The sequence below is a fragment of the Pristiophorus japonicus genome, unplaced genomic scaffold (assembly GCF_044704955.1).
Source record: "Pristiophorus japonicus isolate sPriJap1 unplaced genomic scaffold, sPriJap1.hap1 HAP1_SCAFFOLD_138, whole genome shotgun sequence".
NCBI lineage: Eukaryota > Metazoa > Chordata > Chondrichthyes > Pristiophoridae > Pristiophorus > Pristiophorus japonicus.
In genome coordinates, this window is record NW_027251050.1 from 1,525,891 (window position 1) to 1,597,979 (window position 72,089).

The window sequence follows — 72,089 nt, forward strand, 5'->3', positions numbered from 1 at the left end:
CTTGCCTGCCTTCTTGCTTCTGTTAGCTCCTTAATATATATTCATTTGATTATACGTCTCATGCTGGGCTGCTTCCAGTTAATGCATTTGGATGAGTTTGATGGCTGTAATGGTGAGTGTGGATGGCCACAATTCGCACCTCGTTTTCTGTTCCTATCACCACTAAGCTGTGCATGAAATCGGCAGGGCAAAAGATAACTCCTTATCTTTTGTGCCTCACTATCCAAAAATGCACATCTTATGGGATCCTTTGTTGTCCTGGGTTTGTGCAGAGATAGTCTCCATGGGGAACTGGTTTTCCCCTCTGGCCAATTAATCCATTGGCTTCTCTGCTTGATTGTATCAAAACCCTTTGTCTCGATGTTAATTGGGTTGAGCTCCCGACCCCAGAAATCGCATTAATCAGTTATGAGTTACCACTTGCCTCGGATTGGCGCCCTTTTTCCAGCCCAACATTCCCAAATGTTTTCTTTTAAACCATTTCAGTCCATGGCATCTTGCTGTGCCCTGATCATGAAACGTGTAAACCCTTACACTTCCCCCTTTAACGTCTCTTGTTATAAACTCAGGGACATTACTCATGGTGGCTTCTTCTTTTTCCTGGGCCTTTTTGGGCATATTGCAGTCTTCAGTCAAATCTCCACCTTACATCATTTTTACAATAAAAACAACGTTCGGCCTTAATCCACCTGATTTCAGAGCACTCAGGGATGCCCCTTTTACTGCCAGCTTTTCAATATCTGTGGTTTGACTGCAAGAAATTGGGGGGGATGGAGTTATTGTCGGAAAGTGTGAAATCTTCCATTTGGATCAGAAAAGCCATTTTGTAACATTTTCTTAATGGCGAGAGACAAATGGGAACAGGAGGAATCCATTCAGCCCCTCAGACCTGTTGTGTAATTCAAAGACGTCATGGCTGATCTGTATCTTAACTGCATTTACCTGCCTTGATTCCATATCCAGCTTCACTAGGTTGGCCCCTCATTTTTAGGTACGCCTGATGCTGCTCCTGGCATTCTCTTCTACACATCTAATTGAACCAGCTTTGGTCCCTGAATTGATGATGATGATAGAGTTAGGGATTTGCTGGGCTTGGAGGCTACAGAGGGTGGTGGAATAAATTCTGCTGCTCCTGATGGCCCAGAATTGAAGAGAAAAAAGATAAGGGTTGAATGAAATATTTTACTTTATTCATATTTAGCCACAAAATTAATTCATAATTTTTTAATATTGTTTGAGTTTTAACGGGGAAAGTTTTCAAAATGTTCCACCCAGTTTTGGTGCAGGGATCGTTTACGGGTGAGATAAATGTGAGAACCACACTACGGAAACTCTGCTCCTCGAGACACTGTAAGAACATTGGTCCACAGATGCAGGGCCGAGACTAACTTTTGTATTAATGCATTTTATTGTCTGAATTTCACTAAACTCATTAAACTTTGTAAAACCATGAACAATTTTTCTAATTGCTGAATCAACTTTCTGTTCCAGACTGAAGGAAATCGGAACATGGTCACCGAGTGACAGCAACACTTCCAAAAGTGGTTTGTCTTTTGCTGGTGATGAATTTTCATCAGTTCTCATTTTACAGACGGTCTTTTAGGAGTTGCTTAAAAATGCTCCGTGTTTATCACACCGGGAATCTGGTGTGGCTATTGTTCATTGTAACAGGAAGCGACAAGCGACTTTTACACAGGGAGAGAAACTCGTCACCTGGATGAAGTTCCAAAATCATTCATTCCATCCGGGATCCGAAGCGGGGACGTTTCGCGTGTGAGGCGAGCGTGAGAATTGCTCCAGTCCCGAAACCTCAGCTCAGTGTGTCAGCCGTAAGTCACAAGAAAGTGTTTGGGGAGAAGGTGAGGCGCTGACTCAGCTCTCTCTGCACTGATTGAGATTGTGTCGCTGCTCCGTCAAACAACATCACTCTGTCCCACACTAAAAGCTCGCAATCCTTCTCCTCGTTCACTGACATTTCACAGGGCAAAACCACATCACACGCCTGGAAACAAGTTTTCATTTTAGAATCATTAAACTCCCGAAGGAGCAGCGGGCACAGACGGACCAAACCAGCGCTCAATCCCCAAAGGCGGTCTCTGAAGGGTGTGGATGGATTGGTGAATAGCAGACCGTGGATTTGTCTCCACTTCTCTCAACCCATCCATAGTCTCTAAATTTTCAGACCGCTTGTTCAACATCCAGTGCTGGATGAACAGACATTATCGGCCGAGAGTGGTGTCTTGGATTTTAAATGTTACAAAAAGCCATGAAATTATGGTAACGTTCGAGGGGCACAAACAGGGTTTGATCCCACGACCTGGGTGTTATTAGCACATTACTCTAACCAACTGACTTAACCGGCTGCAAAGTACTTTTTGGGTGAGTCCCAGCCCAGCCTGGGGGGATTGTGTTTCCGGCTGGCACTGGGTGACAGAGTTAATGCACATACATTGAACACATCTCATCACTTAAACATTGCTCACTGTTCATACAGAAAACTAGGCACAGTGTAAATCGAAAGCGAGAGAAAAAGCTCTTTAATTTATCAAACTTCATTCTGAAAATTATTATCGCTGTCGCGATATAAAACCAGCCTCTCCCCTTAAAATGAAGGAAACACAAGTTATCCAGAAAAAATAGGAAACCCCAGATTGAACTGAGAACCTTTAAACCTGCAGGCTGGCACTCTCCCAACTGAGCTATTTGAGCCCGACAACAAATGGAGCAAAACTTTCTCTCACCTTTTTTGAAAGAAAATCTAACCCCTGGAGGAATTGCCCTGCCCGTTTATTCCTCACTTGGGGGCAATGGAACCAGACCAGATCTCGGAGCACAGGTTGTGTTAATGTTCTGCTGCAGTGTTCATACAGACACAGAGCTGACCCAGCAGGGGAGCCCTCACAGTGTTGGACACAGAGTGACAAACACTGGAGTGTTATTAAACGTTGCACAACACTAAATGTCAGTAAATTCCCTTTGTTTTCTGGGCACTGAAGGGTTGTGAAGGGGAGACGGGGCGAAGGCCCACTGAGCCACACTGACCCCGAGCCAAGGTGAAATGTTATCAAATTCAATCTTTTGCAGCGAGCTGGTGGAGAGAGAATCAAGGAGAGATTTTCTTAAACGGATGTGGAATCGCATTTGTAACAAACACTCCATGAATTCTCTGCCGGGGAATTTGGATCTGGGGGTCTTCTGTGAACTCGAAACATCAAACTCCCAACATGGGGCTTGACCTAACCACCCTCGAAGCTCAGTCTCAGGCTCTGCGGAATTAGCCCGTCGGACCGATTGCTGGCTTAGCCTCGTCTGTTGATGCATGGAGGCAGCTGTTGGCTTCTGTAGGAAGGGCCGAGGCTCCATCTCTGCCTAAGGTATATTACATCCTTCACTCAGTATGGTGCTGAGCCCCACACAGAACTGAAAAAATACAGGAGAGGCCCAGGCTCCCTCCCTGGCCTGTGGTCTGTCAGTTCCTCACTCAGTGAGCTACTGAGCAATACAGGAGAGGCCCAGGCTCCCTCCCCGGCCTGTGGTCTGTCAGTTCCTCACTCAGTGAGCTACTGAGCAATACAGGAGAGGCCCAGGCTCCCTCCCCGGCCTGTGGTCTGTCAGTTCCTCACTCAGTGAGCTACTGAGCAATACAGGAGGGGCCCAGACCTAATGGGTATCTTAATGCTCAGGATACGTTACCAACGCACACAGCCCAGGCACTCTCTGATTCCAGTCTTGCACACGTTGCTAAGTTTCAAATGATGCATGTTTTCAGGCAATGAATGAACTGATGGCCGTGCTGTGATAAGCTGAGGTTGTTAGGGAGATGCAGTGCAAGAAGATCCATGAAAGACTAATGATAACGGTGACTGCGGCATGGTCAAAGAGAAAGTGCAGCTCGGGAGATAGCTCCCCTAAGGGTGGGTTTGTGGCGAGTTCTGCTGCACAGGACTCAGAAGAGGACCTCGATGGGGAGGCGTTCACAAGTAGGGTGATGGCCAGGCACTCTGAGATGATAGGTGCAATGGAAAGGTGCCTGAGAGCCTCTCGGCAATGTTAAGGTGCATGGTGGAGTCCACCTCCAATATAGCACAGAGCTCTGCCCACACCATGGAGCCCATCATTGCCACTCTGCAGACGATGGTGGACTCCCAGAGAGACCGTGCGGATCCAGACCTCATGATGTGTGTCGTGGGCGATGTGGCAGCTTCCATTGCATCACAGAAGCAACGCAACATGCTGTAATGCAATGGTTGGTTGCATTGAAGCTCAGACTGCTCTCATGCAGTCTCTGCTGGATGTCACGCAAGCTCTGACTGCTGCCAGCACAGTCAGCCTGGTGTCGCATGCAAGCCACCGATCTGTGCTCCAGGGAAATTGATGCAATAATGGGGATGTGCAGACCCACTGGGAAATGGCCTGAAATTCATTAGGACTGAAATCTAATGCGCTCATGGACCACACTTGCAGAAGGCCGATTGAGTGCCTGTCTCCTCCGTCGCTGCTGCTGCTGCTGTTCCTCCTCCTCCTGCTCCTCCTACTCCTCGTCGTCATGCTCCTCCTCCTCCTCATCATCATCATCCTCATTGTCCTCCTCCTGCTCCTCCTCATCCTCGGCCTCTGTCATGTATCTTACATTATTATATAAAGCTGTATCCTAACATGCTATACGTGACTGTAATAAGATATGACCTGTAACCACCAGCATACCTTACCACCAGGGGTGCACTTGCAAGAGACAGGTATATAAGGACAGGTCTCAGGCAAGTGCAGCATTCCAGAGCTGTGAAATAAAGGTGCAGGTCCAGAGTGACCTTGACTTCACTACATGCCTTGTGTGAATCTGTACTGAGGGGACAGGACTTTACAGCCTCCTCCTCCTCCTGCTCCTCTTCGTCCTCGTCTTCCTCCTCCTCCCCCTCCTTCTCAACCTCCTCCTCCCCCTCCTCCTCATCCTCCTCCTCCCCCTCCTCCTACTTGTAGTGTCCCTGCACCTTGCTCCTGAATCACACGAGGCATGTACTGCAGATACGGTCACTGCGTGACCTTCCTTTATTCCCAGGACCAAGAAGTGATGTCCCTACGTGGGACCTCCCTTTAAGTACCTGAGTGCCCAGGTGATGAGTGTCTCCCACAAGTTCACCCCCTGTGGTCAAGGTGTGCATTTCCAGGACATATATACAGTATACAGTGTGGTTGCATGAAGGTTACAGTTACATGAAGGTTACAGTTACATGAAGGTTACAGTTGTATGAAGGTTGCATACATGACACTACTGAGGTGGTGTGACTATGCCTGCTGGCAATGGCTACGCCCTCATGATAACCAGGTTGTGCAGCATGCAGCAGACAATAACAAAAAAGGACACCCACTCAACCAATTAGTGGAGGACTCCTCCTGATTGGTCAAGGCAACTGAACCTTTGCTTGAGCACATTGATGGTCTGCTCAATGATGTTCCTGATGGCAGCATGGCTCTCACTGAATGAGTGCTGAGCAGGAATGGTGGGATTTTGTAGGGGAGTCATGAGCCAGGTGGAGAGCGAATCGCCCTTGCCTCCGAGCAGCCAGCCATGTGCTTCATTTGGTGGCTGGAAGAGAGCTGGCACAGCATGAAGGCACCATGGATGCTGTGCACATTGACGGCAAGGATTCACTGTGTGTGGTCGCACACCAACTGTACGTTCAGTGAATGATAGCCTTTGCGGCTACGGAATGCCTCAAGATTGTTATGCGGTGCCCGCAAAGTGCCATGGGTGCAGTCAATGGTGCCCTGCACCATGGGGAAGCCCACTATCCTGGCAAAGCCAGATGCACGCTTGTGCTGCTTCTGTCTGGTGATGCAGTCGGAAAGGTAGTCCCTCCCCCTTCTGTACAGAGTATCTGTGACCTCGCGGATGCAGCAATGCACTGTCAACTGGGAGTTGTTGGAGATGTCTCCTGTTGCACCCTGGAAGGATCCGGTGGTGCAGAACTTGGGTGCGATAGTGACCTTGACTGGCACTGTGAGCCGTCATTACCCTCGAGGCTTGAGGTCCGGTTGCAGGAAGTGGCAGAACTCTGTGGCCACGTCCCTGCTGAAATGCAACCTTCGAAGACACACAGCCGGAGAGCGGGACAGGCAGCCGGAGAGCGGGAGACACAGCCGGAGAGCGGGAGACACATCCGGAGAGCGGGAGACACATCCGGAGAGCGGGAGACACAGCCAGAGAGCGGGAGACACAGCCAGAGAGCGGGACACGCAGCTGAAGAGTGGGACAGGCAGCCGGAGAGCGGGAGACACAGCCGGAGAGCGGGAGACACAGCCGGAGAGCGGGAGACACAGCCGGAGAGCGGGACAGGCAGCTGGAGAGCGGGACAGGCAGCCGGAGAGCGGGAGACACAGCCGGAGAGCGGGAGACACAGCCGGAGAGCGGGAGACACAGCTGGAGAGTGGGAGACACAGCCGGAGAGCGGGACACGCAGCCGGAGAGCGGGACACGCAGCTGGAGAGCGGGATGCCCAGTGAAGCGCAGGGGAGTTACGCAATCTGCAGCGGGAGGCCTGGAAGTCGGAGAGCAGTTGATTGCTAAGTATCTCTATTTCTCATTTATAACAGTTAACTCTAATAAGGGGGATGCCAAGGCAGCTCAGTTCTGCGGAGTGCATATCCTGCGGCATGTGGGAAGTCCTCGACACTTTGAGCAACCTAGACAACCATGTGTACAGGAGGTGTCTCCGGCTTCAACTCTGCGTTTGGAATCATCTACGGTGCATCTGCGAGGCTGAGAGCTACGTGGATTGCACGTTTCAGAAAGTGGTCACCCCGCAGCTTAAAAGCGTGCAGGCAGAGGAGAAGTGGGTGACCACCAGACGGATGAAGAATGCTAGGCAGTAGTGCAGGAGTTCCCCCCCCCCCCACCCCCAACCCCGCCACTGCCCTCAGTCCATCTTGCTTTCCAACCAATATTCTCTTCTGAGCACCAGTAAGAGCGATGGTGCCTCTGGGGAGCCAGGGCCAAGGCACCACGGGTGGCTCAGCTGTACAGCGAGGAGCGACATGGAATAGAAGAGCTGTAGTGGTAGGGGATTCAATAGTAAGGGGAATAGAGAGGTGTTTCTGCGGCCGTAGATGTGACTCCAGAATGATATGGTGCCTCCCTGGTGCCAGGGTTAAGGATGTCACAGAGCAGACGCAGGGCATTCTGGGGGGAGAAGGTAAACAGCAGAGGTCATGGTCCATATCAGGACCAATGACATAGATAGAAAGAGAGATGAGGTCCTGCAGGCAGAATTTAGGGAGCTAGGAGAAAAATTAAAGGGTAGGACGTCAAAGGTAGTAATCTGCGGGTTACTACCGGTGCCACGTGCTAATGTACAAGAATAGAAGGATAGAGAGGATGAATGCGTGGCTGGAGAGCTGGTGCAGGGGGGAGGCCTTTAAATTCCTGAGGCATTGGGACCGCTTCTGGGGGAGATGGCAGCTGTACAAACCAGATGGGTTGCACCTCAATAGCAGCGGGACCAATATCCTCGCCGGGAAGTTTTGCTAATGCTGTTGGGGAGAGTTTAAACTAGCCTGGCAGGGGGATGGGAACCTGAGAATAAATTCAATAGGGAAGAAAGTAAAGCTGAAATTGGAAAGCAAGAATGTCGAAAGTGAATCTGTAAGACAGAGGAAACAAGTCAGTAGTTATCAAGGAGGTCTTCCTGTGCTAAATGGGATATACTTCAAGCAAGGAGTATAGCGAATAAGGCGGATGAGCTAAGAGCACAGATAGACACTTGGGGATATCACATTATAGCCATTACAGACACATGGCTGAAAGAGGGGCAGCTTTGGCAGCTCAATATTCCTGGTTGCAGGATGTTTAGACAGAACAGAGAGGTGGGTAAAAAGGGGGAGAGGTGTGGTCGCGGTGTTGATTAAAAAAACTATTACAGCTGTGAGGAGGGATGATATGTTAGAGGGATCATTAAATGAGACCAATGGGTCGAACTGGAAAATAAAAAAGGTGCGATCACACTGCTGGGCATGTATTGTAGGCCCGCAAACAATGGGAGGGCAATTAGAAGAGCAAATATTTAGGCACATTTCTGAGAAGTCCAAAAACCATAGGGCAGTAATAGTAGGGGATTTCAACCATCCTAATATTGATTGGGATAAATATAGTGTGAAGGGTATAAAGGGTGCAGAATTCCTAAAATGCATTCAAGAGAACTTTTTTAGTCAGTATGTAACAAGCCCAACACGGGAGGGGGCGTTCCGGATTTAGCTTTGGGCAATGAAGCTGGGCAGGTTGAAGGGGTATTAGTGGGAGAGCCCTTGGGTGCCAATGACCGTAATTCAGTTAGATTCAAGGTAATTATAGATAAAGACAAGGATAGACCAGGAATAAAAGTCCCAAATTGGGGACTTTGTTAAGTTGAGAAGTGATTTGGACACAGTGGACAGGTAACAGCTATTTGTGGGTAAATCAGTGTCTGAACAGTGGGAGGCATTCAAGGAGGAGATCCGGAGGGCTCAGGCCAAACATGCGCCCTTAAAGAAAAAGGCTGGGAAAAGCAATGTTAGAGCACCCTAGATATCTAGGGACTTACAGGGGAGGGTAAAGAAAAAAAGGAAGCGTAAGTCATATACCGATGGCTAAATACTGTAGAATCTCTGGAGGAATATAGAAAGATCAGAGGTGAAGTTAAAAAGGATATTAGGAATGCTAAATGAGAGCATGAAAAATTCTTGGCAAGTAAAAGATGTTCTATAAACATATTAACAGCAAGAGGATAACTAAAGAATGGGTAGGGCCTATTAGAGACCATGAGGGTCATCTGTGTGTGGAGACGGAAGATGTGGGTATGGCTCTTAATGAACACTTTGTGTCTGTTTTCACAAAGGGAAGGGGCAATGCAAATACTGATATCAAGGAGGTGTGTGAAATTCTGGATGAAATAAACATAATGAGAGAGGAAGTCCTCTTTGGATTCAGGCATGGTGCCGGAGGACTGGAGGACAGCAAATGTGGTACCTTTGTTTAAGAAGAGGGAAAGGGATAGGCCAATTAATTACAGCCCTGAAAACCTAACCTCAGAGGTGGGAAAATTATTGGAAAAATTCCTGAAGTACAGGATGAATCTACATTTAGAAAGGCAAGGATTAATCAGGGACAGTCAGCACGGATTTATTAAGGGAAGATCATGTTTGACTAACCTGATTGAACTTTTCTAGAAGGTAACCAGGAGGGTCGATGAGGGCAGTGCGTACAATGTAGTGTATAGGGACTTTAGCAAAGCTTTCGATAAGGTCCCACATGGCAGGCTGGTCATGAAGGTAAAAGACCATGGGATCCAGGGCAAAGTGGCAAGTTGGATCTAAAATTGGCTCAGAGGTAGGAAGCAAAGGGTAATGGTTGATGGATGTTTTTCTGACTGGAAGAATGTTGCCTTTGGGGTTCCACAGGGCTCAGTACTGGGTCCCTTGCTTTTTGTAGTATACATCAATGATCTAGATTTAAATATAGGGAGTATGATTAATAAGTTTGCAGATGACACTAAAATTGGCTGTGTGGTTGATAATAAAGAAGAAAGTCATGGACTGCAGGAGGATATCAATCTACTGGTCCGGTGGGAAGAACAGTGGCAAATGGAATTTAATTCGGAGAAGTATGAGGTAATGCACTTGGGGAGGGCTAATAAGGAAAGGGTATACACATTAAGCAGTAGGCCACTTAGAAGTCTAGATGAACAAAGGGACCTTGGAGTGCTTGTCCACAGATCCCTGAAAATAGCAGGCCAGGTGAATAAGGTGGTTAAGAAGGCATACGGAATGCTTGCCTTTATTGGCTGAGGGATAGAATAAAAAAGCAGGCAGGTTATGCTTAAATTGTATAATACATTGGTTAGACTACAGCTGGAATACTGCATGCAGTTCTGGTCGCCGTACTATAAGAAGGACGTGATTGCACTGGAGAGGGTGCAGAGGAGATTTACGAAGATGCTGCAAGGACTGCAGAACCTTAGCTATGAGGACAGATTGGATAGGCTGGGTTTGTTCTCTTTGGAACAAAGGAGGCTGAAAGGATACTGGCTAACTAACAGAAAATAGAGGGTTGGGATAAATGGTTCATTCTATGTTTGGCAACCAGTGACTAGTGGGGTGCCGCAGGGATCAGTGCTGGGACCCCAATTATTTACAATCTATATTAACGACTTGGAAGAAGGGACTGAGCATAACGTAGCCAAGTTTGCTGATGATACAAAGGTGGGAGGAAAAGCAATGTGTGAGGAGGACACAAAAAATCTTCAAAAGGACGTAGACAGGCTAAGTGAGTGAGCAAAAATTTGGCAGATGGAGCATAATGTAAGAAAGTGTGAGGTCATGCACTTTGGCAGAAAAAAAATCAAAGAGCAAGTAATTATTTAAATGGAGAAAGATTGCAAAGTGCCGCAGTACAGCGGGACCTGGGGGTACTTGTGAATGAAACACAAAAGAATAGTATACAGGTACAGCAAGTGACCAGGAAGGCCAATGGTATCTTGGCCTTTATTGCAAAGGGGATGGAGTATAAAAGCAGGGAAGTCTTGCCACATCTATACAAGGTATTGGTGAGACCACACCTGTAATACTTGCGTGCAGTTTTGGTTTCCATATTTACGAAAGGATATACTTGCTTTGGAGGCAGTTCAGAGAAGGTTCACTCGGTTGATTCCAGGGATGAGGGAGTTGACTTATGAGGAAAGGCTGGGTAGGATGGGCCCCCACTCATTGGAGTTCAAAAGAATGAGAGGTGATCTTATCAAAACGTATAAGATTATGAGGGACCTTGACAAGATAAATGCAGAGAGGATGCTTCCACTGATGGAGACTAGAACTAGAGGGCATAATCTTAGAATAAGGGGCCACTCATTTAAAACTGAGATGAGGAAGAATTTCTTCTCTCAGAGGGTTGTAAATCTGTGGAATTCGCTGCCTCGGAAAGCTTTGGAAGCTGGGACATTGAATAAATTTAAGACAGGAATAGACAGTTTCTTGAACTATAAGGGGATAAGGGGTTATGGGGAGCCGGTGGGGAAGTGGAGCTGAGTCCAGGATCAGATCAGCCATGATCTTATTGAATGGCGGAGCAGGCTCGAGGGGCCATATAGCCTACTCCTGTTCCTATTTCTTATGTTCTTATGTTCTTATAAGACCTCATTGAGGTGTATAAATTTTGAGGGCTTGGATATAGTGGATAGCAAGAGCTTGGTGGAGGGGTCAATTATGAAGGGGCATTGGTTTAAGCTGTTTGGTGGAAGGTTTAGAGGGGAATTGAGGATAAGCTTCTTCATGCAGAGGGTTGTGGGGGTCTGGAACTCACTGCCTGGAAAAGTGGGTGAGGCAGAAACCCTCACAACATTTAAAAGATGCTTGGATAGGCACTTGAAGTGCCGTAACCTGCAGGGTTACGGATCTAGAGCTGCTAAGTGGGATTAGACTGGATAGCTTCTTGTTGGCTGCTGCTGATACGATGGTAAGTACTTTAGGGAATCTAATATGGCCAGAGTGATCTGGACTAGTTTCGATCGCCTGGATGGGACGGAGAGGAATTTTTCCAGATTTTTCCCCCAATTGGCCTGGGTTTCTATCTGGTTTTTACCTCTGCCAGGAGATCGCATGGCTCCGGGTGGGGTGGATTGTAAAATATTGTGATGCATGGGGTGTGGCACTTGTGTGGGGCAGACTGGTTGGGCTGGGTGCTCTTTACCTTCCGCCATTGTTGATAGGTTTATATGTAACCTTCAGGGCTGCTGACCGAGGGCCGTGCAGCTCTTTGTCAGTTGGCGCGGACACGATGGGCCGAAATGGCCTCCTTCTGCGCTGTAAATTTCTGTATTTCTAAAACACTGTTCCACAGTGAAATTGATGTCGGAGAAGTGCTCCCAGAATATCTTGGGATGGTACGGCCTCCTGTTGAGAGCCCTGTTGGCCGTCCTAACTCTAGCCATGATTTGCAGAGATTCTGGAGCGTGAGACCCAGTGCCAGCTAAGCCCCAATGATAGGATCCAGATGTTGCTCTTTCAAATCCGCCCTCAATGAAAGTCAGGTATCTTTAAAAGCCAGAACACTCCTTGAAGCGCAAATCACTCAAATCGCTCAAAATGCCCGTCTGCCTTTTTGAAACTAAGAAGCAAACATATTTGGCAGACTAAAATGGCACCGGATGCTGTGGCCTTTAAATAGTGCTCCTCGAGCCAACATCTGACTGAAACCCGACTGCTGACTCTATCGTTGATGCCAGCCACTAAACCACTGGACGAGAGCTATTCTGTTCCAGGACATTGCGCACGATGAGGTCACCATAAAACTCCCACCGAATATAGCGGGAGGCGCTCTTCTCATCATGCCCTGTTAGCGCCCCTGGGAGGCGCTAATTAGCCCAATTGCTCCCCCTGAGAGTTAGCATGCAGGTTCAGCAATTAATTTGGAAGACAAATGGCATATTGGCCTTTATTGCGAGAAGGTTGGAGTATAACAGTATGGTGGTCTCGCAACAAATCCCACCCAGACTAATCCCACTCTCCCCCTCACTCCCCGCACCCTTTAATATCACACCCAATGTTAATTCTACTCTCCTGCTCACTCCGCATAGCATTTAGTCTCCCACCCAGTCTAATCCCACTCGAACATGCAGACATTCCCCAGAGGGTTCTCCTCCTCCCATTTTCCAGCTCTTCTCTGAGGGTCAATCCCCAAAACTCCCACATTCCCTCCCCACCCCCAGGAACACCCTTCCCAGGAGACCACAAACAGAAAGAGAAACAAGAGAACAATGCGATGAGTTTTATTTCTGAGCTCAGCACATTATTCAGTCAGCGGTTCCCCCCATTTAAACAGCGCCTGCTCTTCAAGATTAAGTCTTCTTTCCATGGACAGGCAGTGAGCTTGGTTTGGTGCTGCACTCACGGATCTATCACCGTGGAATGCAAAACAAGGACTCATCATCGCCGAGAGTAAAAACGGCACAGTTACCTTTGCCACAAAGTAACCTTGCACCTCTGGGGCAATCAACACATGTCCCCTTGTATCTTATGCACACTGCTGAAGTAGAATCTGAAGTCCAAAATGAAGAGTTAATTAGGTAATGATGCTGCAGAGGAGCAAGGAGAGGACAGAAGATGGAGACTGAGTGTATGGGCGTTGGTCTGATTCTGGATGCATTCGGTCCTTGACCTCAAACTCGTTTGTCCTTCATTAAGGCCCACACTCCCCACCTCCCCCCGCCCCGCCCAGACTCAATCTGTCTGGAGCGATTATAATCAGGGATGCTCATGAGGCCAGAATTAGAGGAACGCAGATATCTCTGGGTGTTGCTGGGCTAGAGGAGGTTACAGAGATAGGGAGAGACGAGGGCCATGGAGGCACTTGAAAATAAGGATGAAAATTTTGAGATCGAGGCGTTGCCAGACAAAGGCATGAATAAGGGTTTCAGCAACGGATGAGCTGAGGCAAGGGCAGAGAGGAGCGATGTTACGGAGGTACAAATAAGCGATCTTAGATATGCCATGAATATGTGGTCAGAAGCTCATCTCGGGGTCAAATAAGGCACCAAGGTTGCGAACAGTCTGGTTCAGCCTCCAACAGCTGCTGAGAGAGATGGAATCGGTGGTAAGGGAACAGGCTTTGTGGCGGGACTGAAGACAATGGCTTTGGTCATCCCAATATTTAGTTGGAGGCTCAGCCAGGATGCCGGAAAAGCAGTCTAACAAATTAGAGACCGTGGAGGGGTTGATAGAGGTGGTAGTCAGGAAGAGCTGGGTGTCATCAGCGCACATGTGGAAACTGACGCTGTGGTTTCGGGTGATGTCGCCGAGGGGCAGCATGTAGTTGGGAAATGGGAGGAAGCCAAGCATAGACCATTGGGGGACACCAGAGGTAACAATGCAGGGATGGGAAGAGAAGCTGTTGCAGGTGATTCTCTGGCTATGATTCTGGAGATAAGAATGGAATCAGGCGAGTGCAGTCCCACCCAGCTGTACGAAGGTGGAGAGACGTGGTAGGACGAAGCTGTGGTCAACCTTGGCAAAGGCTGCAGACCGGTCGACAAGGAAGAGGAGGGATAATTTACGGCAGAATTATTCTGCGTTTTGTTCTGCTGGAGAGGTTCGCTTGGTGCATCCAGACACAGCACGGTTGTCTTCCTCCGCAGATGTTAGGAACGCTGTATTCATTCGAGTCGCAAGACATTTGGCGACACTCGCCGTGTAGCTTCCTGCATTCAAGCTTCAATCTAAGGCAAGCTGCAAATGTTGAAAGCACAGAGTTAATTTTGTTTTTGCCACTGATCGCAGGGAGCGAGTGGAGAGCCACTCCTAAGGAAACACTGTGTTTCCGGGACTGTGAAAGTAGCAGTCAATTTAGTCCCACTCACCCCCTGTTCTTTCCCCAAAGTCCCTGCATATTTTTCCTTTTAACATACAAACATAGAAACATAGAAAATAGGTGCAGGAGTAGGCCATTTGGCCCTTCGAGCCTGCACCACCATTCAATATGATCATGGCTGATCATGCAACTTCAGTACCCCATTCCTGCTTTCTCTCCATACCCCTTGATCCCTTTAGCCGTAAAGGTCACATCTAATTCCCTTTTGAATATATTTAATGAACTGGCCTCAACAACTTTCTGTGGTAGAGAATTCCACAGGTGCACAATTCTCTGACGGAAGAAGTTTCTCCTCATCTCGGTCCTAAATGGCCGACCCCTTATCCTTAGACTGTGACCCCTGGTTCTGGACTTCTCCAACATTGGGAACATTTTTCCTGCATCTAATCTGTCTAATTCCGTCAGAGTTTTATATGTTTATATCAGAGCCCCTCTCATTCTTCTAAATTCCATTGAATATAAGCCTACAAGATCCAGTCTTTCTTCATACGTCAGTCCTGTCATCCCAGGAATCAGTCTGGTGAACCTTCGCTGCACTCCCTCAATAGCAAGAATGTCCTTCCTCAGATTAGGAGACCAAAACTGCACACAATACTCAAAGTGTGGCCTAATCAAGGCCATATACAACTGCAGTAAGACATCCCTGCTCTTAGACTCAAATCCTCTCGCTATGAAGGACAACATGCAATTTGCCTTCTTCACCGCCTGCTGTACCTGCATGCCAACTTTCAATGACTGATATACCATGACACCCAGCTCTCGTTGCACCTCACCTTTTACTAATCTGTCACCATTCAGATAATAATCTGCCTTCCTGTTTTTACCACCAAAGTGGAAAACCTCACAATTATTTGCATTATACCGCATCTGCCATGTATTTGCCCACTCATCTAACCTGTCCAAGTCACCCTGCAGTCTCTTAGCATCCTTCGCACAGCTCACACTGCCACCCAGCTTAGTGTTATCTGCAAACTTGGAGATATTACATTCAATTCCTTCGTCTAAATCATTAAATGTAAATAGCTGGGGTCCCAGCACTGAAACTTGCAGTACCCCACTAGCCTGCCATTCTGAAAAGGACCCATTTATTCCTACTCTTTGCTTCCTGTCTGCCAACCAGTTCTCTATCCACGTCAGCACATTACCCCCAATACCATGTGCTTTAATTTTGCATAATAATTTCTTGTGTGGTACCTTGTCAAAAGCCTTTTGAAAGTCTAAATACACCACATACATTGGCTCCCCCTTGTCCACTCTACTAGTTACATCCTCAAAACATTCTAGAAGATTTGTCAAGCAGGATTACCCTTTCATAAATCCATGCTGACTTGGAGCGATCCTGTCACTGCTTTCCAAATGCGCTGCTATTACATCTTTAATAATTGATTCCAACATTTTCCCCACCACCGATGTCATGCCAACCAGTCTATAATTCCCTGATTTCTCTCTCCCTCCTTTTTTAAAAAGTGGGGTTACATTAGCTACCCTCCAGTCCATAGGAACTGATCCAGAGTCTATTGAATGTTGGAAAATGATCACCAATGCATTTACTATTTCTAGGGCCACTTCCTTAACTACTCTGGGATGGAGACTATCAGGCCCTGGGGATTTATCGGCCTTCAATCCCCTCAATTTTCTTAATATAATTTGCTGACTAATAAGGATTTCCTTAGTTCCTCCTTCTTACTAGACCCTCGGTACCCTAGTATTTCCAGAAGGTTATTTATGTCTTCCTTAGTGAAGACAGAACCAAAGTATTTGTTCAACTGGTCTGCCATTTCTTTGTTCCCCATTATAAATTCACCTGATTCTGACTATAAGGTACCCACATTTGTCTTCGCTAATCTTTTTCTCTTCACGTATCTGTAGAAGCTTTTGCAGTCAATTTTAATGTTCCCTGCAAGCTTACTCTCATATTCTATTTTCCCTCTCCTCATTAAACACTTTGTCCTCCTCTGCTGAATTCTAAATTTCTCCCAGTCCTCAGGTTTGCTGCTTCTTTGGCCAAATTATATGCCTCTTCCTTGGATTTAAAACTATCCCTAATTTCCCTTGTTAGCCACGTTTGAGCCACTTTCCCTGTTTTATTTTTACTCCAGACATGGATGTACAATTGTTGAAGTTCATCATGTGATTTTTAAATGCTTGCCATTGCCTATCCACTGTCAACCCTTTAAGTATCATTCACCAGTCTATCCTAGCCAATTCACATCTCATACCATCAAAGTTACCTTTCTTTAAGTTCAGGACTCTAGTCTCTGAATTAACTGTGTCACTCTCCATCTTAATGAAGAATTCTATCATATTCTGGTCACTCTTCTCCAAGGTTTGCAGGTGCAGCAGGTAATCAGGAAGGCGAATGGAATGTTGGCCTTCATTGCGAGAGGGATGGAGTACAAAAGCAGGGAGGTCCTGCTGCAACTGTACAGGGTATTGGTGAGGCCGCATCTGGAGTACTGCGTGCAGTTTTGGTCACCTGACTTCAGGAAGGATGTACTAGCTTTGGAGGGGGTACAGAGATGATTCACTCGGCTGATTCCGGAGATGAGGGGGTTACCTTATGATGATAGATTGAGTAGACTGGGTCTTTACTCGTTGGAGTTTAGAAGGATGAGGGGTGATCTTATAGAAACATTTAAAATCATGAAAGGGATAGACAAGATTGAGGCAGAGAGGTTGTTTCCACTGGTCGGGGAGACTAGAACTAGGGGGCACAGCCTCAAAATACGGGGGAGCTAATTTAAAACTGAGTTGAGAAGGAATTTCTTCTCCCAGAGGGTTGTGAATCTGTGGAATTCTCTGCCCAAGGAAGCAGTTGAGGCTAGCTCATTGAATGTATTCAAATCACAGATAGATAGATTTTTAACCAATAAGGGAATTAAGGGTTATGGGGAGCGGGCGGGTAAATGGAGCTGAGTCTACGGCCAGATCAGCCATGATCTTGTTGAATGGTGGAGCAGGCTCGAGGGTCTAGATGGCCTACTCCTGTTCCTAATTCTTATGTTCTTATGTTCTTATGGGCCTCGCATAACAAGATTCCTAATTAATCCTCTCTCTTACAGAACACCTAGTCTAGGATGGCCTAGATGTTAGGCTAACTAGTCTATAGTTTCCTGCTTTTTGTCTGCCTCCTTTTTTAAATAGGGGCGTTACATTTGCAGTGTTCCAATCTGCTGGGACTGCCCCAGAATCCAGGGCATGTTGGTAGATTACAACCAATGTGTCGACTATCTCTGCAGCCACGTATTTTAATATCCTAAAATATAAGCCATCAGGTCCAAGGAACTTGTCCACCTTTAATCCCATTATTTTACCGAGTACTTCTTTAGCGATCGTGATTGTATTAAGTTCTTCCCTCCCTATAGCCCCTTGATTATCCATTTACCCCCCCCCCCGTCCCTCTCTCTCTCTCTCCCACTACCTCCGATGTTTTCTCTCCCACAGAAGGCCACGATAATGCAAAGGCTGGAAGCAAATCCAGCGGCAGTGCCAGAAAATGTTTCAGCAGTGACTCCTTAACAGGGATCTGGGGGAGTTCGTCACCCGCTCGATTTGATGTTGTGAAAGTGCTGACTCAGGTCAGGACAGGGGGTGCGTCGGAGATGAGGCGATAGCGGGTATGGGGAAAGGGATTCACAAAGAAGAGAATTTTAAATTCCAGGCCTTGCCGGACTGGCAGCCAACGTAGGTCAGCGAGCACAGAGAGATTGATGGGTGAACGGGACTTGGTGCAAGTTCACATGCATGGCAGCAGAGTTTCCGATCAGTTCAAGCTCACGGAGGGTGGAAGGTGGGAGGCCGGCCAGGAGAGCGTTGGATTAGTCGAATCTGTCTGTATCAAAGGCATGGATGAGGGTTTTAGCAGCGGATGAGCTGAGGCAGAGGCGGAGACGGGCGATGTTACGGAGGTGGAAGTGGGCGGTGTGAGTGATAGAGATGATGCGGGGTTGGAAGTGCAGATCGAGGTCGAATAGCACGCCAAGGCTGCAAATGGTCGGGTTCAGCCTCAGACAATGGCCAGGGAGGGGCGATGGAGTTGGTGGCTAGGGGAAGGAGTTTGTGGCGGGGACCCACAGCAATTTTGATCTTCCCAGCATTTAACTGGAGAAAAAGTGCTGCTCATCCATGACTGGAGGTCGGACAAGCTGTGTGACAAATCAGAGGCAGTGGAGAGGTCGAGAGTGGTGGTGCTGAGCTCGACCTGGGCGCCCACAGCAGACATGTGGAATACAAATTCCCCCAGCTTTCCAGTCCGAGTTCCACTTGCCTTCTCCAGAGATGGGCTCAGCGAGCAGCAGGACTGCAAGAAGCAAGTGCAGCGTGTTCATCATCTTGCAATCGGCCTCTTCGAGCAGAGCCAGTAGGCTGGAGTTCAGACTCTGAGGATCCAAGGACAGAGTGTACTGATGCACTTTATTAACATTGGCTCTCAAGCGGTATCACTGTTTCTGACAGAAAGATGTTCTGCCCACATTTAACCCTTTTAATGGTAGCTTGGCTCATTCGCTCCTTTTACAATCAGTCCTCACTTCTCTCTCAAAGCGATCTTGGGATTGGGCCCCAATCTGAGGTTATAAACACGTGATCTCGGCTGGTCGCTGGCTCAGGCTGGCGAGTACATCAGTCAGTCCCGCAGATTTGTCCCAGGGCTTTCTGGCATTTGAACATTTAGTTCAATACCCCTGTATTCCCCACAACTTTCAATATCCCACCCTGTCTAATCCCAATCCCCTGCTCACTCCCCATACCATTTAATATCCCACCCAGTCTAATCCGACTCTCCCCCTCACTCCCCACACCCTTTATAATCCAACCCAGACTAATCCCACTCTCCACCTCACTCCCCGCACCCTTTAATATCCCATCCAGACTAATCCCACTCTCCCCCTCACTCCCCGCACCCTTTAATATCCCACCCAGACTAATCCCGCTCTCCTGCTCACTCCCTGTACCCTTTATAATCCTAGCCTCTCTAATCGTCCTCTCCTGCTCCCTCCATGCTCGACAATGGACAAACCCAAATATATGGAGAAAGTGAGACGGTGAGAAGTATCCATTCCTGACACAGCTCTGGGGCACACGTCACCCAGCACGAGCTGGCTGCCCCTTCACTCACCATCCAAACCTTGAACCTTGAAGCCGTCTGCCAGCCTGTTAAAGATTTGTTCTTGGTCTGGAACTAGTGAGGTTTCGTGCGCCTGAAGGCCCTTTGAATGAGGCATGAAAATCAGTTCAGAAGTGAATCATCCCTGAATGCCAGCCAGGCCCCAGTTCCGTCTTCCCCGGGAGGACACACATTTCCTCAGCCCCGGAGTGTGAATACATCACCAGTTTAAATCATTCATGCTTGTTCCCATTGCTTTGAGACAGAGTGTACGGTCACACAGCCACCGTGTCTTAGGGCCAGCTCCAATCTGCAGGGACGGAATGTTCAGTTTAAATTGGTACAATGTTTGAGTAAGTTGGCGTCACTGGATTTTTACAATAAATGATTCATTCTCTGTTGTGACATATGGTGACTTTTATCAATCGCTTGACACCGGGGTCTCGTTGGCCCATTAACCTGTTGATCCCAGCTCCCTTTGATTGCGGCCCAACACCAAGTGTCCCCGGACCATCAGATGCGACGTTAATCCCGAGGGCCCCAACTTCCCCCTTCGGTGGATGTCAAAGATCCCACGGCGACAGTGGAAGAAGAGCAGTGGTGGAATTGGGGGTGTGGGGGAGTTCTCCTCCGGTCCCTTAAAAAAAACTCCACCGAAAATAAATCCCTTGATCTCATTGTGGGAGCTTGCTTTGCTCAGATTGGCAGCCGCGTTTGTCTGTAAAATAACAGTGACTATGACTCCGTGTATTTCATTGCATTGAAACACATGCGTAGGTGCTGAGATTGCCAAAGAACCAGATAACTCCACAGTTTTCTGACTACGGTTCATGGCCAGGACAGCGAGTGAACTGGCCTGTTCTTGGAAACATAGAGACAATTGTTGAACAAATATTTTGTATCAGTCTTCACGGCAGTAGACACTAAAAATATCCCAATGGTGGATAATCAAGGGGCTATAGGTGGGGAGGAACTTAATACAATCACTATCACTAATGAAGTAGTACTCGTTAAACTATGGGACAAAAGGTGGACATCATCATCATCATAGGCAGTCCCTCGGAATCGAGGAAGACTTGCTTCCACTCTTAAAATGAGTCCTTAGGTGGCCGAACAGTCCAATGCGAGAGCCGCAGTCCCTGTCACAGGTGAGACAGACAGTGGTTGAGGGAAAGGGTGGGTGGGACTGGTTTGCCGCACGCTCCTTCCGCTGCCTGCCCTTAATTTCTGCATGCTCTCGGCGACGAGACTCGAGGTGCTCAACGCCCTCCCGGATGCTGTTCCTCCACTTAGGGCGGTCTTTGGCCAGGGATTCCCAGGTGTCGGTGGGGATGTTGCACTTTATCAGGGAGGCTTTGAGGGTGTCCTTGGAACGTTTCCTCTGCCCACCTTTGGCTCGTTTGCCGTGAAGGAGTTCCGAGTAGAGTGCTTGCTTTGGGAGTCTCGTGTCTGGCATGCGGACAAAGTGGCCTGCCCAATGGAGCTGATCAAGTCTGGTCAGTGCTTCAATGCTGGGGATGTTGGACTGGTCGAGGATGCTAATGTTTGTGCGTCTGTCCTCCCAGGGGATTTGTAGGATCTTGCGGAGACATCGTTGGTGGTATTTCTCCAGCGAGTTGAGATGTCTACAGTATATGGTCCATGTCTCTGAGCCATACAGGAGGGCGGGTATTACTGCAGCCCTGTAGACCATGAGCTTAGTGGCAGATTTAAGGGCCTGGTCTTCAAACACTCTTTTCCTCAGGCGGATGAAGGCTGCACTGGCGCACTGGAGGCGGTGTTGGATCTCATCGTCAATGCCTGCTCTTGTTGATAGGAGGCTCCCGAGATAAGGGAAGTGGTCCATATTGTCCAGGGCCGCACCGTGGATCTTGATGACTAGGGAACAGTGCTGTGTGGTAAGGACAGCCTGGTGGAGGACCTTTGTCTTGCTGACATTGAGTCTCATCGCTGAGAGCGTGCAGAAATCAAGTGCAGGCAGCGGAAAGAGTCTGCAGCAAACCAGTCCTACCCACCCCTTCCCTCAACAACTATCTATCCCACCTGTGACATCGACTGTGGTTCTCGTATTAGACTGTACAGCCACCTAAGAACTCATGTTAAGAGTGGAAGCAAGTCTTCCTCGACTAAGAGGTACTGCCTATGATGGCGACATCCTAGGGTCTTGAGACAGATGACTGTGGAGATAGTGGATGCATTGGTTGTAATTACCAAAATTCCCTGGATTCTGGGGCTGTCCCAGCACATTGGAAAACCGCAAATGTAACGTAAAGGTAAAAAAGGAGGCAGACAAAAAGCAGGAAACTATAGACCAGTTAGCCTAACATCTGTCGTTGGGAAAATGCTGGAGTCCATTATTAAGGAAGCAGTAGCGGGACAGTTGGAAACGCATGATTCAATCAAGCAAAGTCAGCATGGTTTTATGAAGGGGAAGTCATGTTTGACAAGTTTGCTGGAGTTTTTTGAGGATGTAATGAGCAGGGTGGATAAGGGGGAACCAGTGGATGTGTTGTATTTGGATTTCCAGAAGGAATTTGATAAGGTACCACATAAAAAGGTTACAGCATAAGATAAAAGTTCACACGGTTGGGGGTAATATATTAGCATGGATAGAGAATTGGATAACTTACTGAAAACAAAGTGGTGGGATAAATGGTGATTTTCGAGTTGGAAAACAGTGAATAGTGAGGTGCCGCAGGGATCAATGCTGGGTCCTCAACTATTTTCAAATTGAATTAATGACTTGGAGGAAGGGACGGAGTGTAATGTAGTCAAGTTTGCTGATGATACAAAGATGGGTGGGAAAGCAAATTGTGAGGAGGACACAAATAATCTGCAAAGGGATATAGACAGGTTAAGTGAGTGGGAAAAAATTTGGCAGATGAAGTATAATGTGTCCAAATGTGAGGTTATTCACTTTGGTAGAAAAAATACAAAAGCAAATTCTAATTTAAATGGAGAAAATTTGCAAAGTGCTGCAGTACAGAGGGACCTGGGGTTCCTTGTGCATGAAAGACAACAAGTTAGTATGCAGGTACAGCAAGTGATCAGGAAGGCAAATAGAATATTGGCCTTTATTGCAAGGGAGATATTGTGTATGTTACAACTGTACAGGGTATTGGTGAGGCCACACCTAGAGTACTGCGTAAAGTTTTGGTCTCCGTATTTAAGGAAGGATATGCTTGCTTTGAGGCTGTTCAGAGAAGGTTCACTAGGTTGATTCCTCAGATGAGAGGGTTGACTTATGAAGATAGGTGGAGTAGGTTGGGTCTATAATTATTGAAATTCAGAAGAACGAGAGGTGATCTTATCGAAATACATAAGATAATGAGGGGACTCGACAAGAACATAGAAGAACATAGATATTCACAGCGCATAAGGTGCCTATTTCAGCCCATCGTGTCCGCACCTTCCGACAAGGAGCCGCACGGCCCTCGGTCAGCAGCCCTAAAGGTTACATATAAACCTATGAACAATGAGGGAAAGGCAAAGAGCACCCAGCCCAACCAGTACGGCTCACACAACTGCGACACCCCTTATACTGAAACATTCTACACTCCATCCCAACTGGAGCCATGTGATCTCCTGGGGGAGGCAATAACCAGACAAAAACCCAGGCTAATTTAGGGAGAAAAAAATCTGGGAAAATTCCTCTCCCCCATCAAAACTAGTTCAGGAGATCACCCTGGCCGTAATCGATTCCCTGCAGTACTTACCATTATATCTGCATCGTCTAACAAAAGGTCATCCAGTCTAATCCACAAGGTGAATGCAGAGAGGATATTTACACTCATATGGGACACTAAAACTATGGGACATAGTCTCAGAATAAGGAGCTGCCCATTTAAAACTGAGAGGAGGAGGAATTTTTTCTCAGTGGCTTGTAAACCTATGGAATTCTCTGCCCCAGAGAGCTGTGGAGGCTGGGTCATTGAATATATTTAAGGAGGAGATAGACAGATTTTTGAGCGATATGGGAGTACAGGGTTATGGGAAGCGGGCGGGGAAGTGGAGCCGAGTCCATGATCCGATCAGCCATGATCTTATTATATGGCGCATGGGATCGAGGGATCAGGTGGCCTACTCCTGCTCCTATTTCTTATGTTCTTATGTTCTTATGTTCTTAAACATAGAAATTTACAGCGCAGAAGGAGGTCATTTTGGCCCATCGTGTCCGCGCCGGCCGACAAAGAGCCGCACGGCCCTCGGTCAGCAGCCCTGAAGGTTACATATAAACCAATCAACAATGAACAATGGCGGACAGGTAAAGAGCATCCGGCCCAACCAGTCCGCCCCACACAACTGTGACATCCCCTGCACCGAAACATTCGACAGTCCATAGAAACATAGAAACATAGAAAAAAGGTGCTGGAGCAGGTCATTCCGCCCTTCGAGCCTGCACCACCCTTCAATATGATCATGGCTGATCATTCACCTCAGTAGCCCACTCCCGCTTTCCATATTCCCTGATCCCCATAGCCATAAGGGCCACATCTAACTCCCTCATAAATATATCCAACGACCTGGACTCCACAACTTTCTGTGGTGGAGAATTTCACAGGTTCACCACTCTCTGGGTGAAAAAGTTTCTCCTCTTCTCAGTCCTAAATGGCTTACCTCTTATCCTTAGACTGTGACCCCTGGTTATGGACTTCCCCAAAATCGGGAACATTTTTCCTGCATCTACCCTGTCCATTCCTGTCATAATATTATATGTTTCTATGAGATCCCCTCTCATTCTTCTAAATTCCAGTGAGTGTAAGCCTAGCTGATTCAGTCTTTCTTCATATGTCAGTCCTGCCATCCCGGAAATTAGTCTGGTGAACCTTCACTGCACTCCCTCTATAGCAAGCACGTCCTTCCACAGATTAGGAGACCAAAACTGCACACAATACTCAAGGTGTGGCCTTGCCAAGGCCCTGTACAACTGCAGTAAGACCTCCCTGCTCATATACTCAAATCCTCTCGCTATGAAGGCCAGCATGTCATTTGCTTTCTTTACTGCCTGCTGTACCAGCATGCCTACCTTCAGTGACTGATGTACCATGACACCCAGGTCTCGTTGCACCTCCCCTTTTACTAATTTGGCACCATTCAGATAATATGCTGCCTTCCTGTTTTTGCCACCAAAGTGGATAATCTCACATTTATCCACATTATACTGCATCTGCCATGCATTTGCCCATTCAACTAACCTGTCCAAGTCACCCTGCAGCCTCTTAGCATCCTCCTCCCAGCTCACACTGCCACCCAGTTTAGTGTCATCTGCAAACTTGGAGATATTACGTTCAATTCCTTCGTCTAAATCATTCATGTATATTGTAAATAGCTGGGGTCCCAGCACTGAACCCTGCGGCACCCCACTAGTCACTGCCTGCCATTCTGAAAAGGACCCGTTTATTGCCACTCTTTGCTTCCTGTCTGCCAACTAGTTTTCTATCCATGTCAATACATTACCCCCAATCCCATGTGCCTTAATTTTGCACACTAATCTCTTGTGTGGGACCTTGTCAAATGTCCAAATACACCACATTCACTGGTTTTTCCTTATCCACTCTACTAGTTACATCCTCAAAAAACTCCAGAAGATTTGTCAAGCATGATTTCCCTTTCATGCTGACTTGGACCGATCCTGTCACTGCTTTCCAAAAGCGCTGCTATTACATTTTAATAATTGATTCCAGCATTTTCCCCAACACTGATATCAGGCTAACCAGTCTATAATCCTCTGTTTTCTCTCACCCTCCTTTTTTTAAAAAGGGGGTTACATTAACCACCCTCCAATCCATAGGTACTGATCCAGAGTCCATGGAATTTTGGAAAATGACCACCAATGCATCAACTATTTCTCGGGCTAGTTCCTTACGTACTCTGGTATGCAGACTATCAGGCCCTGGGGATTTATCGGCCTTCAGTCCCATCCTTTTCCCTAACACCATTTCCTGACTAATAAGGATTTCCCTCAGTTCCGCCTTCCCACTATACCCTTGGTCCCCTAGTATTTTCGGGAGGTTATTCGAGTCTTCCTTATTGAAGACAGAATTGGTTCAATTGGTCTCCCATTTCCTTGTTCCCCATTATGAATTCACCTGATTCTGACTGCAAGGGGTCTTCACTAATCTTTTTCTCTTCACATATTTACAGAAGCTTTTGCAGTCAGTTTTTATGTTCCCAGCAAGCTTCCTCTCATACTCTATTTCCCCCTCCTAATTAAACCCTTAGTCCTAGTTGTAGCGGGATTTTTTAAGGCAGAGGCACCTGCTGAATATATGTATGTATGTTTAAAATGGTAGCCAGATATAAAATGGCTACCAGGGGCTTCGCAAAGCATGATGGTAACTCAGTTAGCCAAGTTAGCTAAAACGCTGACTGAGCGTTGACCCTGCAGTGCCTGGTATCAGGAATGTCTTGAATCAACAACTTAAGACAAGATACCATAACAAAACACTGCAGTACCTAGTATGTAAATCAATGACTCCAGATGGGGTACCTAGCAACCATGTTGAGATAAGAAAACCAGGCACCGGCAGAACCCCCGAGCAACAGAGATAAGGGGTTCGGGAGAACATCACAAGGACATGAATCAGACCCAGCTGGCATGAACCGAGCATGCAGCCCCCTGATGTACCGGGGTTAATTCTACTGGCCCAAAGAAACCTAAATGTAATCTATAATTGTTATGATTGGATTGTGTCCAGCTGATGTGGGCTGAAGTAACTGTAATGAACTGTTGTAAAACATATAAATATCGATGGATTTCTTTGTTCGGTGGAGTGGAGTGCCTGGAGTTGGACCAGAGGCTCTCTCCCCGCCGGCGTAAGAAAGGCCGTTTTGATGTTGGAACCGACCCAGAGTGTCGAGTGATTCTTCCAGGAAAACATTCGCGCTAACAGTCCTTCTCTGCTGAATTCTACATTTCTCCCAGTCCTCAGGTTTGCTGCTTTTTCTGGCCAATTTATTTGCCTCTTCCTTGGATATAACACTGTCGCTAATTTCCCTTGTTAGTCACGGTTGAGCCACCTTTCCTGTTTTATTCTTACGTCAGACAGGGATGTACAATAGTTGTAATTCATCCATGTGATCTCTAAATGTCTGCCATTGCCTATCCACCGTCAACCCTTTAAGTATCATTCGCCAGTCTATCCTAGCCAATTCACGTCTCACACCGTCGAAGTTTCCTTTCTTTAAGTTCAGGACCCTAGTCTCTGAATTAACTGTGTTGCTCTCCATCTTAATGAAGAATTTACCATATTATGGACACTCTTCCCCAAGGGGCCACGCATGAGCAGATTGCAAATTAAACCTCTCTCACTACACAAGACCCAGTCTAGGATGGCCTGCTCCCTAGTTGGGTCCTCGACATATTGGGCTAGAAAACCATCCCTTAAACACTCCAGGAAATCCTCCTCCACAGTATTGCTACCAGTTTGGTTAGCCCAATCAGTATGTAGGTTAAAGTCACCCATGATAACTGCTGTACCCTTACTGCACGCGTCCCTAATTTCCTGTTTAATGCCATCCCTAACCTCTCTACTCCTGCTTGGTGGTCTTTACACAAACCCACGAACGTTTTCTGCCCTTTGGTGTTTCGCAGCTCCACCCATATAGATTCCACATCATCCAAGCAAATGTCCTTCCTTACGATTGCGTTAACTTCCTCTTTAACAATTAACGCTATCCCACCTCCTTTTCCTTCCTGTCTATCCTTCCTGAATATTGACTACCCCTGGATGTTGAGTTCCCAGCCTTGGTCACCGTGGAGCCATGTCTCCGTAATCCCAATTACATCATATCCGTTAACAGCTATCTGTGCAGTTAATTTGTCCATCTTATTACGAATGCTCCTCGCATTGAGACTCAGAGCCTTCAGGCTTGTTTTTTTAACATTCTCTTTGTCCCTTTAGAATTATGTTGTAATGTGGCCCTTTTTGATTTTTGCCCTTGATTTCTCTGCCCTCCTCTTGCTTTTCTCCTTCCTACCTTTTGCTTCTGCCCTCATTTTACTTCCCTCTGCTTCCCTGCATAGGTTCCCATCCTCCTGCCATATTAGTTTAACTCCTCCTCAACAGCTCCAGCAAACACTCTGCAGAGGACATAGGTTCTGGTCCTGCCCAGGTGCAGACCATCTGGTTTGTACTGGTCCCATCTCCCCCAGAACCGGTTCCAATGCCCCAGGAATTTGAATCCTTCCTCCTTGCACCATTCCTCAAGCCACGTATTCATCTGCACTATCCTGCAATTCCTACTCTGACTAGCACGTGGCACCGGTAGCAATCCTGAGATTACTACTTTTGAGGTCCTACTTTTAATTTAACTCCTAGCTCCCTAAATTCAGCTTGTAGGACCTCATCCCATTTTTTACCTATATCGTTGGTACCTACATGCACCACGACATCTGGTTGTTCTCCCTCATCCATCCAGAATGTCCTGCACCCGCACCGAGACATCCTTGACCCTTGCATCAGGGAGGCAACATACCATCTTGGAATCTTGTTTGCGGCCGCAGAAACGCCTATCTGTTCCCCTTACAATAGAATCCCCTATCACTGTAGCTCTCCCACTCTTTTTCCTGCCCTCCTGTGCAGCATAGCCACCCCTGGTGTCATGAACGTGGCTGCTGCTGCCCTCCCCTGATGAGTCATCTCTCCCAACAGTACCCAAAACGGTGTATCTGTTTTGGAGGGAGATGTCCGCAGGGGACCCCTGAAGTACCTTCCTTCCACTGCTTTGCCTGATGGTCACCCATTCCCTATCTGCCATATTAACCTTTATCTGCGGTGTGACCAACTCATTAAACATCCTATTCACAACATCCTCAGCATCGCGGATGCTCCAGAGTAAGTCCATGTGCAGCTCCAGTGCCACAATGTGGTCTATCAGGAGCTGCAGCAGGACACACTTTCTGCACACATAGTAGTTAGGGACACTGGTAGCGTCCCTGACTTCCCACATAGCACAGGAGAAGCATGACACGGGTCTGGGCTCTCCTGCCATTACTTAATTGTTAAATTAACTTAATTTGTCAACAATGCCAAAGGTTTCCGACTGATAATAAAAGAAGAAAAAGGTCAAATATTCACCAATCCACCAGCCAATCACTTACCCGCTTGGCTGTGACGTCACACTTTGATTTATTTTTACTGGTTTGTTTACCTTCTGCCCCTGCCCCCGCCCCTGCCCCTGCCCCTGCCCCTGCACCAGCCCCTGCCCCTGCCCCCGCCCCTGCCCCTGCCCCTGTCCCTGCCCCTGCCCCTACCCCTGCACCAGCCCCTGCCCCTGCCCCTGCCCCTGCCCCATCACCAGCCCCCGCCCCTGCACCAGCCCCTGCCCCTGCACCAGCCCCCGCCCCTGCCCCCGCCCCTGCCCCTGCCCCAGCCCCAGCCCCTGCCCCTGCCCCAGCCCCTACCCCTGCCCCTGCCCCCGCCCCCGCCCCTGCCCCAGCCCCTGCCCCAGCCCCCGCCCCCGCCCCTGCTCCTGCCCCTGCCCCTGCCCCAGCCCCTGCCCCTGCCCCTGCACCAGCCCCTGCCCCAGCCCCTGCCCCCGCCCCTGCACCAGCCACTCCTCGAACTCCCGCTGGCTGTTCCACCCCAACCGGAGCCATGCGATGTCCAGAAAGAGGCAAGAAACCAGAGAGTGCTGGTTTTTAACAGCCGTCTGAACAGACAATCTGGGCCATGATTCAGAGTTTCCATCGAAAGACTGCAACTCCGACAATACAACACTCACTCAGTTCTGCACTGTTTATGGGGTACGACAAAGTAGAGGTTCAGGTACCTCACTTGTTGTTGTGTCTGAAGCTGGTGCCGAGGTCAATCCGGTTTTATTCCCGTTTTTCTCGTAGCGGTTTGCTACAGCTGAATGGTTTGCTAGACCCCTTCATGCGGCAGTTCATAGTCAACCACGTTGCTGTGGGTCTGGAGTCACATTGGTTAAGGACAGCAGATTTCTTTCCCTAAAGGCACTGGTGAACCAGATGGGTTTCACAATAATCCAATCGTTTCAAGGTCACCATTACTGACACTAACTTTTCATTCTTGATTTATTTTAATGGAGTGACCATTTGAACTAAATCTCCCGCGTGTGCACAGAAACAAGAGTTAAGGCAAATATCACCAACTCTGGCCCCCTGCCCCCCAGTGCAATTCCCACTAACCCTTTTCTGCGCATGGGTCCAACACCAGGTTGCCTCTGATCCTTCTAGCAGCCCCAAGGCCCGAGCATCCGCCGAGCCTCCCGCCGGCCCCGGTCCCAAGCCTCCCACAGGCCCTGGATCCCGAGCCTCCCACAGCCCCGAGCCTCCCGCAGCCCCCGGTCCCGAGCCTCCCACAGCCCCGGATCCCGAGCCTCCCACAGCCCCGGATCCCGAGCCTCCCACAGCCCCGGATCACGATACTCCCACAGCCCCCGATCCCGCGCCTCCCACAGCCCCGGGTCCCAAGCCTCCCACAGCCCCCGGTCCCGAGCCTCCCACAGGCCCCGGTCCCGAGCCTCCCACAGCCCCGAGCCTCCTGCAGCCCCGGGTCCCGAGCCTCCCACAGCTCCCGATCCCGAGCCTCCCACAGCCCCGGGTCCCGAGCCTCCCACAGCCCCCAGTCCCGAGCCTCCCACAGCCCCGAGCCTCCCGCAGCCCCCGGTCCCGAGCCTCCCACAGCCCCGGATCCCGAGCCTCCCACAGCCCCGGATCCCGAGCCTCCCACAGCCCCGGATCACGATACTCCCACAGCCCCGAGCCTCCTGCAGCCCCGGGTCCCGAGCCTCCCACAGCCCCCGATCCCGAGCCTCCCACAGCCCCGGGTCCTGAGCCTCCCACAGCCCCCAGTCCCGAGCCTCCCACAGCCCCGAGCCTCCTGCAGCCCCGGGTCCCGAGCCTCCCACAGCCCCCGATCCCGAGCCTCCCACAGCCCCGGGTCCCGAGCCTCCCACAGCCCCCAGTCCCGAGCCTCCCATAGTCCTGAGCCTCCTGCAGCCCCAGGTCCCGAGCCTCCCACAGCCCCCGATCCCGAGCCTCCCACAGTCCCAGATCCCGAGCCTCCCACAGTCCCGGGTCCCGAGCCTCCCACAGTCCCGGGTCCCGAGCCTCCCACAGCCCCAGGTCCCGAGCCTCCCACAGCCCCAGGTCCCAAGCCTCCCACAGCCCCGGGTCCCGAGCCTCCCACAGCTCTGAGCCTCCCGCAGCCCCGGGTCCCGAGCCTCCCACAGCCCCTGATCCTGAGCCTCCCACAGCCCCCGATCCTGAGCCTCCCACAGCCCCTGATCCTGAGCCTCCCACAGCCCCGGGTCCCAAGCCTCCCACAGCCCCCGGTCCCGAGCCTCCCGCAGCCCCTGCTCCTGAGTCTCCTGCAGCCCCCGGTCCCGAGCCTCCCACAGCCCCCGATCCCGAGCCTCCCATAGTCCCGAGCCTCCCGCAGCCCCTGGTCCCGAGCCTCCCGCAGTACCAGGAAGAGCGAGAAGTGGGGAGCGAGCTTGTAGAGTGAGTGAAAGAGTGAGAGATTGGGGTGGGGGGAGAGAGAGAGAGCCTGGGGGGAGAGAGAGGGAGAGCCCAAGGAGTGGCGGGGGGCGGGGGGGGGAGAGAACTTCGGGGGAGGGTGGGGTGCAGAGAGTTTGCGGGTGGGGGGGGGGGAATCGGAGAGGTGAGAGGGAACTCAGAGAAGATGGATCACGTTCTTCCAACCCCCTGGTGCGTGTAAGCTCGGTGCTTGTGTTACAAGGGATATCGTTGGGATGGATGAAATCCAGAAGTCACAAAACTGTCACTATTCACTTCATACCCAATAAACCTGTTAACAATCCGCACACAATGCCCCATCTATGTGGGGGGAAGGCAGGTAAGGTCTTGTGTTGGGATAATGGACTTCGGCTGGAACTTGGTGCTTTTGAGGAGATCTATCCTCTGTCAAAATGGATCAACTTACAAATTGGAAAGTCAGTCACAACTTGGGCTGGGCAGTTCCAATTACACTTTCCAGAGGAACTTCAGGGTGTGGCTTATACTCCAAGGGGATCAATCATCAATAGGTTATGTGAAAATGGAGAGCCAATTAGAGAAGCAGCTGCCTTTCAGTTAGTACAAATAGACACAGCCTTATTTTAATGAAGTGAATTTCAACTCCACAACTGCCTTGGTGGGATTTGCACTCTGGTCCCTGGATCATTAATCCCGGCCTGGGAATCACTCGCCCAGCAGCATAATCATTGCACTATCCTGCCTGAGTAAGCCTGATGTTATGCTGGTGGATTGATTTGCTGTCCCAGCCCTTGCCCGCCTGAAGACTTTCACAGACCTCCTCACTGCTGATATTGCAAACTCGCTGAGGTAATGATATAATCAGATCACATCATATCGCCTCAACTGTGCCAAAGAAAACGTTGTAGAGAAAGAGATGTTCTACTGCTGATGTCCACCTTTGGACAAGGAACGTACTCCTTGGTTCAACCTGAGCTGGTTCTCCTGTAATGCAAAGTATGGGCCATGGCCATGGGACTGGAATGACAAACTAGGAGATGCGGCCTTAACCCTGAAACCCACTGAGGCTGCAATGCTGCCGAGCATATCATGGATTATGCTGAAACACAATTAGTTAGTATGCCGGTAATGCAAGTAATCAGGAAGGCAAATGGAATGTTAGCCTTTATTGCAAGGGGGATGGAGTATAAAAGCAGAGAGGTCCTGCTACAACTTTACAGGGTATTGGTGATGTCATGTATGTAGACCATGTATACTAACTGTGTAGTCACATAAGGTGTGCCACCAGAGGGCATTACGGTGGGAGACCTGAGGGTCACCTGCATAGGTGTGCAGGGCGCAGTATACAAGGCTGCCCACCATGCTTGTGCCTCACTCTGGAGTTACAATAAATGGGACTAAGGTCACTGCAGCTCAAGTACAATACTAGACCTCGTGGAGTAATTCATAAGAGTATTACAGACACAACAACTGGCGATGAGATTACGAACTTTCACGCAAAAATGACTAACTTTGGTGCATTAGAAAAGTTTTCAGAGAGCGAAGATTGGGAAGCCTTTACGGAGCTTGACCAATATTTTGTAGCAAACCACCTGGTAGACGATGATCCAACCACGCTGGCAGATAATCGCAGAGCTATCCTGTTGACCAGTTGTGGGCCCGCGGTCTACGGCCTCTTCAGGGACTTGCTTGCACCAGAGAAAACATCAAGGAGCTGAAGGTGCTAATTTGGGACCAACTCAAACTGAAGGAGAGCCTCCTCACGGCCAGACATCGATTTTATACACACCGCTGCCCTAGGGCCAGGAAATCGCGAAGTACGCTGCCGACCTCAGGAGGCTGGCAGGACCGTTGAATTCAGCGCATCCCTCACCGATGCATTACGGGACGTCTTCGTAATTGGCATCAGTCATGAGGTCCTTCTTCACAAGCTACTGTCCCCCGAAACCACCGTCACTCTGCAGAAGGCCTTCAGCATCAGCCAGGCGTTCATGAACTCAAGCTGCAGCTCCAAGCATATAATGACTCGCTCTCAAGACTCAAACCCAGCAAGTACTGTAAATAGAATGGCATCTTTCACAGGCAGAACTGTTGAACGTGAATCTGCCCAGGGCAGAGTGTACAGGCCCCCGAGTCCTTTAACTCAGAGTCCGCCGAGGGGTGCAGATGTAAGTCGAGTAGCACCATGCTGGCGTTGCGGAGGTAATCACAGGGCTCATCAGTGTTGGTTCAGAGACTATGTGTACAAAGGCTGCAGCACAAAGGGCTACCTCCAGCGAATGTGCAAAAGAGCTGTGACTCACCACGTGGAAGAGGAGTCAGCAGATGGCTGTGAATCCAGCGCGGATTACGAGGAGATGGCTCGAGAGGCAGCTCAGTCCCAGGATGAAGTGTATGGAGTATATACCTGCACCACAGATTGTCCTCCAGCGATAATGGAAGTCGAGATAAATGGCGTTCCAGTCTTCATGGAAGTGGACACAGGGGCGAGTCAGTCAGTAATGAGCCAGGAAGCCTTTGAGAGACTATGGAACGATCAAGCTGAACGACCCAAGCTGGTCCCGATTCAGGCAAAGCTGCACACCTACACCAAGGAACTGATATCAGTTGTTGGTAGTGCGGATGTAAGTGTATCCCATGATGACGCGGTGCACAATTTACCATTGTGGATTGTTTCAGGTGATGGACCAATGCTACTTGGAAGAAGATGGATGGGGAGGATTCATTGGAACTGGGAAGACTTCATCCGTCCAGCGATCGACGTCTCCCGTGCTCAGAGGCAGAGCAAGCCCCCACCTTCGGTTGGACCAGGCACCGGAGAGCAGATCCGCGCAGCCCCCGAGGCACAGACCACTCAGCACGACTGTGTGGCGATGATCTGGCCGAGACGACGCAAATGCATCTTCCCGGTGTCAGTGGCAGGACTCCTGGGGAGGAAGATTGGATCCGAGGGCACCTTCCCAGCTTCAGTGGCAGAATCCCTGGGAAAGAAGATCGCGGCAGTCGACATCATGGACAGGGAAAAGATGGCGTCCAAACCACGAGGTGCAGCGCTAATGGAGCAACGACACATGGTTCCACGCAAGGAAGATGATTGCGGTAAAAGTATTAAGGCCATTTTAAAGGAGGCCAGCAACCTGCCATTTGTGAATGAACTGCTTGAAATTGGTAACCAATGTAAAAGTCCAGCTGTAACGAGAAAAATGTCATTGAGTGATGTCGGGTGCAAATTGCAATCAGCCAATGTAGCGGGTGAACACCCAACGGTTGTATACAGGGCCAGCGGGCTACCTAATGCTGTAGCCTGCGTCCCTGGGACCAGAACGATGTATCATAAAGTGTCCCCACGGCTGACAGAAGTAGACAAGCCGCAGAGTAAACGATCCCCGGAGAGCAGAGGCACCGGTCGCGATACCCTGCCTCAGATCGGTTTAACATTGTAGGCCCCCGATGGCATGAACCGTCATGGACCAGAAACAGTAAACTGCTTGCGGTCGGCTACCGTCGCCCAGCACCTAGGTGGAAATGGCATAGCCCACAAACCCACTCGCCACCACGGCAATGCCCAAGAGCAAAGGGTCACCCGCAATGGCTCCTCCGTTCGGGACCTGGACCAGCCAGGATCCCAAACTAGAGAGTGCTCACAACGGTGCCCTCAAGGAAAGAGAGTCAGCAGTCCCCTGTGAACTGCTAGACAAGACGAGGCAGCCCTACCATCGCTTAGACGAAACGCTCACTCGCTCAGACCGCTTCCCAGGGAGCAACAGCGACACTGTGCAAAGAAAAAGGACTGGGAGGTCAGACACATCAGCTATCTTTGGGCCTGCCGACACAAGGAGTAACGGCAAGAGCCCTGAGCTCTGGCAACTCGAGCAAAATGAGCTCACCTCGCCCACAGACCCACTGGCATGGGGCACTGCGCTGCCACCAGACGACCCGGATCTCATCCGGCCGTGCTGGAACTAGACTGTCCTTGTGTACCCGTACTGAGATACCTGTACTGATCATGTAAATGTACCACACAAAAAGAAACGCAACTGTAATCCACCCTACAAATGTACCAAAATGTAAATGTAAAACCCATGTGATGAACCTGAATGCAACTTGCATGTAACAGGCCATTAGCATGATCTCTGTGTGGGGCGGGGGGGAGAATGGAGTAGTCATGGACTCACAACCAGAAACCACTGGGACCTCCACTGGCAACAAATCTCACTACCAACCCACCCAAGCTAGAAGCGATCCTCCAATGGTCAACCAGGAAGAGCAAAGCCCAGGTCACCGTCAATGTACAAGTCAACTTGCACTAAAGACTTGGGGAGAAGTGATGTCATGTATGTAGACCATGTATACTAACTGTATAGTCACATAAGGTGTGCCACCAGAGGGCACTGCGATGGGAGACCTGAGGTTCACATGCATAGGTGTGCAGGGCCCAGTATAAAAGGCTGCTCACCATGCTTGTGTCTCACTCTGGAGTTACAATAAATGGGACTAAGGTCACAACAGCTCAAGTACAATACTAGATCTAGTGGAGTCACTCATAAGAGTATTACAGACACAACAGGTGAGACCACACCTGGAGTACTGCATACAGTTTTGGTCTCTGTATTTAAGGAAGGATTTATTTGCATTGGAAGCTGTTCAGAGAAAGTTCACTAGGCTGATTCTGGAGATGAGGGGGTTGACTCATGAAGATACGTTGAGCAGGTTGGGCCAGTACACATTGGAGTTCAGAAGAATGAGAGGTGATCTTATTGAAACATATAAGATAATGAGGGGGCTTGACAAGGTGGATACAGAGAGGATATTTCTACTCATAGGGAAAATTAAAACGTAGTCCCAGAATTAGGGGCCACCCATTTAAAACTGAGATGAGGAGGAATTTCTTTTCTGCGAGGGTTGTAAATCTATGGAATTCTCTGCCCCAGAGAGCTGTGGAAGCTGGATCATTGAATACATTTAAGGCGGAGATAGACAGATTTTTGAACGATAAGGGAATAAAGGGTTATGGGGAGCGGGCAGGGAAGTGGAGCTGAGTCCATGATCTGATCAGCCGAATGAGTTGATTTGGGAGACTTGGATCTAAAGGTCGCTGGTTGTACCACGGGTATTGACAGGTTTGATGTTGTGAGGGGAGCCTTTCCGGTCCTGATGGAAGTGAAACCACATAGAAACATAAGAAACATAGAAAATAGCTGCAAGAGTAGGCCATTCGGCCCTTCGAGCCTGCACCACCATTCAATATGATCATGGCTGATCATGCAGCGTCAGTACCCCATTCCTGTTTTCTCTCCATACCCCTTGATCCCTTTAGCCGTAAGGGCCACATCTAACTCCCTTTTGAATATATCTAACAAACTGGCCTCAACAACTCTCTGTGGTAGAGAATTCCACAGGTTCACCACTCTCTGAGTGAAGAAGTTTCTCCTCATCTCGGTCCTAAATGGCTTATCCCTTATCCTTAGTCTGTGTCCCCTGGTTCTGGACTTCCCCAACATCGGGAACATTCTTCCTGCCTCTAACCTGTCCAATCCCTTCAGAATTTAATATGTTTCTATGAGATCCCCTCTCATTCTTCTAAATTCCAGTGAATACAGGCCCAGTCGATCCAATCTTTCTTCATATGTCAGTCCTGCCATCCCGGGAATCAGTCTGGTGAACCTTTGCTGCATTCCCTCAATAGCAAGAATGTCCTTCCTCAGATTAGGAGACCACAACTGCACACAATACTCAAGGTGAGGTCTCACCAAGGCCCTGTACAACTGCAGTAAGACCTCTCTGCTCCTATATTCAAATCCCCTAGCTCTGAAGGCCAACATGCCATTTGCTTTCTGTACTGCCTGCTGTACCTGCATGCCTACCTTCAATAACTGAAGTACCATGACACCCAGGTCTCGTTGCACCTCCCCTTTTCCTAATCTGTCACCATTCACATAATAATCTACCTTCCTGTTTTTGCCCCCAAAGTGGATAACCTCACATTTATCCACATTATACTGCATCTGCCATGCATTTGCCCACTCACCTAACCTGTCCAAGTCACCCTGCAGCCTCCTAGGGTCCCCCTCACAGCTCACACTGCCACCCAGCTTAGTGTCATCTGCAAACTTGGAGATATTAAATTCAATTCCTTCATCTAAATCATTGATGTATATTGTAAATAGCTGGGGTCCCAGCACTGAACCCTGCGGCACCCCACTGGTCACTGCCTGCCATTCTGAAAAGGACCCCCACCTAGTCCCCCACTGCTTACAGTGAATGAATACTCTCAGAGCCTTGTCTTAATGTAACGTTCACTGACTGGAAATATCTGGTTGAGAATGTTTTTTTGTTGTATTAACGGAGCGGAGGTACTGCTCGAGTGAAAGGTTTGGATGGGTATAAAGGGGGAAGGGGCGGAGAGATGATGGGAGTGAAAGGGGCAGTGAGTCATTCTCAGTAAATAGAGAATAACGAAGAGAGCAGAATGGGCTGAAAACAAGGAGCAAGTGATGAACAGCCATGGTGATGTTAATAATGCAAAAGTTCAGAGTTCTATTCCATTTTGAGTCCGAGCGATTTATGCTAATTTTATGGTTGTGCCCAGACCACTCCAACCTCTGTCGTCGAGCTACAGTATGCGGACGACGCCTGCGTCTGTGCACACACAGAGGCTGAACTCCAGGACATAGTCGACGTATTTACCGAGGCGTATGAAAGCATGAGCCTTCTACTAAACATTAGTAAGACAAAGATCCTATACCAGCCTGTCCTCACCGCACAGCACTGCCCCCAAACATCAAGATCCACGGCGTGGCCCTGGACAACGTGGACCACTTCTCATATCTCGGGAGCCTCCTATCAACAAGAGCAGGCATTGACGACGAGATTCAACACCTCCTCCAGTGCGCCTGAGGAAGAGAGTGTTTTAAGATCAGTCCCTCAAAACTGTCATCAAGCTCATGGTCTAAGGGCCGTAGTAATACCCGACTTCCTGTATGGCTCAGAGACATGGACCATGTACAGTAGACACCTCAAGTCGCTGGAGAAATACCACCAGCGATGTCTCCGCAAGATCCTGCAAATCCCCTGGGAGGACAGACGCACAAACATCAGCGTCCTCGTCCAGGCCAACATCCCCAGCATTGAAGCACTGACCACACTTGATCATCTCCGCTAGGCAGGCCACATAGTTCGCATGCCAGACACGAGACTCACAAAGCAAGCACTCTACTCTGAACTCGTCCACGGCAAATGAGCCAAAGGTGGGCAGAGGAAGCGTTACAAGGACACCCTCAAAGCCTCCCTGATAAAATGCAACATCTCCACTGACACCTGGGAGTCCTTGGCCATATACCACCCTAAGTGGAGGAAGTGCATCTGAGAGGGTGCTGAGCTCCTCAAGTATCGTCACCGAGAGCATGCAGAAATCAAGCGCAGGCAGCGGAAGGAGCGTGCAGCAAACCAGTCCCACCCACCCTTTCCCTCAACGACTATCTGTCCCACCTGTGATAGAATCTGTGGTTCTCTTATTGGACTGTTTAGCCACCTAAGAACTCATGCTTAGAGTGGAGGCAAGTCTTGCTCGATCCCGAGGGAATGCCTATGATGATACGATGATGTTCATACATCCTAGAATGTTAGAACACAGGGGGCCATTTGGCCCATTATGCCGCACTGGCTCTTTTTAAAGCTATCCATATAGTTATATTTCTCGGCTCTTTCGAAAAGCTCTGTAAATGTTTCATTTTGAGTATTTAGCCAATTTCCTTTTAAAAGTTATTAGGTCAGAAATTACGGTATGAGGCTTCCTGTGTGATTGGACACCTCCTCCTGAAATGTTTTTATCCAAAGTACCTGGTGGTTCCGGAGGAACGAAAACTTGCGCTCCAAGGCTGAGATGCATAGCGCAGAGGCCCACGTATCCCGGGAGCACACGTGTATCCTGGGATCACATGGGCCTGGACCACCAATGAACATGGAGTATTCTCATTGATAGGAACGCTGAGTTCCATTTGGACCGAACTCCCAATGAGAATACTGCACAAAACACAGAAACACAACACATAAATACCTCACATGTTTAAAATTAATTGAAAATGTTTTAGAAAAAAATATATTTTTTTGAATTTTTTAATTATGTTTTAATAGGGTTGAAAATAAACTTACCTTAATGTACAGGGTTTTAAATATAAAGCGTAGTGATAACGTTTAATGGTTCTATCTTTTAAAACTCTTACGCAGGTAAAAGCATTCCTTACACCTGCTTCTAGGGACATTCACTGGGCAGGAGTTGGCCAAATAGCCCAAGTCTCTACTCACGAAGACCCTTCACCTGGGGAGGCTCGTGATCTGGTGAAATAAATTTTGATAGATCGCAAGTGCCGGGTGTAAGGGCATGCGCTTCATGCGCCTAAACCCCGAACTCACGGGGCATCTTTGGGCTCGTGCGCACATCGCACCCACCCGGAGAGTCCGCAAGTTATGGCCCAATATTGATTCTGCTTCTGCCGCCCATTCAGGATGGACGTTCCAGATCCCAAGTCGCTGTATGACACAATGGTCCCTTATGTCGCCTCTGGTTCTATTACCAATCAGCTTCAATCTGTGTGCTCTGGTTACTGACACTTATTTACCAAAGCAAAACCCTTCATGATTTTGATCACCTCTGTCAAATCTGCTCTGAACCTTCTCTGCTCGAAGGAGAACAACCCCAGCGTCTCCAGTTGTTCCACATAACTGAAGTTCCTCATCTACCTGCTACCATTTTAGTAAATCTCTTCTGTTCGTTTCTTCCCTCTCATATATAATTACAATGAAAGGAGAGGGAAATAAATACTGAGCAAACTGGATGTCAATGTTTGGAAGGTGCAAAGAACAGAAGATCTGAGTTTTATTATCGATCAGTGAGAGGAATCCCTCACTCGCTCGGGCTTTTGTGGGTCGGGTTACTGTTAAGCTTGGGGATTGAGAGGAAGCTGCGTCATGGTTTGTAGAACAAGATGAGACGCTGGAGCAGAGCCACCAGCTGCTGCTCTGCAGTAACAGATAGAAGAGGGCTTGCGATTGGACCAGCTCACTCAATTGGTAGAGTTTGAGACTTCGTTAGCCAACATTAGCATCCTCGATCAGGCCAACATCCCCAGCATCGAAGCACTGACCACAATCAACCAGCTCCGTTGGGCAGGCCACATTGTTTGCATGCCCGACACAAGACTACCAAAGCAAGCGCTCTATTCGGAACTCCGACATGGCAAACGATGGGCAGAGGAAACGTTACAGGGACACCCTCAAAGCCTCCCTGATAAAGTGCAACATCCCCACTAAAACCTGGGAGACCCTGGCCAAAGACCACCCTAAGTGGAGGAGGTGCATCCGGGAGGGCGCTGAATACCTCGAGTCTCGTCGCCAAGAGCGTGCAGAAACCAAATGCAGGCAGCGGAAGGAGCATGCGGCAAACCAGTCCCACCCTCCCTTTCCTTCAACCACTGTCTGTCCCACATGTGACAGAGACTGTAATTCCCGTGTTGGACTGTTCAGTCACCTGAGAACTCACTTTTAGAGTGGAAGCAAGTCTTCCTCAATTTCGAGGATTGCCTATGATGATGAGAGTTTGAAACTCTTAATCTCAGGGTCGTGGATTCGAGCTCTATGTCGGGCGGTTGCTTTTGTAAAATATTTATTCTGATTTCACAGTCGATTCACAGCTCTGAATTCCCACAAAGTGTTCAAGGAGTGTTTGACATGAATGCAATTCATCAGCATCAGAAACTCTCTCCATGATTCGGGACTCTTATCTCTCCAGAATCTCATTCCTACACATTGAACTTCATCTCATTTCACTGGCAGCTCGGGGTCAGTGTGCTGTGTAAATGTTATACAAACACTCCAGTATATTTCACTCTGTTTCCAGCCCTGTGAGGTCTCCCCTTGTCTGTCAGCTTTCTGTGTTTATAGACACTAAATGGCCTCCTTCTGCGCTGTAAATTTCTGTGTTTCTATGAAAGGACGACTGATCCTTCAAGAACCAGCAGGATGTGCTCTAGTGGGGTACTGCAAGGTTCTGTACTGGGGCCCCAGCTGTTTACATTGTACATTAATGATTTAAATGAGGGGATTAAATGTAGTATCTCCAAATTTGCGGATGACACTAAGTTGGGTGGCAGTGTGAGCTGCGAGGAGGATGCTATGAGGCTGCAGAGTGACTTGGATAGGTTAGGTGAGTGGGCAAATGCATGGCAGATGAAGTATAATGTGGATAAATGTGAGGTTATCCACTTTGGTGGTAAAAACAGAGAGACAGACTATTATCTGAATGGTGACAGATTAGGAAAAGGGGAGGTGTAATGAGACCTGTGTGTCATGGAACATCAGTCATTAAAGGTTGGCATGCAGGTACAGCAGGCGGTTAAGAAAGCAAATGGCATGTTGGCCTTCATAGCAAGGGCATTTGAGTACAGGGGCAGGGAGGTGTTACTACAGTTGTACAGGGCCTTGGTGAGGCCACACCTGGAGTATTGTGTGAGTTTTGGTCTCCTAACTTGAGGAAGGACATTCTTGCTATTGAGGGAGTGCAGCAAAGGTTCACCAGAATGATTCCCAGGATGGCAGGACTGACATATCAAGAAAGACTGGATCAACTGGGCTTGTATTCACTGGAGTTCAGAAGAATGAGAGGGGATCTCATTGAAACGTTTAAAATTCTGATGGGTTTAGACAGGTTAGATGTAGGAAGAATGTTCCCAATGTTGGAGAAGTCCAGAACCAGGGGTCACAGTCTAAGGATAAGGAGTAAGCCATTTAGAACTGAGATGAGGAGAAACTTCTTCACCCAGAGAGTGGTGAACCTGTGGAATTCTCTACCACAGAAAGTTGTTGAGGCCAATTCACTAAATATATTCAAAAAGGAGTTAGATGTAGTCCTTACTACTAGGGGGATCAAGGGGTATGGCAAGAAAGCAGGAATGGGGTACTGAGGTTGCATGTTCAGCCATGAACTCATTGAATGGTGGTGCAAGCTCGAAGGGCCGAATGGCTACTCCTGCACCTATTTTCTGTGTTTCTATGTTTCTATGCTCTCCCTTTGCATTCCTAATATCTTTTTTAATTGCACCCCTCTCTGCATCTATCTTGTCGTGTCCCCTCATTATCTTACATGTTTCAATAAGATCACCTCTCCTTCTTCTGAACAGGCCCAATCTGTTCAACCTCTGCATCTCAGAAATCAAGTTAGTGAACCTTCTCTGAACTGTCTCCAATGCAAGTATATCCCTCCTGAAATACGGAGACCAAAACTGTACAAATGTAGCAATAATGCCATTTGCCTTCCTGATTAATTGCTGTACCTGCATATTATTTGTTTGTGTTTCATGCACAAGGACCCCCAAGTTCCTCTGTACTGCAGCACTTTGTAATTTTTCTCCATCTAAATAATAATTTCCTTTTCTATTTTTTCTGCCAAAAAGGATAACCTGACACGTTCCCACATTATATTCCATCTGCCAAATTTTTGCCCACTCACTGAGCCTGTCTATATCCCTTTTCAGATGTTTTGTGTCCTCCTCACAACTTGCTTTCCCACCCATCTGTGTAACATCAGCAAACTTGGTTACATTACACTCGGTCCCTTCATCCAAGTCATTAATATAGATTGTAAATATTTGAGTATCCAGCACCGATCCCTGCGGCACTCCACTAGTTACTGTTTGCCAATCGGAAAATGACCCATTTATCCCAACGCTCTGTTTTCTGTTAGTTAACCAGTCCTCTATCCATGCTAATATATTACCCCCAACCCCGTGACCTTTAATGTGGTATTTAGGGTTTTCCCTGATTTTACTTGCCAATATTCTTTCATGCTGTCTCTTTGCTTTCCTGATATCATTTTTATTTACAGCTCTGCACTTTTTATAATCCTTAGTTTAAATTGTACTTCCAATTCCTGATTCCAAATACTTAACATAAATTTCAACAGCAGTGGTCCCAGCACCGATCCGTGTGTAACGCCACTTCCCACCTTTTGCCAGTCGGAATAGCGAGATAGTGAGAAAGACACAGAAAATGGAACAACAAATAGAATTAGAGAAAACCCAAGCGAGAAAAGATTGTGTACATCCGACTATTTGTGCTTCAATCTCTCTGGCTTGGAAGAGTTTTAATATTTTCACTTTAAGCACGTTGAACAGGGCACGGAAAATCTATTTGAAGGTAAAAAATGTAAAAATGGATTAAAACTAAATAATGATTTTCACTAGTAAATCCCCCAAGCAGACTCATCAGTTGCAGTCCAGCTGATATAGAGCAGGATCACTTTGCTCGGACATATCTGTTGTGTTCAGCAGCATCTGGTTCGGTTGCAAAGACCCCTGTAACAGTGTAACCATTAAGAGTCGCCACCATTAATGGCCGTGCAGGGTAACCAATATTACCGTTTGTGTAAAATCAAAACCAATAATATTAGTGTAGGTTCACTACCAGTAACGTTAGAGTAGACTGACCACCAGTAATATTAAATTAGTGTCACCACCAGAAAAAATAGAAAAGCAGATTATAATTTAAATGGAGAAAAATTGCAAAATGCTGCAGTACAGAGGGACCTGGGAGTCCTTGTGCATGAAACACAGAAAGTTAGTATGCAGGTACAGCAAGTAATCAGGAAGGCAAATAGAATGTTAGCCTTTATTGCAAGGGGGATAGAGTATAAAAGCAGAGAAGTCCTGCTACAGCTCTCCAGAGTATTGGTGAGACCACACCTACAGTTCTGTGCACAGTTTTGGTCTCCGTATTTCAGAAACGATATACTTGCATTGGAGGCTGTTCAGAGAAGGTTCATTAGGTTTATTCCGGAGATTAGGAGGTTTGACTTATGAAGATAGGTTGAGTAGCTTAGGCCTATTACTCATTGGCGTTCAGAAGAATGAGAAGTGATCTTATCGACACATATAAGATAATGATGGATGCAGAGAGTATATTTCCACATGAGGGAAACTAAAACTAGAGGACATAGTCTCAGAATAAGGGGCCACAGTTTAAAACTGAGATGAAGAGGAATTTCTTCTCTCAGAGGGTTGTAAATCTGTGGAATTCTCTGCCCCACAGAGCTATGGAGGCTGGGTCATTGAATATATTTCAGGTGGAGATAGACAGATTTTTGAGTGATAAGGGAGTGAAGGATTATGGGGAGCAGGCAGGGAAGTGAAGCTGAGACCATGATCTTAGTAAATGGAGAGCAGGCTCGAGGAGCCAAATGGCATAATCCTGCTCCTATTTCTTGTTTTCTTGTGTATTGTTAGCTGAGAATGACCACCAGTAATGTTAACGTAGAGTCACCTCTGTTACTGTTAAAGCAGAGTCATCACTAAAAATGTTAGAATAGAGTCACAACCAGTAATGTTAGAGTAGTGTCACCACCGGTAATGTTAGAGTAGGGTCACCACCGGTAATGTTAGAGTAGTGTCACTACCGGTAATGTTAGAGTAGGGTCACCACCGGTAATGTTAGAGTAGTTTCAACACAAGTAATGTTAGAGTAGTGTCACCACCAGTAATGTTAGAGTAGGGTCGCCATGGGTAATGTTAGAGTAGGGTCACCACCAGTAATGTTAGAGTAGGTTCATCACCAGTAATGTTAGAGTTGTGTCACCACCAGTAATGTTAGAGTAGGGTCACCACCAGTAATGTTAGAGTAGGGTCACCACCAGTAATGTTAGAGTAGGGTCACCACTGGTAATGTTAGAGTAGGGTCACAACCAGTAATGTGAGAGTCAGGTCACCACCAGTAATGTTCGAGTAGGGTCACCACCAGTAATGTTAGAGTAGGGTCACCACCAGTAATGTTAGAGTAGGGTCACCACCAGTAATGTTAGAGTAGGGTCACAACCAGTAATGTTAGAGTAGGGTCAACACCAGTAATGTTCGAGTAGGGTCACCACCAGTAATGTTAGAGTAGGGTCACCACCGGTAATGTTAGAGTAGGGTCACAACCAGTAATGTGAGAGTCAGGTCACCACCAGTAATGTTCGAGTAGGGTCACCACCAGTAATGTTGGAGTAGGGTCACCACCAGTAATGTTAGAGTAGGGTCACAACCAGTAATGTTAGAGTAGGGTCACCACCAGTAATGTTCGAGTAGGGTCACCATCAATAATGTTAGAGTAGGGTCACCATCAATAATGTTAGAGTAGGGTCACCACCAGTAATGTTAGAGTAGGGTCACAACCACTATTGTGAGAGTAGTGTCGCCACCAGTAATGTTAGAGTAGGGTCACCACCAGTAATGTTAGAGTAGGGTCACCACCAGTAATGTTAGAGTAGGGTCACAACCACTATTGTGAGAGTAGTGTCGCCACCAGTAATGTTCGAGTAGGGTCACCATCAATAATGTTAGAGTAGGGTCACCACCAGTAATGTTAGAGTAGGGTCACCACCAGTAATGTTCGAGTAGGGTCACCATCAATAATGTTAGAGTAGGGTCACCACCAGTAATGTTAGAGTAGGGTCACCACCGGTAATGTTAGAGTAGGGTCACCACCAGTAATGTTAGAGAAGTGTCACCACCAGTAATGTTCGAGTTGGGTCACCACCAGTAATATTAGAGTAGGGTCATCACCAGTAATGTTAGAGTGGGGTCACCACAGGTAATATGAGAGTAGGGTCACCACCGGTAAAGTTAGAGTAGGGTCACCACCGGTAATGTGAGAGTAGGGTCACCACCGGTAATGTTAGATTTGTGTCACCACCGGTAATGTTAGAGTAGGGTCACCACCAGTAATGTTAGAGTAGGGTCACCACCAGTAATGTTACATTAGGGTCACCACCGGTAATGTTAGAGTAGTGCCACCACCAGTAATGTTAGAGTAGGATCACCACCGGTAATGTTCGAGTCGTGTCACCACCAGTAATGTTAGAGTAGGGTCACCACCGGTAATGTTACAGTAAGGTCACCACCAGTAATGTTAAAGTAGGGTCACCACCGGTAATGTTAGAGTAGGGTCACCACCGATAATGTTCGAGTGGGGTCACCACTGGTAATGTTCGAGTAGGGTCACCACCGGTAAAGTTAGAGTAGGGTCACCACCAGTAATGTTAGAGTAGGGTCACCACTGGTAATTTTCGAGTAGGGTCACCACCGGTAATGTTCGAGTAGGGTCACCACCGGTAAAGTTAGAGTAGGGTCACCACCGGTAAAGTTTGAGTAGGGTCACCACCGGTAAAGTTAGAGTAGGGTCACCACCGGTAATGTTCGTGTACGGTCATGACCGGTAATGTTAGTGTAGTGTCACCACCGGTAATGTTAGAGTGGGGTCACCACCAGTAATGTTAGAGTAAGGTCATCACCAGTAATGATTAGAGTAGGGTCGCCACCAGTAATGTTAGAGTAGGGTCACCATCAGTCAAGTTAGAGTAGTGTCACCACCAGTAATGTTAGAGTAGTGTCACCACCAGTAATGTTCGTCTAGGGTCACCACCAGTAATGTTAGAGTCAGGTCACCACCAGTAATGTTAGAGTATGGTCACCACCAGTAACGTTAGAGTAGAGTCACCACCAGTAATGTTAGAGTAGAGTCACGACCGGTAATGTTAAAGTAGTGTCACCACCAGTAATGTTAGAGGAGGGTCACCACCGGTAATGTGAGAGAAGGGTCACCGCCGGTAATGTTGGAGTCGGATCACCACCGGTAATGTTAGAGTTGGATCATCACCAATAATGTGAGAGAAGGGTCACCGCCGGTAATGTTGGAGTCGGATCACCACCGGTAAAGTTAGAGTAGGGTCACCACCGGTCATGTGAGAGTAGGGTCACCACCAGTAATGTTACAGTAGGGTCACCACCGATAATGTTCGAGCAGTGTCACCACCAGTAATGTTAGTCTAGGGTCACCACCAGTAATGTTAGAACATGATCACCACCAGTAATGTTCGAGCAGTGTCACCACCAGTAATATTAGAGTGGGGTCACCACCAGTAATGTTAGAGTTGGGTCACCACCGTTAATGTGAGAGTAGCGTCACCACCGGTAATGTTAGAGTAGGGTCACCACCGGTAATGTTAGAGTAGTGTCACCAGCGGTAATGTTGGAATAGGGTCACTACCGGTAATGTTCGAGTCGTGTCACCACCGGTAATGTAAGAGTAGTGCCACCACCAGTAATGTTAGAGTATGGTCACCACAGGTAATGTTAGAGTAGGGTCACCACCGGTAATGTTAGAGTAGGGTCACCACCAGTAATGTTAGAGTAGGGTCACCACCGGTAATGTTAGAGTAGGATCACCACCGGTAATGTGAGAGTTGGGTCACCACCAGTAATGTTTAGAATCTGGTCACCACCAGTAATGTTCGAGTAGTGTCACCACCAGTAATATTAGTGTAGGGTCACCACCAGTAATATTAGAGTAGTGTCAGTGTCACCACCGGTAATGTGAGAGTAGGGTCACCACCGGTAATGTGAGAGTAGGGTCACCACCAGTAATGTTAGAGTAGGGTCACCACTGGTAAAGTTAGAGTAGGGTCACCACCGGTAAAGTTAGAGTTGGGTCACCACCGGTAAAGTTAGAGTAGGGTCACCACCGGTAATGTTCGTGTAGGGTCATGACCGGTAATGTTAGTGTAGTGTCACCACCGGTAATGTTAGAGTGGGGTCACCACCAGTAATGTTACAGTAGTGTCACCACCAGTAATGTTAGAGTAGGGTCACCGCCAGTAATGTTAGAGTAGGGTCACCACCAGTAATGTTAAAGTAGGGTCACGACCGGTAATGTTAGAGTAGTGTCACCACCAGTAATGTTAGAGTAGTGTCACCACCACTAATGTTAGAGTAGGGACACCACCGGTAATGTTAGAGTAGGGTCATCACCAGTAATGTATGGAATCTGGTCACCACCAGTAATGTTAGTGTAGTGTCACCACCGGTTAAGTTAGAGTAGGGTCACCACCAGTAATGTTGGAGTAGGGTCACCACCAGTAATGTTAGAGTAGTGTCACCACCAGTAATGTTAGAGTAGAGTCACCACCGGTAAAGTTAGAGTAGGGTCACCACCAGTAATGTTGGAGTAGTGTCACCACCAGTAATGTTAGAGTAGTGTCACCACCAGTAATGTTAGAGTAAGGTCATCACCAGTAATGATTAGAGTAGGGTCGCCACCAGTAATGTTAGAGTAGGGTCACCATCAGTCAAGTTAGAGTAGTGTCACCACCAGTAATGTTAGAGTAGTGTCACCACCAGTAATGTTAGTCTAGGGTCACCACCAGTAATGTTAGAGTAGTGTCACCACCAGTAATGTTAGAGTCAGGTCACCACCAGTAATGTTAGAGTATGGTCACCACCAGTAACGTTAGAGTAGAGTCACCACCAGTAATGTTAGAGTAGAGTCACGACCGGTAATGTTAAAGTAGTGTCACCACCAGTAATGTTAGAGGAGGGTCGCCATCAGTCAAGTTTGAGTAGGGTCACCGCCGGTAATGTTGGAGTCGGATCACCACCGGTAATGTTAGAGTAGGGTCATCACCAATAATGTGAGAGAAGGGTCACCGCCGGTAATGTTGGAGTCGGATCACCACCGGTAAAGTTAGAGTAGGGTCACCACCGGTAATGTTAGAGTATGGTCACCACCGGTAATGTGAGAGTAGGGTCACCACCGGTAATGTTAGAGTAGGGTCACCACCGGTAATGTTAGAGTATGGTCACCACCGGTAATGTTAGAGTAGGGTCACCATCGGTAATTTTAGAGTAGTGTCACCAGCGGTAATGTTGGAATAGGGTCACTACCGGTAATGTTAGAGTCGTGTCACCATCGGTAATGTGAGAGTAGTGCCACCACCAGTAATGTTAGAGTAGGATCACCACCGGTAATGTTCGAGTCGTGTCATCACCGGTAATGTTAGAGTAAGGTCACCATCGGTAATGTTCGAGTAGGGTCACCACCGGTAATGTTACAAGCAGGTCACCACCAGTAATGTTAGAGTAGGGCCACCACAGGTAATGTTCGAGTCGGGTCACCACCGGTAATGTTGCAGTCAGGTCACCACCAGTAATGTTAGAGAAGGGTCACCACCAGTAATGTTAGAGTAGTGTCTCCACCAGTAATGTTAGAGTAGGGTCACCACCAGTAATGTTAGAGTAGGGTCACCACAGGTAATGTTCGAGTCGGGTCACCACAGGTAATGTTACAGTCAGGTCACCACCAGTAATGTTAGAGTAGGGTCACCACCAGTAATTTTAGAGTAGGGTCACCACCGGTAATGTTAGAGTAGGGTCACCACCGGTAATGTTCGAGTAGGGTCACCACCGGTAATGTTCGAGTCGGGTCACCACCAGTAATGTTAGAGTAGGGTCACCACCGGTAATGTTAGAGTAGGGTCACCACCAGTAATGTTAGAGTAGGGTCACCACCGGTAATGTTAGAGTAGGGTCACCACCGGTAATTTTAGAGTAGAGTCACCACCAGTAATGTTAGACTAGGGTCACCACCGGTAATGTTCGAGTAGGGTCACCACCGGTAATGTTCGAGTCGGGTCACCACCAGTAATGTTAGAGTAGGGTCACCACCGGTAATGGTAGAGTAGGGTCACCACCAGTAATGTTAGAGTAGGGTCACCACCGGTAATGTGAGAGCTGGGTCACCACCTGTAATGTTTAGAAATTGGTCACCACCAGTAATGTTTGAGTAGTGTCACCACCAGTAATATTAGTGTAGGGTCACCACCAGTAATGTTAGAGTAGTGTCAGTGTCACCACCGGTAATATGAGAGTAGGGTCACCACCGGTAATGTGAGAGTAGGGTCACCACCAGTAATGTTAGAGTAGGGTCACCACTGGTAATGTTCGAGTAGGGTCACCACCGGTAAAGTTAGAGTAGGGTCACCACCGGTAAAGTTAGAGTTGGGTCACCACCGGTAAAGTTAGAGTAGGGTCACCACCGGTAAAGTTAGAGTTGGGTCACCACCGGTAAAGTTAGAGTAGGGTCACCACCGGTAAAGTTAGAGTTGGGTCACCACCGGTAAAGTTAGAGTAGGGTCACCACCGGTAATGTTCGTGTAGGGTCATGACCGGTAATGTTAGTGTAGTGTCACCACCGGTAATGTTAGAGTGGGGTCACCACCAGTAATGTTAGAGTCGAGTCACCACCAGTAATGTTAGAGTAGAGTCACCACCAGTAATGTTAGAGTAGTCACCACCGGTAATGTTAGAGTCGGGTCAACACCAGTAATGTTAGAGTAGGGACACCACCGGTAATGTTAGAGTAGGGTCATCACCAGTAATGTATGGAATCTAGTCACCACCAGTAATGTTAGAGTAGTGTCACCACCGGTAAAGTTAGAGTAGGGTCACCACCAGTAATGTTGGAGTAGGGTCACCACCAGTAATGTTAGAGTAGTGTCACCACCAGTAATGTTAGAGTAGAGTCACCACCGGTAAAGTTAGAGTAGGGTCACCACCAGTAATGTTAGAGTAGAGTCACCACCGGTAAAGTTAGAGTATGGTCACCACCAGTAATGTTGGAGTAGTGTCACCACCAGTAATGTTAGAGTAGTGTCACCACCAGTAATGTTAGAGTAAGGTCATCACCAGTAATGATTAGAGTAGGGTCGCCACCAGTAATGTTAGAGTAGGGTCACCATCAGTCAAGTTAGAGTAGTGTCACCACCAGTAATGTTAGAGTAGTGTCACCACCAGTAATGTTAGTCTAGGGTCACCACCAGTAATGTTAGAGTAGTGTCACCACCGGTAATGTTAAAGTAGTGTCACCACCAGTAATGTTAGAGGAGGGTCACCATCAGTCAAGTTTGAGTAGGGTCACCACCAGTAATGTTAGAGGAGGGTCACCACCGGTAATGTGAGAGAAGGGTCACCGCCGGTAATGTTGGAGTCGGATCACCACCGGTAATGTTAGAGTAGGGTCATCACCAATAATGTGAGAGAAGGGTCACCGCCGGTAATGTTGGAGTCGGATCACCACCGGTAAAGTTAGAGTAGGGTCACCACCGGTCATGTGAGAGTAGGGTCACCACCGGTAATGTTACAGTAGGGTCACCACCGATAATGTTCGAGCAGTGTCACCACCAGTAATGTTACAGTAGGGTCACCACCGATAATGTTCGAGCAGTGTCACCACCAGTAATGTTAGTCTCGGGTCACCACCAGTAATGTTAGAATATGATCACCACCAGTAATGTTCGAGCAGTGTCACCACCAGTAATATTAGAGTGGGGTCACCACCAGTAATGTTAGAGTTGGGTCATCACCAGTAATGTTAGAGTTGGGTCATCACCAGTAATGTGAGAGTAGCGTCACCACCGGTAATGTTAGAGTAGGGTCACCACCGGTAATGTTAGAGTAGTGTCACCAGCGGTAATGTTGGAATAGGGTCACTACCGGTAATGTTAGAGTCGTGTCACCATCGGTAATGTGAGAGTAGTGCCACCACCAGTAATGTTAGAGTAGGATCACCACCGGTAATGTTCAAGTCGTGTCACCACCGGTAATGTTAGAGTAAGGTCACCATCGATAATGTTCGAGTAGGGTCACCACCGGTAATGTTACAGTCAGGTCACCACTAGTAATGTTAGAATAGGTTCACCACCGGTAATGTTCGAGTAGGGTCACCACCGGTAATGTTCGAGTAGGGTCACCACCGGTAACGTTACAGTCAGGTCACCACTAGTAATGTTAGAATAGGGTCACCACCGGTAATGTTCGAGTAGGGTCACCACCAGTAATGTTAGAGTAGGGTCACCACCAGTAATGTTAGAGTAGGGTCACCACAGAAATGTTAGAGTCGGGTCACCACAGGTAATGTTCGAGTCGGGTCACCACAGGTAATGTTACAGTCAGGTCACCACCAGTAATGTTAGAGTAGGGTCACCACCAGTAATGTTAGAGTAGGGTCACCACCGGTAATGTTCGAGTAGGGTCACCACAGGTAATGTTCGAGTAGGGTCACCACAGGTAATGTTCGAGTCGGGTCACCACCAGTAATGTTAGAGTAGAGTCACCACCAGTAATGTTTGAGTAGTGTCACCACAGGTAATGTTAGAGTCGGGTCAACACCAGTCGTGTTAGAGTAGGGTCACCGCCGGTAATGTTAGAGTAGGGTCACCACCGGTAATGTTCAAGTCGGGTCACCACCAGTAATGTTAGAGTAGGGTCACCACCACTAATGTTCAAGTCGGGTCACCACCAGTAATGTTAGAGTAGGGTCACCACCAGTAATGTTAGAGTAGGGTCACCACCGGTAATGTGAGAGTAGGGTCACCACTGGTAATGTTCGAGTAGGGTCACCACCGGTAAACTTAGAGTAGGGTCACCACCAGTAATGTTAGGGTAGGGTCACCACTGGTAATGTTCGAGGAGGGTCACCACCGGTAAAGTTAGAGTAGGGTCAACACTGGTAATGTTCGAGTAGGGTCACCACCGGTAATGTTAGACTAGGGTCACCACCGGTAATGTTAGAGTAGAGTCACCACCGGTAAAGTTAGAGTAGGGTCATCACTGGTAATGTTAGAGTAGAGTCACCACCGGTAATGTTAGAGTAGAGTCACCACCGGTAATGTTCGTGTCGGGTCATGACCGGTAATGTTAGAGTGGGGTCACCACCAGTAATGTTAGAGTAGGGTCACAACCAGTATTGTTAGAGTAGTGTCACCACCAGTAATGTTAGAGTAGTGTCACCACAGGTAATGTTAGAGTAGTGTCACCACAGGTAATGTTAGAGTTGGGTCATCACCAGTCGTGTTAGAGTAGGGTCACCGCCGGTAATGTTAGAGTAGGGTCACCACCACTAATGTTCAAGTCGGGTCACCACCAGTAATGTTAGAATAGGTTCACCATCGGTAATATTAGAATAGGTTCACCACCGGTAATGTTAGAATAGGGTCACCACCGGTAATGTTCGTGTCGGGTCACCACCAGTAATGTTAGAATAGGTTCACCACCGGTAATGTTATACTAGTGTCACCACCAGTAATGTTAGAGTAGGGTCACCACCAGTAATGTTCGAGTAGGGTCATCACCAGTAATGTTAGAGTAGTGTCACCACCAGTAATGTTAGAGTAGTGTCACCACCAGTAATGTGAGAGTCGGGTCACCACCAGTAATGTTAGAATAGGTTCACTACCGGTAATGTTATACTAGTGTCACCACCAGTAATGTTAGAGTAGGATCACCACCAGTAATGTTAGAGTAGTGTCACCACCAGTAATGTTCGTATTGGGTCTTTTGACCGAAATACATTATTTCCCCATTGGCTTTCCAGGAACACTGGAGATTGAAAATCTTTCCTTGTTTGTTAAGTGACTGTAACTAATGCCAATTGTTATGCAAGCGCATTTTCTCACCGAGGTACCGATTGTTCTATAAAGCGAGGTCATGTACGGATCTCAGATGTGCTTGCGAGGGGACCTTAAAGCCGGATCCAATTTACACCTTCTTCTAAAAAATGGAACTGGAGCTGTGTACAACATCTGTATAAATTACACAATTGGTTCATGCTAAATTCGTCATGTGATGCGTTCTGTTTGTTCAAATTTAAAGCCTGACACAAGCCATTGTGTAAATATGAATCGTTTGGAATAACTCGCAGCAGAGACTCCATTTGCGTGAGCCCCGGCACGGTGGCCCATAAGGAAGCTTCTCACACTGAAATACAATGGCTGATTACCGGGAAATTTGCTACCCACTTATTGTAATCATCGGTGTCCCGGGTAAGTTTTTGCAAACCCTTTGCATGGAGCGATGTTCGATAGTATTATTGCTTTTGGGGGCTGCTGGCTGATGAGGCAGTTTATTGTAAAGTTTATTATAAAGTTGCCTCTTCAATTTCCGTGTGGTGTTCACTGTGCCCACCAGCTGCAGACTTCTCGGTACCTGGGACGTACATTTAAGCAGCGGCCTAATCGCGAATCCGATCGCTCCATGACCAACCATTACATTTGTTGCTTGTCAAGCACCAGACAGACAGGATGGCGGCTCCCTGGTGATCTAATTTATCATCACCACTGAACCCCCAGCAGTCTGCAAATTCGATCCGGGACTGGTGTTATATCACCAATGTATGCCTTTGCACTCCTCATATCCATCTCCAAAATGCACTGCGCTTATCTGAGTCAGTTCCAACAATCTGTGTCCAATAAATGCGCCACAATCAGACTTGCATTCTTCCAAATGCTGCTGGTGGTGAACAGGTGCAGTCGGAATAGAAATTTTAAACGAATGGTTTCCTTCATAATCATGTTACATTTTAACACATAACAATAGTCTATTTTGGCTTCAATGTGAAATCGCTTTGCCCCTATCCTGCATCCATTGTCGACAATTCAGACTGACACGGGCGGGCGGGTGAAGGGGCTTATGATGGTGTGCGGATCATTTCTGCCGTAATGTTGCGTCTCTGTTAATTATTATTTCCTCATGTTTTAAGTTTCTGATCTAATTCGAACCGATTTCTCCGACTTTATTCAGATCTGCCTCTGTTATGCTCTGCACGGTCGTAGTTCCCATTGTGGACAGATCCCCACGCCATTTTCGGTCATCTGCAACCTTTTCACTATCAAACAGTTTTCTATATTTTCCAAAGTATCTGTCGTCACTTAGTTGGTAGCACTCGCGCCTCTGACCGAGAAGGTTTAATCCAGGCCGGCACTCCAGTGCAGTACTGAGGGACTGCTGCACTGGCAGAGGGGCAGTTCTGACGGAGCATTGCACTGTCGGAGGGACTGTACGAAGGGACTGTACTGAGGAAGCGCCGCACTGTCGGAGGGGCAATATTGAGGGAATGCTGCACTGTCGGAGGGCAATACTGAGAGAATCGCACTGTCGGACGGGCAATACTGAGGGAATGCCACACTGTCGGAGGGGCAGTACTGAGGGAATGCTGCACTGTTGGAGGGACAGTACTGAGGTAGCTTTGCAATGTCGGAGGGGAAATTCTGAGGGAATGCCACACTGTTGGAGGAGCAGTACTGAGGGAGTGCTGCACTGTCGGAGGGGCAGTACTGAGAGAGTGCCGCACTGTCGGAGGGGCAGTACTAAGGGAGCGCTGCACTGTCAGAGGGGTAGCATTGAGGGAGCGCTGCACTGTCGGAGGGGCCATCATTTGGATACAAACAGTAAAGTGCGGCTCCGTGTCCTATCTCAGGTGGATGGAAAAGTTCCCTTGGCAAGGTTTCGCAAAAGAACAGGGGTGTCCTGGCCAATATTTGTCTCTCAACCAAGATCACTCAAACAAATTATCTGGTCATTATCCCACTGCTGTTTGAAAGATCTTGGCTGTTCTGTTTCCTACATTACAACTGTCAAGTTGTAAAATGTGGCCATTAAGCGCTTTGGGGTACCGTGAGGTCCGTCGAAGGCGCTTTTTAAAAGCAGTTATTTTTGTATTTTCTAACTTGTTTGTTATTTAAAAATCGCTCAGGTATTAAAGTGTAATTTTCTCCATGAGATGCAATAAACAAACCTGTTAGTTCCTCGCAAATTGCGGTTTGATTGTTATTTTGTGGTTTAACATAATGCTCCCGTTTCTGCCGCTCTTTATTGCAGTGAACCTGTTGGCGATCCCTATCCTGTGCGGCCTCTCCAAATGTGTCACTCGCTACCTGGTGGCCATGGCAGCAGCGGATCTAATGGTACTGTTTATTGAGGTCCTGTTGTACCAGATGAATGAGACCTATGGAATATTGCCGTTCCTGGAGTACGCTCCCCTGTGCCTTGTCCATTACGCGCTGTGTCATGTTGTGCTGGACTGCTCGGTGTGGCTCACGGTCGCGTTCACTTTCGATCGCTTTGTGGCCATTTGCTGCCCGAAGCTGAAGTTGAAATTTTGCACCCCGAAAATTTCAGCTGCAGTTATTGTCACAATATGTCTGCTTTTCTGTTTAAAGAACATCCATTTTTATTTCCTGTATATGGATTCATCAACTTCTTACGTGCGCGGGGATCTGATGTGTTGGGGAAACTGGCCCTCCCCATGACGGGGGCCTTTGAGGAGTTTTACTGGTTGGACCGTGTGTTGAACCCTCTGCTGCCTTTCTGTCTCATTCTGCTCCTGAATGCTCTGACTGTCAGGCAGATTATAGCGGCCAGTCGAGTCCGCAGGGGGCTCAGGGGCCGGAGTAATGGTGAGAATCAAAGAGACCCCGAGATGGAGAGCCGGAGGCAATCTATCATTCTACTCTTCACCCTGTCGGGCAGTTTTATTCTGTGTTGGATGACAACGACTGTGGTCTTCATCCTCAGCCGATATCTTTACACAGACCTGGAAACGGCTATCCGGCTTTTTCAGGCACAAGATGTTGGGACTGTGGTTCAGCTTTTCAGCTGCTGCACGAACACCTTCATTTATGGGGTGACCCAGACGAAATTCAGAGAGCAGTTGAAGCTTACGGTGGCGTACCCTGTTATTCTGCTTGCTCAATTAGTTAGGTAATCTGTACCGCACAGATCAATGTATAAGTTCATGTTCTAGTTTTACAACAGAGCAGAGATGTTCGCTGAACTAGACTGCACCTACTGGCGAGCATCACCCGCTGGATGTGAGAGCACTCCTCCTCTCCAATGCTCCAAATGTTTCCCTTCACTGCTTCAGGGTACTTGCCTGTATTATAATCTATTTATAGTTAGACATGAGTTCCAAATTACCCGAGTTTGGTTCATGCAGCAAAGAGTAATATCAACCTACTGCCCTTACATGCACGTATGATATGGTCATAAATCTTTCACTTGTAATACATGTTCGAGGACAAGGAAACACGGAAAAGTCATTAGTGCATTTCATTAAATCTTCTCAATTATATAAATAAACACATACCCTTAAATGCAGCGAATAAGAGATTTAGATGCCGTTAATAACATAGCCTTAGCAAGAATAGGCTCAACTTCCCAAGCACCTCTAGTGTTGTATACTTTATATGATTCTTCCGAAACCGCAAAATGCACCAATTCAAATCTTCGCCTCTTCACCAAGTTATATCTCCATCTGATTTCCAGATCCTCAGTTGTTTGTCTAATATGAGATTTTGGATCTTAATGTTTCTCTATCAGTTAACCCTTTCTGAACCGGATTTTTACACACCCTTCCGATACATTGCAAGTGATTGCCTTTGAGATCAATGGTTCCTCATAGTCTTCGTTGTTCTCAATGATTACCGTAATTACTTCATCCCCACCCTTTCTGACAGTTCTTTATTGAAACCAGTGACTCTCTTTGTTGTGATGTAACATCCCCTATTTGTCTATTTATTCCTCAAACCACCCCTTTAATTGCTTGGGCACAGTTTCATCGTGTTCCCACAATGTCTCAGTATCATTCCACCGACATCTCTTTCCGAATTATGCTTACGATAATCGTCTACAATTTCTCTCAGCATTACATTATACAAATCTACATCACTTTATTGCATATATCAGAGGCAACGATACAGACGAAACATTTAACAGTGTACGAATAGTTTGGAATCGGAATTCACGATACAAGGCATTTCATGTATATGGGTCACGAGAAGTCCAGAGATCGGGACACTGAGGCCGCCTTTCTCGCCAATCTCCCAGTTCATAGTTATCTCTGAATCTACCTCAGCTTCGGTCCCCAGTCTGCACAATTACTCAGCAGCACAGCGACGAGCAGGGGCTGTTTGGCCCACTTGAGTTACGTATTTGCGTTCTGAGGCAGCTCACCTGTGCAATTGTTTCCAAGGTCACTTGGAGCAAGGCTAGCTTTTTCAGGGAGGAAGGATTGTAATGTGCACAGGGAGACAATTCCCAATGTGGTTCTTTCCGCTGCAGCAACCACCATTGAAACTTTCTGGAAAACCATGGTCACCTGTAATAAAAGGCAGAGAATACCCAGTGGCTCTTCTGGTGAGACAGGAATGTCACCATGGGAATGTCCAAAGTAAATCTTGACGCTCAAAGAAATATATATTTTCAAGTGTTCTTCTTCTGTAATCTTGATGTGAATGTTGCAGGCGCTGGTCTCCCCGTCAGACTATGCACCCATTGGCTCCTGAGCCAACAGAACGGGGCCTTCTCTCCTGAATAGTGTCTAATGATGGAGACAGTAGGAACTTGACTCTTCAATGTGACATTAGATATCTTTGTTCAAAGATGTTTAATTAAAATCTCAACTAGTCATTACAAAGTTGATGATGTTTTAAGAGGGGAATAGATCCTTCGAAGCAACAATTCCTTCCTGGTGTTTACCTCCCGCAAATACTTCCATTCCCCTTACCCGCCCTGTCTGAACATCCCATCAGCCTATTATTATGCATCACTCTATCCATTTTAAGATTGAATATTGAACAAATTTCTGCCTCTGTTAAAATTCTACAGCCTCACAACTCTCCATGTAACGACATGTCTCACACACTCAGTTCTATTTAATCTGTTTTTCTTAAGAAATCTTAAACCCCAAAGAAATTACGTTATAAAAGAAATAATTATTTTATAAAAGAAATACTTGTGCCAGCTCAGCAGACACGGAGAGCTAAGGTCACAGCAAAACAAGACAGAAAAACAGATCTTCGAGGCTTGGCTATGGCGATAAAGGATTTAGCACGGAGCCTTAAAGATAAACAAGCTGTCTCTTGAAAGGGCAACAAGACATTAAGACAGAGATAAGGAAGAAAATGACGCCGTAAGTACACTTTCCCCCAGAACTGGACTATAGGATGGGTAAAAGTTGATTGACCCAGGTATCCACAAGCCCATCGAAACAAAGTATAACAATGGGTGACCGAGAGGCAGAAACAGGCAGTCAGGGGCGGAGGCTTGCTCAGGGTGGATAAATACTGGCTGAATAGCCTAACACCTCCTACAGCTCGAGAAACAACCCAACAGGGGTGACCGACACTGCAGGCGGCAGGGATCCACCAATCCGAGATCCCCGCTCTGCCTCACCATGCGTCTGTCTGTCCATCCGTCCATCTGGTCGCTTCGCTCCGTGTGGTCCGCTCTCACTGTCACGGGTCGTATATCTACACCAATCTTAACCGTATGTAGTATCTGATTATGCTTTAAAACGTTAGTTCTTTAATAAAATACCTTACAAATCCCAAGATCCTTTTGGCATATGTGTGTGACCTGGGATCCCAAACATACACTATGTCGATAGTTCTTGATCCCTGGGCTAATGGAAGCAGTCTGCTTATATCGATCCTGGTCCGCACCCTCTGACCTTATCTCACCTGGGCATGACTCGCCGGAAGATAACCGTCTGGTATCAGTACACAATCTAGTGAAAATCAGGGACGTGTAGATAAGATAATCAGTTTATAGCTTTCTCTTGGATTTGGTGGTTTCCTTGCTGGTACTGACAATGCTTGAGAGCTTGGCGATAGCCCGCAACGTCAGGGCCCTGCAGGGATACGAGATTGTAATCAAATACTTCCACACTTTATAAGAAGGAAGTCCTGACATTTATAAGTTGTGGAAGACAAAGGAGGATTCCGGGAATTGTCGGATCCTAGGCAAATACGGGCTTGAGGCAGGGCTAGAGAGGTGCTGACAACTCTCACCGTGATTTTACCAAACGCATTAACGGGACAGTATAACTCTTTAATGATACCATATACAGAGCTGCAGAAGATACAGTCATTCTACTGATTCTTGCTTGGTGCTGGTTACCGTTTTAATCACTGCCACCAATCCGGGTCAATGTCATAGAATCAAAGAAAGTTACAGCACAGAAAGAGGCCATTTCAGCCCATCGTTTCCGTGCCGGCCGACCAAGAGACTACCCAGCCTAATCCCACTTTCCAGCTCTCGGTCTGTAACCCTGTAGGTTACGGCACTTTAAGTGCAAATCGAAGTATTTTTTAATGTGGTGAAGGTTTCTGCCTCTACCACCCTTTCAGGCTGTGAGTTCCAGACCCCCACCGCCCTCTGGGTGAAGACATTTCCCCTCATATCTCCTCTAAACCTCCCCCCCGCTCCCACAATTACTTTAAATCTATGCCCCCTGGTTGTTGACCCCGTGCTGACTGTCCCTGATTAATCCGTGTATTTACAGATGAATAGTTATCCTGTCCCTTAGGATTATTTCCAATAATTTTCCCACCACCGAGGTTAGGCTGTAATCACTCAGTCTATCTATTTCTCCCTTTTTAAACAAAAATATAACATTAGCAGTCCTCCAGTCCTCTGGCACCACACCTGTAGCCAGAGAGGATTAGACAATGATGGGCAGAGCCTCTGCTATTACCTCTGTTGCTTTTCCTAACAGCCTGGGATACATTACACCCGGGCCTGGGGATTTATCCACTTTCAAAGCTGCTAAGCCCCTTAATTCTTCCTCTCTCATAATTGTTTATCTCATCTAATATTTCACAGTCCTCCTCCCTCATTGCAAAGTCTGCATTGTCCCTCTCTTTTGTGAAAAAAGATGCTAAGTATTCATTAAGAATCATACCTGCATCTTCTGCCTCCACACATGGATTTCCGTTATGGTCTCTAATAGGACCCACTCTTTCTCTCGTTATCATCTTGCTCTGAACATATTTATAAAACATCTTTTGGTTTTCCCTGATTTTACTTGCCAACATTCTTTCATGCTCTCTCTTTGCTTCCTGATGTCTTTTTTTAATTGCACTTTATATACTCGTCTCGAGCTTCTGCAATATTAAGTTCTTGATATCTGTCACAAGCTTCCCTTTTTTGCTTTATCTTACATTATACATCCCTTGACATCCAGGGGGCTCTAGATTTGTTAGCACCACCCTTTTTTTAAGAGAATCTACTTGCTCTGTACCCTCAGCATCTCCTCCTAGAATGCCTCCCACTGCTCTGACACTGATTTACCATCAAGTAACCATTTCTAGTCCACTTTGGCCAAAACCTATCTCAGCTTAATAAAATTGGCTTTACCCCAATTGATAACTTTTATTCCTGGTCCACGTTTGTCCTTTTCCATAACTACCCTAAATCTTGCTGAACTATGGTCACCAGCACCAATATGCTCTCCCACTGATACCCCTTCCATCTGCCCCTCTTCATTCCCCCAAAACTAAGTCCAGAACAGCCCCCTCCCTTGTTGGGCTGGTTACATACTGGCTAAAGAAGTTCTCCTGAATGCATTTTAGGAATTCCGCACTCTCTGTACCATTCACACTACTTTTTTCCAGGTAATATTAGGGTAGTTGAAATCCCCTACTATTACAGCTCTATAGTTTTTGTACGCCGTAGCAATTTGCCCACATATGTCAAATCGTTTGGAATCAAGGATCTCATGAAGAAATTCTTACGCAATACAAGATCAGTAACAGTCAGTAAATTATAGTTAAAATATTTAATTTGTAGCTTTCTGTTGGTGATGGTTGTCTCCTTTTTATACTCAGCAATGAGAAGAATATTTGTGATAGCTTGGTCACTATACGAAACATCAGGACCATGCAGGATGAGAGTCAAATCAAACACCTCCACCCTCTTTTTTAGGTAGATAGCCCAAAATGACCAGAATGAGTGAATATTGGATACCTCGTGCTGTATGATCTTGTGATGTCACTGTGCCTACAGAAGTGGTGCGATGCACGAGGAGGCAGCAGCATACGATATACATGATGCAGGTGCACTGAACAACAGATGCATGTCATGGTCAGTAACGCCTACATCACCATTACATGAAATCGTTAATGTGGCTCGAGTGATTGAGAACATGTGTAAAACCAATGGGCAGAGCTCTGCGAAATAGAATAGGTTGAGTAGATATAAGATGAGACATTGTTAATGATGGCCTTAAATACTCTAACGTCAACAGAGTGGCATTGTAAGGAAAGAGCTAATCAGACTGTCCTGAGGCCTGTGAATGTTATATTGTATGGGTTTCTTTTTTATATTTTAATAATGTTAAGCAGGGAAGTACAAGTCAATGTAAAGTAGCAATGGGCTGATGGGCCAGGGTTGACACTGCAGCAATTGTCATTTCAGGATGACGTAATAAGACATTTAATTTAAGAGATGCCATCCCACAGTGATTCTTATATGACAGTGAACATTGATCGTTGATAATGTGTGGGTCTGTGTTAGATCTGAGAAACAAAACAGCTGGACGACATCTTCAGTTTTAATTGGCATTAATGATACAGAGACAAAGCATGGCATATAATTCAAGGTTTCATTTGGTGTAATTGCAATTATATGGATCAAGAGTGAAACTATCGACAAGTTCATGAACCAAGTTTATGAAGCTTGTTATCCCAATAGAGGATAAACAGCTCGATCAATAAGGAAAATTATCGTTATTGATATAGAATAAGTACATTAAATTCCCCTTATACAAAGTTGAATAATAACCTTTACATCAATATCTAATAAACTAATGGATTTACACATAGAGGGAGCGAGAAAAACATATAAAAACAAACTGTTTGTAAGGTGTATTTGAAATTTTAAAAAAAACCTATGACACTCATCTCAGAACTATTACACTTTTGAATTCCCAAGTCACATCCGGTATGGCTGTAATTTGAACATTTTAAGTGCATGTTTAAGTACTATTACATGTACTGCGTCTTCAGTGCACCTGTGACATCTCACTTCAATGGGCAAGAACCTTATTGAAAACCTTACGCTAAAGATAGCCTTATTATTTCAAATGTGAATTGTCTTCATTTATAATTGTGATTAAGTGCCCTTTTACCCTAATCACCCACATTTGAACATACCGGCTCATCTTGAGGTTCAAAATGCCAAGTCCCACTTGGTTTCCTTTCCCCGTGGGCCCCAGGCTCTACCAATCTGGCTGGCATCCAGCTTCTGTGGGAAGTGGTGGGGATTTGCGGGGCTGCTCTGTGTAACAGACACATTCTGAGTCAATTGGATTCAGGCGCAACAGTATTTAAAGCACGAGTCAGGCAGCAGGGCTTGGGTTTTAATTCCATCAGTTAGTGATGTATCTGTACACAGCCCCAATTGTGAGAATGCGATGTGTAATTACCCAAATCATCTAATATTAAGGTGTAAAGTTGTCCATTACATCACCGTGTCAAATGCAGTCCCATATGGCTGTGATTCTCCTGTATCTAATTCAGTAACTGTTGTATTTCTTGTAAAGTTCTTACTCTACAGCATGAAACCACACGAGGCACATTCCAGGGACAAGGCCACTCCGCGTCCTTAACTCTTTATTACAGCATTCCAGAAGTGATGACCCTGTGTAAGACCTCCCTTTATATACCTGAGTGATCAGGTAAAGAGTGTCTCCCACAAGTTCACCCCCTGTGGTCAAGGTATGCATCTGTGTTGAGTGTATACAGTAATACAGTGGTGTTACATTGTAGTTACAAATATGACATCACCTTCCCCCCGCAAAGTCTTATTGGGATCATAGGTTTAGTCTTTCAGGTGGTCTGCGCTCCCTTGTGGAGCGCCGCAGTTGGGGCTTTGGTTGTTGGACGTTGATGTGAGTGTCTGTCACCTGTAGTGATTTCGGCCTGTCCGGGCTGACCGCAGGGACAGTGCATTCTTCTGATTGCTCTTGTTGCACGTTCACTGGTGGTGTGGTGAGCTCCATCTCATGGTCTTTTTCAGGTTCCTCCGTGTCATTGCTGAACCTTCTTTTTACTTTGTCCAGATGCTTACGGCATATCTGGCCATTGTTGAGTTTTACCACAATGACCCTATTCCTTTCTTTGTCAATTACGGTACCCTCGAGCCATTTGGGCCCCATGGCATGACTGAGGACGAATACAGGATCATTTCTTTCTATACATCTCCCCTTCGAATTACGGTCATGGTACTCGTTCTATGCCTTATGTTTGCCCTCAACCATGTCAGTCAGGATTGGGTGGATGAGGGACAACCGAGTTTTGAGTGTCCGTTTCATGAGTAGCTCTGCGGGCGGGACCCCCGTGGGCGAGTGCGGGCAGGACCTATAAGCCAGCAGGAGATGCGATAGGTGGCATTGTAAGGAGGGTCCTTGAATCCTGAGCATCCCTTGCTTAACGATTTGGAGGCCGGCTTGAGCGGCGCAGTCCTGACGTGGTTGATGCTATTGCCTAACATAAACTCCCGGAATTCATAGCTCATGAAACACGGGCCATTATCACTAACCAAGATGTCCGGCAAGCCATGGGTTTCGAAGATCGCACGTAGGCTTTCCACGGTGGTGGATGACGTGCATGAATTCAGAATGATGCACTCGATCCATTTCGAGTACGCATCTACTACAATAAGGAACATCTTCCCCATGAACGGGCCCGCGTAGTCAACGTGAATGCGTGACCATGGCTTGGTGGGCCAGGGCCACGGGCTGAGCAGGGCCTCCCTGGGGGCATTGCCCAGCTGGGCACATGTCGTGCACCTGCGAACACAGTGTTCCAGGTCTGAGTCAATTCCGGGCCATCAAATGTGTGACCGGGCAATGGCCTTCATCATCACAATACCTGGGTGCTCTCTGGAGTTCCCTGATGAACGCCTCCCTGCCCTTCTGAGGCATGACTACCCAGCTGCCCCATAGTAGGCAGTCGGCTTGGATGGAAAGCTCATCCATCCACCTGTGGAACGGTCTGACCTCCTCAGGGCATACTCCGTGTGCGGGCGCCCAATCCCCAGTCAGGACACATTTCTTAATCAGGGTTAGGAGGGGATCCCTGTTTGTCCAGATTTTGATCTGGCGGGCTGTGATGGCGGAGCCTGCACTGTCGAAGGAATCGACAGCCATGACCATCTCAGTGCTTTGCTCAGCTGCCCCCTCGGTGGTGGCCAGGGGAGCCTGCTGAGCGCGTCAGCGCAATTTTCAGTGCCGGGCCGGTGCCGGATGGAGTAGTCATAGGCCGCTAGCGTGAGAGCCCATCGCTGTATGCGAGCTGATGCATTGGCATTGACAGCCTTGCTGTCTGACAACAGGGATGTGAGTGACTTATGGTTCGTCTCTAACTCAAACTTCCTACCAAAGAGGTACTGATGCATTTTCTTTACACCATAGACATATGCGAGCGCTTCCTACTCAACCATCCCATAGCCCGTTCTGCTTGAGAGAGTGGCCTGGAGGCATAAGCCACAGGTTGTAGCTGACCCTCAGCATTACCCTACTGCAACACGCACCCAACCCCATAGGACAAGCATCACATGTCAGAACTAAACTTTTGCAAGGGTCGTACAGAGTCAACAACTTGTTTGAACACAGTAGGTTTCGCGCCCGATTAAAAGCCCGTTCCTGACAGTACCCCCAAAACCAATCGCAACCTTTATGCAGGAGCACGTGTATTGGCTCTAACAACATGCTCAAGTTCAGCAGAAAGTTCCCAAAATAGTTCAACAGTCCCAGGAATGAACGCAGCTCCGATGTGTTGCAGGGCCTGGGTGCTCGTCGAATTGCCTCTGTTTTGGATTCGGTGGGCCGAATCCCATCTGCAGCAACCCTCCTGCCCGAAACTCAACCTTGGGAGCTAATAACATGCATTTAGACTTCTTCAGTCGCAGGCTTACCCGGTTCAATCGGCGCAGCACCTCCTCCAGGTTGTGGAGATGTTCCTCGGTGTCTCGACCCGTGATGAGTATGTCGTCCTGGAATACGATTGTTCCAGGGATGGATTTAAGCAGGCTTTCCATGTCGCATTGAAAAATTGCGGCCGCTGATCGAATGCCAAATGGGCACCTGTTATACGCAAACAGTCCCTTGTGCGTGGTGATGGTGGTCAGTAGTTTAGATTCGTCGGCCAGTTCCTGGGTCATATAGGCTGAAGTGAGGCCCAACTTGGTGAACAGCTTGCTGCCTGCCAGTGTGGCGAAGAGGTCCTCCACTTTTGGGAGCGGGTATTAGTCTTGTAAGGACACCAAATTGATGGTGGCCTTGTTGTCGCCACGGATCCTGACAGAGCCATCCACTTTAAGAACGGGGACAATGGGGCTCGCCCAATCGCTGAAATCAACAGGCGAGATGATGCCCTCTTGCAATAGCCGGTCCAATTCGCTCTCGATTTTCTCCTGCATCACATACGGCACCTCTCTGGCTTTGTGGTGCACTGGCCTGGCGTCCAGGGTGATGAGTATCACTACTTTAATGCCTTTGAAAGTCCCGACGCCCGGTTGGAAAAGTGACTCGAATTGTTGTTGGACTTGTGAGCATGAACTTCGCTCCAATGAGGACATTGCGTGAACATCCCCGCATTTCCAGTTCATCTCGGCTAACCAGCTCCTCCCCAACAGTGCGGGACCATTGCCCGGGCCAATCCAGAGCGGCAGCCGGTTCACTTGAGCACTGCCTAGCACCGGAATGATTTCTTTGGTGTAAGTCCTTAATTGTGTCTCGATACGTTCTAATATGGGTCTACTGGCTTTGAGTGGCCATAGCTTCTCGAATTGTTGAACGCCCATGAGTGACTTTGAGTGGCCCCAGTGTCCAGCTCCATGCGTACTGGGATACTGTTTAATAAAAGCCTCATCATCATTGGTGGCGTTTTGGTGTATGAACTGTTCACTGCATGGACCCGCTGAACCTCGGCGTCCATCGATTTGCCCCAAAAGTCATCCTGCCTCACAGAACCCTCTTCTGGTCCATCTGCCTCATATATTAGTCTGGTTGCAGGCTTTCTGCACATACGAGCTAAATGGCCACTGAGGTTGCAGTTTCTGCAGGCAAACTGTTGGCTGAGTGTTTCCCCCCACACCTCCAGCACGAGTTAAAGTTTCCATTGTTGGGGATAAAAGGGCTGTGGCCAGAAATTCCGCGCTGACTGTCCCTCTGACTGCTCTTAAGTACCCTATTAGTCGGTGTCAATGGCCCCATCCCGGGCCGCATTGTCTACTGTGATGGTGTGAACTTCTGTTCAGCCTGCCATTGTTTCTGTTGAGGTCCTACTCTGGGGTCTATTACTGCCTGATGAATGTCGGACTGTCTTTGCCTACCCGCGGGGCTCTGAGTAGCATTGAGGATGTTGACTCCTTGATCCATCGCTGCATTAGAGGCAGAATTGCGCGCGTAAATCATTTTCATCTCTTCCTCCCACGCCATGAAAGTCTGAGCCAACAACGCCGCCGCTTCCAAGATCAAGTCCTTGGTCTCAATTAACTTATGAAAAATTCCCGCATGACCGATACCCTCGATAAAGAAGTCCCTTAGCATTTCCCCCCTGCAGGCGTCTGTGAACTTACAGAGGCTGGCCAAGCACCTGAGGTCCGCTACAAAGTCCGGTATGCTCTGTCCTTCACGACGTCGGTGGGTGTAGAATCTATGTCGAGCCATGTGTATGCTGCTCGCCGGCTTGAGGTGCTCTCCAATCAACTTGCTAAGCTCTTCAAAGGTTTTGTCTGACAGCTTTTCGGGTGCCAGTAAGTCCTTCATGAGTGCGTAAGTTTTTGGCCCGCAGCTGGTCAAAAGATGAGCCCAACGCTTGTCGGCCGCTGCATCCCCAGCCAGTCTTTCATGATAAAGCTCTGCTGAAGCCTCTCAACAAAATCATCCCAGTCTTCCCCAACACAGTACCGTTCATCTGTGCTACTGGTGGTCATTCTCGTGGGTCGTTGTTGTGGAAAAATATTTCCGAGACTGTATAATATATAAAGAGAGGTTTATTAAATCGGAGACAAAGCTTTGGGAGAAGTGTTAGAGACCCCTGTCTCTGAACCAACTTCTCAATTTGGTATCTCCAGTGAGGTTCTTTTATCTTACAAATTACGTCACTTTACATCACATGCTTTAGCACTCGTCCTTAAGTCTAATCATCGCATTCATACAATTACTATCCAAGGCTGAGCTCTGGATATAAACCAGCCTGCATTGTGACAGGGCATTATAAACAAGTGCAGGCCTTTTGGCACCGGTATAGACAAACATACCTGCACTTATCTCTCCAGTCGTTCATTATCTCACTTTCCTATCTCCATAACTCAAGGCCAGCATACCTTGAAGTCTAACTGTGTTTTTTATATAAAGCATAATGCATCAGTATTGTCCCTTACAAAATTCATTAAAGGGGAAAATAAAAACAAATGTTTGGTCCCATATACTAGTCAAGTATATGTCCAAAAATCCGCTCCAACAATATTCCCCCTTTTGGTCCTGGAGGATGTTCACGAAATCCAGATGACCACAATGATAGTAGCATGGTGTCATATATTCGTCCTTTGGGGTATGTTACTTCCCTGATGTTCTGTATGTCTACCTTGCCTGTAGCTCTAGGCTACCCTTCAAAGATAGTGGTCAGTGTCAACTTTATCTGTTTCTTTATCCTTGGTGTCTTCAGGTATTTCCATCAGGTGTGCTTCTTCTTCGGCGATTACACTGGCTACTGGCATCAGTCGAGCCATCATAACTTTACAGCAGATATTAAAACACCCGATAATCAGACAGCAAGTAATTATTATTACAACCATGCATAAGATAGGACCCCCAGGGTTCCCCTAACAGCCAATCAAACCAGCCAGATCCTCCTGCTGTCGTGGATAACTTCTTTACCTCCCTTCTTATGTGATCAGTGAGGTTGGTTATGTTTTCTGAATTATCGGGAATGTAAGTGCAACATTCAGCTCCAATTAAGGCACATGTGCCCCCACTTTGTGCTAGTATCTAGGGCCATTCGGTTCTGGAGTACCATTGTGCATATGGCTACCATTTCAGCCGTTATGCCCTCTATTGCTTCAGCAGTGTTGTTAACTATCTGTTCCAGTACCCTCTCTAGGTTACGTAATTCATCCATGGTGCGTCCTATCCCGAATGGGAGCATCATGACCCCAAATAGCCTCTCTACCGGGGTAAGATCTCGTCTTAGTCGACCTGGTATCTGTCCTTCTGCTAAAGTACGTACCCGTCTGACAAAAGGGGACCACATATCCCAAATAACAGGACCCCCTCCAGTCCTGTGGCAACCAGGGGTAGGCCTTATGCCCGCACACAAAATAAGTGCCATTGTATGCTGTTCGATTCGATCCCAATCTCTCTCTCAGCCCCCCGTCGCCACTTAATCTTAGGGTCCCAGTCCTGACTACTTGTCTGATTCTTCAAACCCTCGATTTTAAAGAACCCCTGGTTTGTTGTTTCGCTACCTGTTATGTTCCACCTGGTGAGGTTAAAGCATTGCATACAATTGCTATATCCTGCTACAAAACCTGTTTCCTCACCAGTCAGGTTTCTAGTGAAACAAATGTCAGTGGTGGGCCTTCCAACTCCTGAGGTGTTGGTCAAAACCAGGAACGGGGGTCGTACCAACCTATTGTATTCCGGCTGGTACCATCCGTCAATGCATCCAAAAGGTAACCCCGATCTCCACGTTTCTTTATCCCCACTCTTGTTCCAAGTATCATTTACTTCCCCTGTACCGTTTTGTCGCATTACCCACTCTGCTACTTCCGAAATGTTAAGGGAGATTGGCCTCAAAGGGATGCCTCCTTTGCGATGTATGGGGATGTGCGAACATACCCAGCGACTAGAAAAGTTCTCATTTTGCGCATAAACATAAGACATGTACAAAAAGGTATTCACATGTAACTCTCATTTCGGTCTAGCTAGCAGGCCGGACCTAACACAAACTATGATAATCGCACCGATCGCAATATATAGTTTCATCTTATTACTCTATAATTAACAAATAGTCAAAGGCAAATTGGCCGTATGGCTTGCTTGAAGAATATCTCGCTGTCAATCTGTAAAAAGACAAACAACAACAACTAATATGTGTGCTAAACGGCTGGTTCAAAAACCTTAAGCTGGGTCCGATGCTTCCATTGTCCGTCCCCTTTAACATCGATGCAGGCACAAGTGTCCCTGCTGATTATAACCTCATACGGTCCTATCCATTTTTGGGGCAAACCCCGGTTTTCCCGGGAGGACCCTTACCATAACGCGACTTCCCGCCAATGGGACTTCAGGGAGCTTTGTAAGCTCTGCTTCCACGTCTCTTTTTTCCTGATTGTCCCTAACTAATTTATGCATCCCTTTTAATTGAGTACTTAGTTCCAAAACATACCGTTTTTTAATGGGCCTACATCGGCCCCCCCTGTTATGATGTTCTCTGGTAATTGCATCGCCCTTCCTGTCATTAGTTCATAAGGGGTTAATCCGGTTGTCCGGTTTGTCGTCGCTCTTAACTTCATCAATATAATGGGTAATACTTCTGTCCACGTTTTTCCTGACGTTTGCATGGCCTTTGCCAGGGCGTTCTTAAGGGTACGGTTCATGCGCTCTACCATTCCAGAACTCTGCGGGTGGTAGGGGATGTGGAATTTTTTGTTTTATGCCCATCAGCTGGCATATTGTTTTTACAATTTTTCCGGTGAAGTGGGTGCCTTGGTCGGAATATCCTTGCCACTGTTGAGGCAGTGCAATCACGTGTGGGGAAAGCTTCCACCCACCGGGTAAATTGATCTATAATCACTCGGCAATATTTTGTTTTCATGGGATGGGGGCAAAGGACCTGTGAAATCAATTTGTACGTGTTCCCATGGCCCCTGTGGACGGGGCTGGTGTCCCATTTTAATTTTAATGGACCTGCCTGGATTATATTGTGCGCACGTAACGCATCGATGGCAATATTTGGCGATATCTCTCCCCATCCCTTTCCACCACCAACCTCTTCCAAGACTCCCGGTCATGGCCTTTCGTCCTGAATGAGACAGGCCATGATGCAACTCCAATAAGGTATTCTGTATGCATTCAGGCACCATTACCTTGTCGTTTCGTCTCCAAACGTTATCCTTCCCTTGCGTTGCGCCCTGCTTTGTCCACATACCTATTTCCTCCTCAGAAGTGTCCTGGTGTAGTTTCTCAATACTTATCTGTTGGTCTCGGGCCCCAGCGGCACTGACTGAGGCTTCCTCACACTCTTCCTGTTCTAATGCCTTCTGAGCAGCTACGTCTGCAGCTTGATTCCCTGGTGACTCAGCCAATCTGGACTGGTTCGGTCCGGCTCCCTCCTGTGGGCTTTAATTTTAATAACCGCTACCTGTTGTGGTTTATTACTGGCTGCTAAAAGAGCTTCTATTCTCAGCTGATGCTTTATGGGATGTCCGCTAGTTGTGATAAAACCCCTTCTCCCCCATGCTGTCATATAATCGTGTCCTACCCCGAATGCATATCTACTGTCCGTATAGATATTAACAATCTTATTTTCCGATAATTCCAGTGCCCGGGTGAGGGCTACCAGTTCTGCCACTTGAGCTGACGACCCCCCATTAATTCGCCCTGATTCGACTGTCTCTAGATCCTGGTTAACTACGGCCCATCCGGTACGAGGTAGTCCCTCTACGTATTTTCGTGAGCCGTCCACAAACAAGGTTTGTTCTGCGGTATGTCCATATCCTCACATACCTCTTCGCAAAAGTGGGGTTCCCCCTCACCCATCATACCTTCTGCGGGGTTGTTTCCTACATCCCTAATTATGGTTACCGCTTTGTTGGGTGGTAACAGGACTGCTTCCCACTTTGCCCGTCTCATATTAGATACGGTTCTCAGTTTTCCTGTGTTTAACATTTCTACCAATGTGTGTTTAGTGTGGAGAATGATGTTTCCAGTCATCACCACAGGCTCGCTTATTTTTACCACCCAAGCTGCGCAATCTAGCGCGGCTATACATCTGGATAACCCAGTCACCACCGAGCTTTCAGTGGTAGAGTAATAGGCTATAGGTCTCCTTTTATCCCCGTGATCTTGGGTGACCACGGCCATATAGAACCCACCTTCATTGTTACAGTGGATATGGAAATCCTTACCCATGTCAGGCAGTCCCAATCCAGGTGCGGAAACTAGTTCTGACTTGAGTTTACTATACGCCTGTTCTTGTTCAGGGCCCCACTCTATGAGGTCTAGGGCCGGTTTCCCCCCTTTCACTAATCTTTGTATTGGCTCAGCAATTTTTGCAAAATCAGGGATAAAGTTCCAGCTGTAATTAAAGAGGCCCAGTACCTTCCTCACCCCCCTTACCGTTACTGGTCTAGGCATGTCCTTGACAGCCTTTTTCCTATCCGAGGGCATTTCTTTCAGCCCCTTTGAGAGGCAGTACCCTAGGTACAGGACCTGGGATTTCCCTACCTAGGCCTTTTTGGGTTAACCTTAAGGCCCGCCATTTCCAGAGCCCTTAATACTAAGTATAGGGTTGCCTGATGTCCTTCCTTGGTTTCTGAGGCTATTAATATGTCGTCGACATATTGTAAAATACTATTTCTTGCCGGTACCTCTATTTGTTTTAGTATATCACTCATGACTCGATGGAATATGGCAGGACTATTATGGAATCC